Genomic DNA, 62,547 nt, shown 5'->3' with positions numbered 1-62,547 from the left:
AAGTGGTCCAGTTTCATTCTTTTGCATGTGACTGTCTTTTTTTTTTCCATTGAAAATTCTTTGCCATGTTATTGAAGATTAGTTGTCCATAGAGTTGAGCGTCCATTTCTGGGCTCTCTGTTCTGTTCCATTGATCAGTGTGTCTGTTTTTGTGCCAGTACCATACTGTCCTGATGATTGTTGCTTCTTAATACAGCTTGAAGTCCAGAATTGTGATGCCTCCAGCTTTGGTTTTCTTTTTCACCACTACTTTGGTATTCAGGGTCGTTTCTGGTTCCATAAAATATTTTTTTTAATTTTGGGGGGATATCTTAATACTTTTATTTGGCAAAGAGAAGCCTAAGAATTTATTTTTATTTTCATTTATTTATTTTTAATTATGTTCAGTTGGCCAACATATAGTACATCATTAGTATTTGATGTAGTGTTCAACGATTCATAGTTGTGTATAACACCCAGTGCTCATCACAACACATACCCTCCTTAGTACCCATCACCCAGATACTCTGTCCCTCCACCCCCCTCCCTTCCGTAACCCTCAGTTTGTTTCCCAGTGTCTAGAGTCTCTCATGGCTTATCTCCCTCTTATTTCGTCCCCTTCAGTTTTCCCTCCCTTCCCCTGTGGTCCTCCATGCTATTCCTTATGTTCCATACATGAGTGAAACCAAATAATAATTATCTTTCTTTGCTTGACTTATTTCACTTAGCATAATCTCCTCTAGATCCATCCATGTTGATGCAAATGGTAGGTATTCATCTTTTCTGTCCATACAAATTTTAGAATTGTTTGTTCAAGCTCTGTGAAAAATGCTTGTGAATTTTGATAGGGGTTGCATTAAACGTGTAGATTGCTTTGGGTTGTATAGACATTTTAACAATGTTTGTTCTTCCAATCCATGAGCATGGAACGTTTTTCCATTTCTTTATGTCTTCAGCAATTTCTTTCATAAGTGTCCTAAAGCTTTTAGAGTACAGATCTTTTACATCTTTGGTTAGGTTTATCCCAAGGTATCTTATGATTTTTGGTGCAACTGTGCATGGGGACAATTAATGGATTTCTCGTTCTTCTGCTTCATTGTTGGTGTATATACACACAACAGTGTTCTGTGCATTGATTTCATATTCTGCAACTTTGCTGAACTTCTGTATCAGTTCTAGCAATTTTCAGATGGAGCCTTTTGGGTATTCTCCGTAGAGTAACATATTGTCTGTGAAGAGTGAAAGTGTGAGGTCTTCTTTGTTGATTTAGATGCTTTTATTTCATTTTATTACCTGATTGCTGATGCTAGGACTTCTAGAACTATGTTGAAAAACAGTGGTGAGAGTGGACATCCCAGTTGTGTTTCTGACCTTAGGGGAAAAGCTCTCAGTTTTTCCCCACTTAGGATGATATTAGCTGTGGGTCTTTCGTATATGGCCTTTATGATGTATTCCTTCCATCCCTCCATGTGGAGGGTTTTTATCAAGAAAGGATGCTGTATTTTGTCAAATGCTTTTTCTGCATATGTTGAAAGGATCGTATGGTTCTTACCCTTTCTTTTATTAATGTGGTGTATTATGTTGGTTGATTTCCAGATGTTGAATTACCCTTGCATCCCAGGAATAAATGACACTTGGTCATGGTGAATAATCCTTTTAATGTATTGTTGGATCCAATTAGCTAGTATTTTGTAGTTCATCAGGGATATTGGTCTGTAATTCTTTTAAGGGGGGGTCTTTGTCTGGTTTGGGGATCAAGTTAGTGCTGGAATCATAGAATGAGTTTGGAAGTTTTCCTTCCATTTCTGTTTTTTAGAACAGTTTCAGAAGAATAGCTATTAAGTCTTCTTTAAATGTTTGGTAGAGATCCCCTGAGAAGCCATCCAGCCCTGGACTCCTGTTTGTTGGGAGATTTTTGATCACTGCTTCAATTTCTTTGCTGGTTATGGGTTTGTTCAGATTTTCTATTTCTTTCTGTTTCAATTTTGGTAGTTTATGTTTCTAGGAATGCATCCTTTTATTCCAGATTGCCTATTTTGTTGGCATATAATTGCTCATAATATCTCTTATAATTGTTTGTATTTTCTTTTGGTGTTGGTTGTGATCTCTCCCTTTTCATTCATGATTTTATTTGTTTGGGTCCTTTCTCTTTTCTTTTTGATAAGTCTGGCTAGGGGTTTATCAATCTTGTTAATTCTTTCAGAGAATCAGCTCCTGGTTTCATTGATATGTCCTACTATTTTTTTTTAATTTCTATACCATTGATCTCTGCTCCAATCTTTATTAGTTCCCTTCTCCTGCTGGATTTAATTCTTATTTGCTGTTATTTTCCCAGCTCCTTTAAGTGGAGGATTAGGCTGTGTATTTGAGACTTTTCTTTCTTCATGAGGACGTCCTGTCTTGCTATATACTTCACTCTTAGGATCACCTTTGCTGCATTCCAATGGTTTTGAACAGTCATGTGTTCATTTTCATTTGCTTCCATGTATTTTTTAAAATTCTTTAATTTCCTGGTTGACCCATTCCTTCTTTAGTAGGATGTTCTTTAACATCCATATATTTGCACTAATTCCAATTTTTTTTCTTGTGGTTGACTTCAAGTTTCATAGTGTTGTGGTCTGAAAATATCCTTGGTATGATCTCAATCTTTTTCTAGCAGCTGAGTTTTGATTTGTGATGCAGGATGTGATCTATTCTGGAGATTGTTCCAGGTGCACTTGAAAAGAGTATATATTGAGATGATTCTGAATATGTCTGTTAAGTCCATCTGGTCCAGTGTGTCATTCAAAGCCACTGTTTCCTTGTGAGTCTTCTGGTTAGATGATTTGTCCATTGCTGTGAGTGGGTATTAAAGTTCCCTCCTATTATTGGATTATTATCAATGAGTTTCCTTAAGTTTGTTATTAATTGATGTATATATTTGGCTGCTCCCATGTTAGGGGCATAAATATTTAAGATTTCATATTTTGTTGTATAGACCTTGTAATTATGATATAGTGTCCTTCTTCACCTTTCAATACAGGTCTTGGATTAAAATCTAGTTTGTCTGATATAAGGATGGCTACTCCAGCTTTGTTTTGATGCCCAATAGCATGATAAATTGTTCTCCACTTCCTCACTTTCAACCTGGAGGTGTCTGTGTGTCTAAAATGAGTCTGTTGTAAGCTGCATACCAGCGGGTCTTGTTTTTTTGTTGTTTTTTGTTTTTAATCCATTTTGATACCCTATGTTTTTTTATTGGAGCTCTTAGTCCTTTTACATTCAGAGTAATTGTTGAAAGATATGAATTTAGTGTTATTGTATTACCTCTAAAGTCACTGCCACTGTAGATTGTCTGTCTTTCTTTCTAGTCTTTGCTACTTTTGGTCTGTCTTTCCATTCAAAGGATCCTTCTTAGTACTTCTTGCAGGGCTGGTTTAGTATTCAAAGCTCCTTTAGTTTTGGTTTGTCTTGGAAAATCTTTATCTGTCCTTCTATTCTGAACGGCAGCCTACCTGGGTAAAGTATTCTTGGCTGCATTTTTTTTCCATTTAGCACGTTGACTATATCATGCCAGTCTTTTCTGGCCTGTCAGGTCTCTGTGGACAGGTCTGTTGCCAACCTTATGTGTTTATCCTTGTAGGTTAAGGATCTTTCCTCCTGAGCTTCTTTCTGGATTCTCTCATTATCTTTGTATTTCACTATGATACATCATGGTGTTGACCTATTTTTATTGATTTTGATGAGTGTTCTCTGTTCCTTCAGGACATGAATGTCTGTTTCCTTCCCCATATTAAGGAAGTTCTCAGCTATAATTTGCTCAAATATACCTTCTGTCCCCCTCTCTCTTTCTGCTTCTTCTGGGACTCTAATTATTCTAATATTGTTTAGAATTTATGGTATCACTTATCTCTCAAATTCTCCCTTTGTGATCCAGTAGTTGTTTATCTCTCTTTTTCTCAGTTTCTTTATTCTCCAACGTTTTGTTTTCTGTATCACTGATTCTCTTTTCCTCCTCATTTATTCCAGCAGGTAGAGCCTCCAGTTTTGATTGCATCTCATTAACAACCTTTTCGATTTTGAACTGATTAGATTTTAGTTCTTTCATTTCTCCAGAAATAATTTCTCTCTCTATTGTCTTCTTTGCTTTTTCCAAGCCCAGCTAGTATCTCTATAATCATTTTTCTGAATTCTAGTTCTGACATCTTACTTATATCCATACTGATTAGGTCTCTGGCAATCAGTACTGCTTCTTGTTCTCTTCTTTGGTGTGAGTTCTTCTATCTTATCATTCTGTCCAGAGAAGAATAGATGAACAAGAGAAGAAAATACAAAAATAGAAATAACTCCAGAACAATATACACTAAACATATCAGAAGAGATCAGAAACTGAAATGAGAGACAGAGAGAAAAAGAGAGAGAATCTAATTGAATGGGTGAACAGAACAGAGGAATACACTAGATCCTGGGTGTATTTTGGTCTGTTTGTTAGAAGAAACTAGATCCCAAAATTTTAAAGAAAGATAAACTTATATATATATATATATATATATATATATATATATATATATATATATATATATGAATACATATATATATATATAATTGAATACATATATATATATATATATAATTGAATACATTGAGAGGAATCCAAAAATGCAAAGTATATATGTATATCTAAAATACAAAAGTAAAAATGAAAATTGAAAAAGACTTGAAAAATGATAAAATAAGAAATAAGTTGAAAAGAAAAAAAATATTAAAATTGAAAGACCGAGGAATTATGAGAAAAAAACATGAATTCTACATACTATTTTCCACTAGCACTGAAGTTTTGCAGTTCTGTGTGATTGGTAAAATTCATATTAGCTGGATGTTCCTGTTGGTCTTCTGGGGGTGGGGTCTATTGTGCTGATTCTCAGGTGCCTTTGCTGGGGGAAGTTGCATTGCCCTTGTCAGGGGGTGGGCTCAGGGTAAGAGGCTCTGAAACAGACACTGGTGCTGAAAATGGTGACCCCCCCATATTCAGCCCCAGAGCTGAAAGCTCATGCTCCCCACTCTTTAGTGCACCCTCACAGAAAAGCAGTCAATCACTCTTGCCTCCCTGGTCTCTGTCTGCAATCTATGTTCATCCAGTCTGTAACAGAGTGTTTCTATCTCAGGCTCACAACCCAGTTTTGAGTCTCCAAACCCTGCAGACTCCTACAGCAAGCCCTCGCACCACTCCTCCTAGGTGAAGGAGGGGGTGTCACTGCAGTTCTGCTGCATGCTGGGCCCCTGCTTGGTGAACATTGCCCAAATGGGTTTATGGCAACATCAAGGAAAAAGCCCACTCCTGAGTTCACTGTTTACAGCCAGCTTCCCTGCTCCAATGCTTGGGAACTCTCTCACACTCAGGCACCTGTGTTCTTTCTGTGACCCTGGGGATCCTGAGACTACACTTTCCTTCCTAGGATTCCACCCCACTTCATGAGCTGAGCACCTTTCAGGCAGGGACATCCCTCACTGGATCAGACTTCTAAAAGTTCGATTTTGTGCTCTGGGGCTGTATCACTTTCAGGTAGCTAGTTTAGCACTTTCCGGTAGCTCCCCCTGCAATATCTCTTCTAATATATCACCTCGGATTCACTTCTTTGCACTTTCTGCCTTGGAAAAAGTGGTTGCTTTTCTATTTGTAGATTTGCAGCAATTAATTTCTTAGATCTCTGGTTGAGTTTTCAAGTGTTCAGAATGATTTGGTAGCTATCCAGCTGAATTCCAGAGACCAGTCAAATTAGGGTTCCCTACTCCTCCACCATTTTCCTCCTCCTATCTGTCATATATTATTTATTGGGATGCTGCCCTAGGTTTACAATTTACTTACATTATCATTTTCCCACCTTATATTTTTGTTGGTAATTTTCAGTTTCCTAGCAAGATTTATATTTGTTTATGGTTGTACTGCAGATATTTTGAATTCCTGGGTGGACCAGACCAGAAATTCACGTTTCCTCAAAGTACCCTGTGTGTACTCTTGTAAGAACTGGGTAAATGTCCTCAGACTTGTAGGATCTTTGGTAAATAATACAAGATCTTTAGTAAATAATACAGGTGTGCTGGGAAATAATTTAGGACAATATCACCTGCTTCCTTCAGACATGCTGCCCTGAAAGCATTCAGAGAGAACTTTCCCAAAGTCAACCAATTGCTTAAAATCCTTCAGGTGCCCTAATTTCTTTAGCATACAATGTAACAGATTATCTCCACTGAGATGCCCTTTCATGTTGTGACCACATCCACCTGCATACCCATCTTGTCCTCAGTGCTCCAGACCCATCATCTTCTGTCCTTGGACCCCCTGAGCTCCTGCTCCTCCTATGGCTTCCACACCAGCTTCTCTGTATGTTAGGAATAGGTGGGCTTTATCCTGAGGTCAGAATAAGGGCACACATATTGGCATATTTGACTATCACTCAATAGCAGGACTCACACACATCATAACTGGTAGAAGTAGATAATTAAAATATATATGTATTATGGACAGTTATGCTAAGTGGGTAGAAGACGTGAACAGACATTTCTCCAAAGAAGACATACAAATGGCCAACATACACATGGAAAAATGTTCCACATCACTCGCCATCAAGGAAATACAAATCAAAACCACAATGAGATACCACCTTACACCAGTCAGAATGGCTAAAATTCACAAGAGAGGAAAGAACAAATGTTGGTGAGGATGTGGAGAAAGGGGGACCCTCTTACACTGCTGGTGGGAATGCAAGTTGATACAGCCACTCTGGAAAACAGTATGGAGGGTCCTCAGGATGTTAAAAATAGAGATACCCTATGATCCAGCAATCGCACTACTGGATATTTACCCTAAAGATACATATGTAGTAAAAAGAAGGAGCACGTACACCCCAATGTTCATAGCAGCATTGTCCACAGTAGCCAAACTCTGGAAGGAACTGAAATACCCTTCAACAGATGATTGGATTAAGAAGATGTGGTCCATATATACAATGGACTATTACTCAGCTATCAAAAAGAATGATTACCCAACATTTGCTGCAACATGGATGGGACTGGAGGAGATAATGTTAAGCGAAATAAGTCAAGCAGAGAAGGACAATTATCTTATGGTTTCACTCATTTATGGAACATAAGAAGTAGGAAGATCAGTAGGAGAAGAAAAGGAAGAAGAAAAGGGGGGTAAACAGAAGGGGGAATGAACCATGAGAGACTATGGACTCTGGGAAACAAACCAAGGGACTCAGAGGGGAAGGGCGTGGGGGAATGGGATAGGCTGGTGATGGGTATTAAGGAGGGCACATGTTGCACGGTGCACTGGGTGTTATACGCAAGTAATGAATCATGGAAATTTACATCAAAAACTAGGGATGTACTGTATGGTGACTAACATAATATAATAAAAAAAGTTGTGGCTCATACATACAATGGAATATTACTCAGCCATCAGAAAGGATGAATACCCACCATTTGCAATGAAATGGATGGAACTAGAGGGTATTATGCTAAGTGAAAAAAGTCATTCAGAGAAACACTATCATACTATGGTTTCACTCATATGTGGAACATAAAGCATAGTGCTGAGGACAATATGGGCGAGGGGAACTGAATGGGAAGAAATCAGGAGAGGGACACAAACCATATGAGACTCTTGACTCTGGGAAACAAACTGAGGGTTGTGAAAAGGGAGGTTTGTGGGGGGATGAGTTAACTGGATGATGGGCGTTAAAGAGAGTATGTGGTATGATGAGCACTGAGTGATATCCTCAACTAATGAATCATTGAACATTATATAAAAAACTAATGATGTGTTATACCTTGGCTAATTGAATTTAAATAAAAAGATGTACATATTCAATGTACCACATTCACATAAAATTTATTCTACAGTAATGGTAAAAATAAAATCACTAAGATAAAGGCCATACGTCAATTGCCTAGGTCTTTTTTTTTTTTTAACCTAGTGCTATTTTATTTTATTTTATTTTATTTTATATTTTATTTTATTTTATTTTTTTGAAGCTTAAATGATTTTATTTCCTAGGTCTTACATGTCACCCACATTTTAAATTTCTGCCTTTACCTGTATGTCCTGAGACTGTTGTCCTCAGTGTTTCTTACTATCCTTTTTTTGAAAACTTTTAGTAGGATATCATCTTTGGCATCTCTACTAAAGTGTATTTCTTTCTGCATAAAACATTTTTACATTTACATTGATTTCTCTGGATATTATAACATGATTTTATTTATTTTGGACTCGTGGGGAAGGGGCAGAGGGAGAAGGACAAGCAGACTCTGTGCTCAGTGCAGAGCCTGATGCAGGGCTCGATCCCACCACCCAGAGATCATGACTTTAGCTGAAATTAAGAGCCAGACACTTAACTGACTGAGGCACCAGTGGCCCCTGTAATATGATTTTTAATATTAGTCAATTGGTGACTCCAAATATGTAGATTATATGTTTAGTTTTTAATTCCAGTGGCAGTTATTTGAACCACTTTGTGCCTCAGATTCTCTGTACTGAGCACTCTGTGAAGAAAATAAAAAGAAAAACTATTTTTGACCTGAATACTCTGAATGGAATATAAACAATAAGCATAATATGAAACAAAATAGCACATCCAAATACTATAGTGGTGTATAAGAAGAATTTAAAGTAAAGCTATTTTTCCTGCTAATTCCTACCAGCTACCCTTATAGATAACTCATGTAAAGATTTTCATATGGGCATCTTTTCAGGATTTCCCCCTCATTCTTAAATAAATGCACATTTAACCAAATGCATGCCATTTTACAGAAATGAGATAATCATATTACATTGTTCTTTTAATAAACTATCTGTTTGTTTATTTATCTAGTTATGTATCTACCTATATTGTTCTACATATTCTAAGAAAAGATGAAGGCATCTTTCAAAATCCGTAATACACCTGCTATACTCATTTGAATAGATGCTCCATATTGCAATGGACTTCGGTACAAAAATACACAATGAACCCTTTTTATTTCTCTTACAATTTTGCTTGGTGAAGATCCTCTATGTATTTGCTTTCTCCACACACAGCTATATCTATGAAAGTGGGTCCTGGGAGTGGAAAGGTGTGGTGTAGTTCTGGAAAGAAACTAAATGCAGGAGTATCCTGAATGAAGACATAGTGGGTGATGAAGGTCAAGGTCACAAGCAGTCAGAAAATCTGGGTGGAATGTATAAGTCCCAGAAAACCAATAATAAGGAGGGGATACAAAGAATTCATTGGCTGGAGAGCAGGTCAAACTTGAGGGTGGACAGAGATCATGAGAGAGTTTGGAGGAAATGTTGCATGGAGAAATCAGAAGAGAATGAATCAAAAGATATTCAGAAGTGACATTATCTGGGAGAAGTGACCAGCAAGGTATCTAGGGAGAGAGAGTGAAGAAAAGTAGTGATGATTCAGGGAGTCTGTTATGAGTGTTGAGGTGGATGCAGTCACTTGGTTTCATAACTTATTAGATAATTGATTTGATTCTCTTTTTTGGTTTGTTTTTGTTTGTTTTTTACAGAGACAGAGTAGGGGAGAGGCAGAAGGAGAGGGAGAGAGAGAGTAATTCTCTTTTTTGAAAAAGTGTCAAGCATATACAGAATTATTTGGAAATTGAAAATGTAGGGTCAGTATTTGGCAATAGAAGGTCACGGCCATCCATGAGTAGTTGTAGCAAATCAACAAATGGGGGGATGGGGCATCAAGAGGGAAGTGGAGTCACTGGTGGAGAATGTGTGGGATTAGGAAACCTGGGGAAACCACATCAATAAGGAGGAAGTGGAAGAGAATCAAACCTACCTGAGAGGGTGAAGGAGGCCCACTGTCATCTGTCACTTTAATAGTTGTCTGAGATCATAGCCAATTTATTTCTACTTCTGATGTGGTATCAAGGTGACAAGGTGAGAGGCAGGGTGGTAGAGATAAAACCCCCTCCTGTCCAATGTGAGGGTGAGTGGGAGAATATTCATGAGCATAAAAGAAGAAAGAAAGAAAGAAAGAAAGAAAGAAAGAAAGAAAGAAAGAAAGAAAGAAAGAAAGAAAGAAAGAAGGAAGAAAGAAGGAAGAAAGAAAGAAAGAGAAAGAAAGGAAGAAAGAGAAAGAAAGGAAGAAAGAAAGAAAGAAAGAAAGAAAGAAAGAAAGAAAGAAAGAAAAAGAGAAAAAGAGAAAAAGAAAGAAATATTTGCTTTTTACCTTACCTTGCTTGTTCCCTCACTTCCATATACTCCCTGTCCCTCCTAGGTTACTTAAAAATCATGGGTCATCATTCTCTTCATTGTAATCCATTCTTTGTAACTGCATCAGTTACAAAGTCACCTAACTATGGAATCTTATCGGGTGCCTGTGGCTGCAGGTGCACATGGTCATGCTTACTTCTCCCCTGTGAATGTGTAAGACCCCCTCTAGGGTGTCCCTAGTTCATCCACTCTGATATCCTTCATCTCTCACATCCCTCTCTGTAATCCAATGATCTCTCTCTCCCCTGTCTGCAGTACATTATCAGACTTTCTTCAGTTTCTTTGAGGATAAAAAGTATCTTTCATCCAGACTCCAAACTGGTAAATAGAAGCTAGAAAATAAGTTACATGTGATCACCTACTACCTGTTGACATGTTTATGGTTTTTCTTATTCAAGACAAAAATTAGATGTTCAGCATTTTTCTTTTTTTTTAAATTTTCCTCTAGCATTTCTATTATTTATTTGTACATGTAAATTGATACAGAGTTAATTCTGATGCAAGTAGTAACATATTTTGGATGTAGTTTTTAATCTGCTATTGTCCATAATATCTCTATTGACTTAAATGCCACATTTATCATGAATTATGAGATAAACATAGTCTACTCTTGGACTTTGTATCCTAATCTCTTGATCTGTTGATTTTATTTTTTAGCATTCTGTTTCAATTAGCTAGTACCATTCTCTTTGTTTTCCTGGACTCCACATGTTCATTTCTCTGGATTAATTTTTTATAACCATTTCATGTAATAAAAAAGAGGTATTTTGAATATGAAGCTATTTCAGTACAGTTATTCTAATATAGGAATTATGTGTAGCTTTGCAATGTTGAGAACTCTTCTATACAAAAGGAAAGCTAGATTCACAGGACTGATCTAATGTTAAACTGCTCTTACTAATCAACACTATAAACAAAAATCTCATTTAAAAAAAGCAAATGATATGAATAAGAATTTCACAAAAAGTGAAAACAAGATGAAAATAAGCTTAGAAATGTTCAGATCATTCACACACACACAAAAGAAATATACTATAAAACAGTAACAATGTGCTTTCATATTCTTCAGGGAATTCTACACTTTCCTTTAATATACAGATTGCACATATCTGAGCATGTATCCTCTTGTTGTAACAGCAGTCCCGCTGGTCTTAAGGGTGACCTTGCTCCAAGGTTATGCACTCCTTGTTTGCTGACCTTTGTCCCTTGGTCTGTAGCAGAACTAACTGACTTTCTCTGAGATTTGCAGACCACTGGCCTTGAGGAATGAAGGGTCCAACTTTCCTGGAAGATAAGACCTGACTATATTTGAAACAGCTGCCAATGATGCCAGCAAGTCTGTTCAGGGTCATGTCCCCATCAGACTAGCAGCCTGCACAACTGCTCCTTTTCTTGCATGGAGGCCCCACCTTTTCCCCACCTTTCCCTGGAAAACACTCTGACTTCCTCTGCACTGGGGAGATGGTCTTTGAGACATTAGTTTGCCATCTTCTCAGGTTGCTGGCTTCCTGAATAAAGCAACCTTTCCTTCCCACCATCATTTGTCTCTTGACTTTTGATTTTCCAGCAGTAAACGGCCCAACCTGAGTTTGGAACCGGTTCTGTGTCAGGTAACATTAACACTTTTACTGTCTTAATAATATTAAGAGAGTCATTTTCACTATTTTTAACTTATGGATAGCATCACTATTATATAAATTATTATTTAAATAATTAATAGGAACTATATTTTCTATATTTCTAATGACTTTGCTCAATTATTTTATCAGTGCTATATTTTTAAAGTAAATTAATAGGACTTCTATAAGCAGAAAATGTTAGGGGTACCTGGCGGGGGGTGGAAAGAAGAGGCAACTTTCCTGACCCAAGATTCTTTGTCCCTGGCTATTTTCCATGATCAGTACCCTGCTGGCTCTACTTGCCCAGCACACATCTTGCAGAACTTCCTAGGGGTGTCTAGAACACAGAAATACCAAAACATGAGAAGTGAGGATTTTATGGGAACAAAAGGAATGGAAAAACTAACAGTCTCTACCAGGTCAGGAAAGAGTCTAATCACATCAGAGACAGTAACTCAGTGGTAAAACTCCCGGTGCTGTGTCAAAAGTAAATCTTGACCTAATGCACATTCTTGAGTTGTTTTAGCAGGACTGAAACCATGCCCCACAGGGTTAATGAGATTAAAACTGTCACCAGCAAGACCCCCATGGACACCCCTTCTTCTTCACAGGAATGTAAACCATATACTTCAGAGACAAGCAGAAGGAAGAGCTTGGCAGCCCAGACCAATTTGAGCCCCCCCACCAACTCCATCTGTGCAGATGGACCATGGAGTGTCCTACAGTGACCTCTGCCTCCTTATAATATTAAATTTCTGCCCCGGGAGGAGCACAAGCTTCACTAACACACCACAGGACACATCACAGCTTGTGTTCTCAGTAACCCTGCACAACCTTATGCCCACCTTTACCTGGGATGGCAAACCTCCCCTTTGTGAATGTTCATCCTAACCCTGAATGATGGAACTTGCTCACCCTCACTCAGGGAGCCACAGCTTTGGAAATTCTTCCCCCCTGATCTCCTTATTTATTGCAAATAAAGTTTTTGTGTGACAACACCTAGTAGAGCCTCTCCTGTACCTCACCAAGAAGTGAACTCACAGTAGTCCGGTGACACTTTTACATAATATATTTCATCCTGTAACTAGAAAACTTGGCTTACTTCTCCCTACTCTCTACCTGTGGTTGTAATTACATTCATTGTATATTAATAAGAAATTGCAGAGAAATGGTAAGTAATAATTGTCATAACAATTATCTTTGGTCATTATTACCCTTTATACTAATGTTAGATACAAGTAGAAACGAAATAAAGTAAGTAATTTAAAATATAGCTATTGTTAAAGAAGGTCTCCTTTTATTTTATTTTTTTAAATATTTAAACACATTTTTCATGAAAAAGTCTGGATAGCTGAAGTGATATCCACCAAGAAAAATTGAAATACCCATCACGTCTCTGAAAAACACCTGCACAATGAGGAAGACAGAAAACTATACAAGACTCACACCCTTATAACACATGAGACAGGTCATGTACCAATTTCACACAATCTGGAAGTGAAAATAAATGAATAAGTAATCACAAAAACTGATGACAGAATCCTGACAGACTCATTCCCATGTTCACACCAAAAGACATGAGCTTCAGTGGAAAGAGAAGTCAGCTCCAGAAAAGTCTGTGGGAGCCAGAAGGGGAAGCTGGCAGTGGCCTGAACCACCATCAGAGGAGACAGTCCTCTGAGTGTGAAGACACAGGAGAGCGAGGGGGAGACCCAAGCCCCGACCACAGGACAGGCATCCAGGGTGAGCAGGAAGGAGACAGGAGGTCTCAGAGGCAGTGCTGTGGGCATATGGGGTGAGAAAGTCAGGAGGGGAGCCCTGGAAATACCTCAGTGGTGGTAAAAGAAGGGGAAGGAGACATTAGTATCTGCCAGGCACAGGAGAATAGGAAAAAAGTCAAAGGACACAATAGCCTACCTCCCACCACAAGTAAAAATATATGAGATAAAATTTTGAAAAAAGGTCTAATTAACACATAATATTATTTTTCATAACATCAAAACCACACTGACTAAATTATTGCATAAAATGGAGTATGGAGAGGGTGCTTGCATGGCTCAGTTGGTTGCACAACTGCCTTTAGCTTGGGTCGTGATCTTAGAGTCCTGGGATCGAGTCCTGCATTGGGATCCCTGCTCAGTGGGGAGTCTGCTTCTCCCTCTGACCCTACCCCCTCTCATGCTTTCTGTATCTCTCTTTCTCAAATTAAAAAAAAATGGATATGGTGAAATCTACAAAATAAACACATGACAAGGAGATAGATAACAGACAGTAAAAAATACCAATAAAAAATAGAAACCCAAGGGGCGCCTGGGTGGCACAGCGGTTAAGCGTCTGCCTTCGGCTCAGGGCGTGGTACCGGCGTTCTGGGATCGAGCCCCACATTGGGCTCCTCTCTGTGAGCCTGCTTCTTCCTCTCCCACTCCCCCTGCTTGTGTTCCCTCTTTCGCTGGCTGTCTCTATCTCTGTCAAATAAATAATAAAATAAAATCTAAAAAAAAAAATAGAAACCCATAATTACTTTAGAGACCACTATGGGAAAATAACTATGTTATTTCAACAGCCTCTATATTAAAATTGGAACCATGCAGAAGTTTAGCATGGCCTCTGCCCAAGCACGACAGCACAAAAGTGAAGTGCTTCCTGTATTTACAGACGGTGGCGCTGACTTCCCCACAGCAGTGCACACGCTGCTCCTGCCAGTGAACGGAGCACCTACAATGGCGCCTGTTCGGTGGTTCAGCCCCTGTGAAATGTGCACAGTAGGGAGCTCCCTGCAGACAGGAGGAAACTGGGGGCCACAGATCGCTGAGTGCAGGGAGACACTGCTGGTGGGTCAGGGGTTTCTTTGCAGGTGATGGAAATGTGGTAAATTAGGTCAGGATGGAGGTTGTCCAACTCTGTAAATACACTACAGACGACTGAAATGTGCACTTTAAGTGAGTGAACTTTATGGCATTATCTCAATAGTTTTATTTTGATACATTTTTACAAAAAAAATCCCAAAAAACAAAAAACCACAAAAACAATATGAGGGAGAGTAACTCACTGACCCTGTAATGTTGTTCTGTGCTCAGAGACTAAGATCCCCAGACCCTCCACAGTCTTCCTGTGACCATGGGGACAGGTTTTTGTCTCAGGTCCCCATGGGCCTGCAGCACTGTGTCATTGTTGATGCTTTTGTCCCATGTTGAGCAGTAATAATCAGCCTCATCTTCAGGCTGCAGGTCCGAGATGATCAGAGAGACTATGTTCCCAGCGTCAGAGCCAGAGATCTGAGCTGGAATCCCTGAGGGCCTAGTGGTTCCAAGCATCACAGTTTTGAGGGCACCCTGAGAAGTCTGTTGGTACCAGCCCACAGAATATGATCCAACATTGTTGGCATTTCCAATGCAGGTGAGGGTGACCTTCTGTCCCACAGCCCCTGACATAGAGCCTTCCTGTATCAGTGAAGGCTGTGCCCAGGATCCTGCAACAGAGCAGTGCAGACACGCACAGGTGAGTCTCATGTTTTGCCCCCAGTGTGTTCTCAAAAAGAGGGGAAAGAAGAAACCCAGGGGACCCCATAATCAATTCTCCTGCTTTCCCACAGACAGTCACCTGAGCAGAGAGTGAGGAGGGTGATAAAGAGAAGGGTCCAGGCCATGGTGGAGATGCCCCAGGCTCTTTCTTCTGAGCCCACAGTGAGAGACCTGCACAAAGCCTCTCTTATCCTCTCCCCTCCTGGAAGAGCAGAGAGAAATCTTTCATGCAAATCACTCCCTCCCCTGGGGCCCTGGGCCTAAATTTGGGGAAAGCTGACTTTGGGGTGGGGCTGGCAACCTCTCCTGTGCCCCAGTGAGCACAGAGCAGAGGGCACAAGGCAGGGCTCCAGGCCTGGGTGCCCAGCTGAGACAGACCCCACCCCACAGACACACACGGACAGGCTCACAGCCCCCTTGCTGTCTCAGAATCCAGACTCACCTCTGACTGGGAGGGGCATCCTGGAGCTGACCAGAGAGAGGGACACTCTGGACTTCAGCCTGCCTGGTTCATCCCCCATCCCCACACAGGGCAGGGGTTTCTCATTCCCCAGGGCCCCTGCCTGTGCTGCAGGCGCCACCACACCTCAGTCATTACTTCAGAGACATGGCCTCCTCAGCATGAATCACCCTGTGCTCCTCCCACCACTTACCTAGTTGTGTTGTTGGGGCCACAGCTGAGTGACCCGTCAGGAAGGATGTATCCTGCACCCAGTAAGCAGAAGTGCAGAGGGCATGCACACCCCTCCACAGGGTCTATGGGGGATGCTGAAGGGGCAGCCAATCTCTCTCTCACGTCAGGACAATTGACGACCTAGCCAACCAGTCCCCATAACCGTCTGCTCTGCACCTGATGGGACAGAGTTCATTAATAACAATGTGCAAGGAATTCTTCAAGGAGAGACCAGAATTACAAAGAAGTGAGAAGTGGTTCTTCTGTTGCTCCCCGCCCCCCCCCCCGAACATCCACAGTAGATTGTCAACAAAACAGCTCTCCCAGGATACAGCCAGGAACACCCAACGCTAAGGGGAGACACCAGGGGTGAAGGGGTCTCCTGCACCAAACACAAGGCTCATCTAGATGGCTCTGTACATTTGGGGACAGAGGGGTGGGAGTTTCAAGGACATCACTCAGTCTCGTGATCCAGAAATTCCTGGTGCCCTACGTCCTCTGTCCTCAGTGTGAGATTTATTTAATTACTCATCAGATCCATCTCTAATACTTCCTAGATGCCAGACATGGTTATACTCATGCTGTAAATATCAACACAATTGTTTCCCCAGTGATTTTATCTAATTCATTTCTGCACTGATAACGGCAATATATATTTGTATCCAACAACTCTCACTTAACATAGAACTGTATGTCCTATTCCTACAAATGCTTCATGGTTCCCTCTGAACTTCACACAGGACATCTGATCACTGTCTTTCATAGTGAGTCAGATGAAAACCCAGCATGTGTCCATGATCTACACAATTTTGTTTGCTCCTGGCAGCGCTAAGGACCTGGAGCTTGCTGATACTTAGCTGGTGCTCAGTAAATAATTTTGAATTAAAAAATAAATCTAGCAAATAAAAAAGAAAAATGCAGATTCTCACTTTCTTTACCTTATTACTAAAATCTGTAACTCTTCTTTCATTTGGACCATCATCATCCATTCAAATTTTGAACCACGGACATAGGTGTCATCTTAGACACATCCTTACAACTCACGTGCAACCTGCATGTAATTCCTAAATCCAGTGTTCTCCACAAAAAAAATGACATTAAATCTACACATTCAATACAATTCTTATGAAAATTCCAATGACATTTTTCAGAGAAATTGAAAAAAAAAATCCTGAATTTTGTATAGGGCAAGAAAGACCTCAAATTGCCAAAGTGATCTTGAGAAAGAAGCACAAAGATGGAGGCATCATACTTCTTGATTTCAAATTATATTACAAAGCTATAGGAATGAAAACATGGTATTGGCCTAGAAAGAGACACATAGATCAATGCCACAGAATAAAAAACCCAGAAAGAAGCATAAGTTCCCCTTGACTACAAGGGAGGACATAGACTGAAAAGAGGGCCTTTGTGAGGTTTCTGGAGGAGAACTGACATGGATTTTGTAGGGGATTCAGATAGGAATTTGCATGAATCATAGAGCAGATGCCCCAAATGAGATCCTTACGTTCTCACTGATGTTTCCCGGCACACTTTGGGAGACAAAGCAGGGATTACTGGACACCCTGCAGTGGGCACATGGTCACCCTTGCCACGGTGGGCACAGTGCATCCACGTGGTCAAGCTGGGGTAAGAAGCACAGTCCAATGAATGCTCCGTGCTGGGTGAGGCCACACCAGCCAAGAGCCACCATCGATGCTGCCGTCTGCTCTCTGCTGCTTCCTGCACTGGCGTGGGCTCCTGGAGGCCTGGCTCTGCTGTCAAATCCGGGTACCCATCCCCCTACTGGGTGCAGAGTTACTGCTGGGGATGATGAACAAGTTCTAGAAATGGATAGTTGTGATGGGTGCACCGCATTGGGAGTCTACTCAATATCTCTGAATTGCACAATAAGGGGTGATTAGAATAGTAAAATTTCCGTTATGCTTATTTTTATAAGTAAACTCTTCCACTGAAGAGGATGGAGGTGGTCTCACCCCCTGGGGAGAGCCCTGGGAGGAAGCAGGTGCTGAGACAACTCACATGTTCCTGTTCAGGGGACTCTACCAGGCCAGAGAGGACCCAGCTGCTGGGTCCCCTTAGGTCTCACGGGGCCCTGCCCCCAGGCCCAGAGTCCTTTGGGTGAAGGCTCCTCACTGAGCAGCTGTGTAAAGAGCACAGGGCAGCCCCACAGCTCCCCCTGCTGGTCGCATGGCCCAAAGCCCTGGGAATCCAGCTGGACTGTGGTTCACCAGGTCATTGTCCATCTTTGCACATCCATGGTTTGGTTCACAGAGAGTTCCATCACTTGTGCATTAAAGCAATGGGTTCAAAATACTCTCATATCAATTTATTTGTATATTTGTACCTTTATTTGTTGTACCAGTGACAAATCAAAAAATTTCTTGGCTCCATCGTTCATTTCTCTCTGGAATCTTTTATTCTATGGACAAACCTCCTTTTCTTTCCCCCCGCCAAGTTTCCTGCTAGGGTCCTTAGTAGGACTGGGTTGAAATGTTGAAATGACAATGTCCTTGCTCACACGTTAGGCCTTGAGCTCTCTATATACCATTTTGTTGACAAATGGTGATCTTATATGTCATTAAATGAAATGTTATAAGACAGTCACCCACCTCACCCATACTCTGCATTTTATATGCTCACGGAGGGTGTCTCCTGTGCTCACAATTTGCCCCTTCAGCTACCTGCTTCCTGTGGTTTCCTTACTCTGTAGCTGGAAGCATCATGTCTATCTCCACATTCTTCAGTGATGGGCCTGGGACCAGAGTTCATGTTGGGGGGCCTGGATTGTGGGTCCACAAGGGGTACCAGGTGCTGAGGACCACTGGGTGGGGGCTGATGTCTGGGTCTGTAGAGGCTGGCCTGGTGCTAGGATGGGCTGAGAGTCTGCATTTGGGTGAAACTGTTGAGAGGCTGGGTCCATAGTTTCAGGCAAGGGGCCTGTTTCTGTGACAGCCAGTCTGGAGATGAAGTCCATGATGGTCAGCATGGCCCTAGATGGATGTGTGTGCACACAGATTGGATATGCAGGAGACCTTCAGGCACCTGGGGCTTCAGGCCAGGGCTGCTTCTTAGGCAGGCGAGATCTTGGTTCTGATGGGGTCCTTCTGTCCCCTGGGTGCAAGCAGCTAGCCTGGCACAGAGGCCAGCTGTGTTCAGTGGTCTACAGTATAGGCCTAGAGTCTAGGTGCCTGGCCTCCTGGTAGCCAGTTTGGGACCAGTCAGCAGCTTCTGTTCACAATAGCCCAGGTGGGGCCTGGGTCTGTGGGAAGTGGTGGGAAACCTAGGGCCATGGAAGATGCATGGGCTCCAAAAAATGTTGGGTCACAGCAGTGGGCTGTAGGAGCCAGGGCCCGTGGGAGCCAGCCTGGCCCTGGTGCAGGCAGGGGTTGTGGTGTCCATTGAGGTCAGGTGCTCATGTCACTCTGCCTCCCAGGGGAGTGCTTTTCTCAGAGGTGGGCCAAAGCGTGACAGGTGTCATGTGAAACTCTTTCCTTCCCTCTTCAAGGAATCTTTTCTTATTTGTTGTTCCACCCAGTGCTGTAATGGCTCACCTGGAATCATCAGTTATCATGGAAGTATTCTTGTGTGTGGATTCTTATTCAAATTGATGTTTCTGGAAGGAGAAGAACACTGGAAACTCCCACACTGTCTTCTTGCTGAAACCACTCTGCTCCCGTTATGCAATTTCTTACAATAGGACAAGGGGACCTTACAGTCACTGCTGTTCTGACAGGTCCTGAGGCTCCATCACAATCACCCATTCAGGATTGTTCCCACCTCAGATCTTAGCTGCCCATTTGCTTGTGAGACCAGACATCTCTCCCTGAGGGTCCATGTTCTCTTGTTCTTTGCCTTCTCAAAGCACTGTGGCTGCAGTTCTGCATCAGCCATAGTTTGGGCTGGAGGACAAAGGACCATCCAGTGAGATGAATGCTCTGCACAGGTGCTGCATTTATCCCCATGCTCTTAGCCCTTCCTGAATCAAATTCCCACTGCCTCAGAACCCTCCTCTGCACTCTCTGGGTCAGGGAGGTGCCATCAGTGACTGCCTGTGATTTTCCAGAACTGTGCATGCCCTTGTCAGTGTCTTGTGAGTAAAGAGGAGGAGGATTCCCATATGGACCACTTCATCATGAGCTGAAGGGTCACGAAATCTCCCACGTCTGATCAAAACTGCTTTCACGAGGCGCCTGGGTGGCTCAGTCATTAAGCGTCTGCCTTCGGCTCAGGGCATGATCCCGGTGTTCCGGGATCAAGTCCCACATCGGGCTCCTCCGCTGGGAGCCTGCTTCTTCCTCTCCCACTTCCCTGCTGTGTTCCCTCTCTCGCTGGCTGTCTCTCTGTCACATAAATAAATAAAATTTTTTTTAAAAAAAAACTGCTTTCACGCTGCCTTCTCCACATGCTCAGGTGTCTCCCATGCTCATCTGGGTTAGGAGCCATCCTTGGAATAATGGAGGTCAGGAAGGCAGAAGGGGAGACCAAAGAGCAGGGTGAGCACAGGCTCTTACTCCTTTTTTCACAAGAAGCATGTCTCTTCTATTTATATTTTGTGGCCAAAGCAAGACAGGAGGTGATTGCAAACCACAAGGGGACAAGAGTTTATGATCTGTCACAGAAAAGCAATACCCATAGGGAACGGTCATGCAATCTGCACACACTCCTGGCAGGGAGGCAGGCCCCTGTCTTCACCTTCCCTTCCAAGGCAAGCTTTTTCAGCACAACAAATGGGTATATTTGTTAACAATAACTCAATGAACAACAGTACAGAGATTGATTCAACTCAAATTTACAGAGACAGGTTTATGGGTAAATTAAGTGCCGGGCATTCCTACAAACCAGCTTCCTTTTGAGGTCAATATTCCACTGCCAGGGCACAGGGGTTTCTCTCTGGACCAAGATTTAAAGCATCTGCACGTGGCTCCCCTTAGGAGCCCATAGAGGTCCAGAGCAAACACTGACATCTCCCAGAGAAGCGTGAGCTGAGGAGCATGGTGTCTGAGGATCACAAGCTCTCAAAGTTGCCAGTTCTCTCCTCCTGCCAACCATCTCATGCTCATGGATCGCCTGCTTTTAAGTTTTCCAGGTGTCTATCCATTGTGCTCCTGACATGCTGGAGTGTCCCCGAGCTCCCTATTGGCTTTCGGAGTGAGGGGCACGAGCCCCACAGGGAACGGAGTGCAGTCACAGCACCTGCTGCATCTCTTTAAAGATATCTTAACTCTTAGCTGCCTTAGCCTTGACCTTTTGTATCCCTAGCAGATATGAGGGTGAAGACTCCATCTATGTTCCCAGCATCTCCTTTGCAGTCCTGCTTAGGCGGTTTGTCTTCTCCCTAGGAGATGGATGATTTGCCACAAGTGTCTATAGAACCACTGAAGACAGAGAGGGGCTGTGTCATGACAGGAACTGGCCAGACAATGGACCTAGTGCCACCACTGTTCCCAGCATGGTTCTTGGCTTCACAGTCTACAGATCAGGTACAGAAGGAGGTGGTGATAATAGGGATGAGACATGTACAGGCCAGCATGCAGCAAACCCTGAGCTTTGCACCTTGAAATCTACAGATCTTCCGGGGATCCCCTCAGTCTCCCTCACAGCCACCCACATCCCTGAAGCAGTGGCCCCTCATGCACATCCACCCCCAGCTCCCTGGAGAAGCCCAACAGCTCCAAGGCCATCAGGAGTAGACTCTCGGGTGAGAGTGACCTGTCTGAAGAGCACTCTCCTTCTACCCCCCATAGTGGGGCCCTAGAGAGGAGGATGCAGGGAAAGGAGCATGTGAAAACTCTGACCTAGAACTTAATTTGAGTCCAGTTCTGAGTCTGTAAAGGCCCTTGGGTGTCCCTGAGGAAGAGCTCACTCCTAGGGGTACTCAGGTGCTGTGGACCTCCTGTCAGGGAGGACAGGGCAGGGGGGTCATAGCAGTGACCAGGCAGCCCTGAGCTCCCTGTTGATCCACAGCTGGACCCAGACATCCCATCTAACTTTCCAGAGTAAAGAGATGTGTCCAGTTCTGACTCTCTAGTAAGACACGTCGAGATGGATGTCACATGCACAAAAGTGCATATGGTGTGGTTCATGTTGATGACCATAAATATTGTCAGTACACAATCAACCAACTAATTGTAGTAGAATTTAGAATTTTTTTCTATAGGCATGTTAAGGAGTAAGAGGTGTGAATTATGCCATAAATGGAATAATACCTGAAAACCATTAATTTTTATCATTGCTAAAATAATAAATCCAGGTTCTTCCAACAGTGAAACACACTGCATGGAGTAACTCACTGAAGAGAAGCACAATTGCAAACTAATGTGGGTGCTGCTGTTTGCTTCCATGGAGGCGTTGGTGCATGAGTGCGAGCTTTAAGACGCCTTCGTGTGCACAGATTCTTTTTTAATAATATTTTTTATTATATTATGTTAGTCACCATACAGTACATCCCTAGTTGTTGATGTAAAGTTCGATGATTCATTACTTGCCTGTAACACCCAGTGCACCATGCAATACGTGCCCTCCTTAATACCCATCGCCAGCCTATCCCATTCCCCCACCCCCTCCCCTCTGAAGCCCTCAGTTTGTTTCCCAGAGTCCACAGGCTCTCATGGTTCACAGATTTAAGTCCTCTGTAAGACGAGAGCCAGGGCTGTGGCCACATGTCAGTCTCAGGCCTCAGTTGGCTGCATGAGGTGCCAGCTGGTCTGGAGTCTGGGAAAGAACCTCCAGTTTACAGCACCTTTAAGTGTCCTCAGACATGTGCAGACAGGCACATACAGAGCCCATGGCTGACAGATCTGGTGACTGGATGTCTGAGCCACCTCTTGTTACATGTGAAGCACACAACACATTGTCTTTCACAAGAGGGTCAAGGCGCGAACTAGGAAGTAAAAGAATTATTCTGGAACTTGACAGCTGTAAGTCCCAGGCAACAGGAGTCAGTGTCATACCTGGATTCCCCTGCTGACCATCTCCATGGTAGGAGCCTCTGGTCAACGCCAGGACAATTTGAAATGAGTAAGAGATGGGTGGAGAAAAATAAAATATTTGTATTACCATTTCTGTGATGAGAAGGATTATGTACACTTAAGTATCTTCCGAGATGTTTGCTATATTATAGTATATAGACATGTTTGAAAATCCAATTTAAAACAGCATAACTGATAATACTAGAAATGTCTTTTTTTTGGCATGACAGCAGCTAGTCAAAACCCTTTATTTTTTATTTTTTTAATAACATTTTTATTATATTATGTTAGTCACCATACAGTACATCCCTGGTTTTTGATGTAAAGTTTCATGATTCATTACTTGTATATAACACCCAGTGCACCATGCAATACGTGCCCTCCTTAATACTCATCACCAGCCTATCCCAATCCCCCACCCCCCTCCCCTCTGAAGACCTCAGTTTGATTCCCAGAGTCCATGGTCTCTCATGGCTCATTCCCTCTTCTGTTTACCTCCACCCTTCTACTTCCCATTCTTTTCCAAATGATCTTCCTACTTCTTATATTCCATAAATGAGTGAAACCATATGATAATTGTCTTTCTCTGCTTGATTTATTTCGCTTAGCATTATCTCCTTCAGTCCCGTCCATGTTGCTGCAAATGTTGAGTAATCGTTCATTCTGATGACTGAGTAATATTCCATTGTATATATGGACCACAGCTTCTTAATACAATCATCTGTTGAAGGGCATCTCGGCTCCTTCCACAATTTAGCTATTGTGGACAATGCTGCTATGAACATTGGGGTGCATATGGCCCTTCTCTTCACTACATCTGTATCTTTGGGTAAATACCCAGTAGAGCAATTGCTGGATCACAGGGAAGATCAATTTTTAACTTTTTAAGGGACCTCCACACAGTTTTCCAAGTGGCTGTACCAACTTCTGTTCCCACCAACAGTGAAAGAGGGATCCCCTTTCTCCACATATTCTCCAACATTTTCTGTTTCCTGCCTTGTCATTTTTTGCCATTCTAACTGGTATAAGGTGGTATCTCAATGTGGTTTTGATTTGAATTTCCCTGATGGCTAATGACTTTCAGCATTATTTCATGTGTCTGTTAGCCATTTGTATGTCTTCACTGGAGAAGTGTCTATTCATAACTTCTGCCCATTTTATGATTTGTTTATTTGTTTCTTGTGTATTGAGTTTGAGAAGTTGTTTGTATATCTTGGATACCAGTCTTTTTTTTCATAATAATATTTTTATTATATTATATAATTCACCATACAGTACATCCCTGGTTTTTGATGTAAATTTCAATGATCCATTTGTTGTGGATACCAGTCTTTTATCTGTAGTGTCATTTGCAAATATCTTCTCCCATTCCGTGGGCTGCCTCTTAGTTTTTTTGTTTTTTTGTTTTTTTTTTTTTTTTTTTTTTTTTTTTTTTTACTGTTTCCTTGTCTGTGCAGAACCTTTTTATCTTGATGAAGTCCCACCAGTTCATTTTTTCTTTTGTTTCTCTTGCCTTTGGAGATGTGTCATGAAAAAGTTTGCTGTGGCTGATGTCATAGAGGTTGCTGCCTATGCTCTCCTTTAGGATTTTGATGGATTCCTGTCTCACATTTAGGTCTTTCATCCATTTGGAGTTTATCTTTGTGTATGGTGTGAGAGAGTGGTCAAGTTTCATTCTTTTGTATGTAGCTGTCCAATTTTCCCAGCACCATTTATTGAAGAGACTGTCTTTTTTCCGCCAGATGTTTTTTCCTGCTTTATCAAAGATTAGTTGCCCAAGGGGCCGAGGGTCCATTTCTGGGTTCTCTATTCTGTTCCATTGGTCTATGTGTCTGTTTTTGTGCCAGTACCATGCTGTCTTTGTGATCACAGCTTTGTAGTATAGCTTGAAATCTGGCATTGTGATGCCCCCAGCTTTGTTTTTCCTTTTCAACAATTCCTTGGCGATTCAGGGCCTTTTCTGGTTCCACACAACTTTAAGGGCTGTTTGTTCCAGTTCTTTGAAAAATGTCACTGGTATTTTGGTTGAAATAGCATTGAAAGTGCAGATTGCTATGGGTAGCATGGACATTTTATCTATGTTAATTCATCCAATCCATGAGCATGGAATATTTTTCCATCTTTTTGTGTCTTCCTCAATGTCTTTCAAGAGTGATTTATAGTTTCTAGTATATAGATCCTTTATGTCTCTGGTTAAGTTAATTCCAAGATAACATATGATTTTTGGTGCTATTGTAAATGGAATGGATTCCCTAATTTCTCTTTCTTCAGTTTCATTGTTCGTGTATAGAAATGCAGCCGATTTCTGAGCATTGATTTTGTATCCCTCCACATTACTGAATTGCCCTATAACTTCTAGTAGTTATAGTTAATAGTTATAGTTAAAAAAAATCAATTTCTTCCTGTTTCAGTCTTGGTAGTTTATAGGTTTCCAGGAAGGCCTCCATCTCTTCCAGGTTGCTTAATTTATTGGCATAAAGCTGTTGATAAAAGTTTCTAATAATCCTTCCTATTTCATTGGTGTTCGCTGTGACCTCTCCCTTTTCATTCATAATTTTATTAATTTGGGTCCTTTCTCTATCCTTTTGGCTAAGTCTTGCCAGTGGGTTATCTATTTTATTTATTCCTTCAAAGAACCAGCTTCTAGTTCTGTTGATCTGCTCTACTGTGCTCCTGGTTTCTAATTCATTGATCTCTGCTCTAATCTTGATCAACTGCTTTCTCATGAGTGGATTAGGCCTGTTCTTCTGTTGCCATTCCAGCTTCTTGAGGTGAGAATATTAAAACTGCATTTTAGATTTTTCTATTTTTTGAGTGAGGCTTGGATGGCTATGTGTTTTCCCCTTAGGAATGCCTTTGCAGTGTCCCATGGGTTTGGACCATTGCGTTTTCATTCTTGTTGTTCTCCGTAAATTGTTTAAATTGATTTTTGATTTCCTGATTTATCAAATCATTCTTGAGCAGGATGGTTCTTAGTCTCCAAGTGTTTGAGTTTCTTCCAAATTTTTCATTGTGATTGAGTTCCAATTTCAAAGCATTGTGGTCTGAGAATATACAGGGAATAATTTCAGTCTTTTGGTATCAGTTGAGACCTGATTTGTGACCCAGAACATGATCTAATCTGGAGAATGTTCCATGTGCATTAGAGTAGAATGCGTATTCTTTGGTTCTGGGGTGTAGTGCTCTATATATATCTCTGAGGGCCAACTTGTCTAGTATGGCATTCAAAGCTCTTCTTTCTTTGTTGATTTCGGCTTAGGTGATCTGTCTATTGCTGATAGTGGAGTGGGAGGTTCCCTACTATTAATGTATTTTTATCTATATGTCTCTTTATTCTGGTTAAGAGTTGGCTTGTGTATTTAGCTGCTCCCCTGTTGGGGGCATAGATATTTATAATTGTCATATCTTCTTGTTGGATACATCCTTTCAGAATAATATAGTGTCCTTCTGTATCTCTAACTGTAGACTTTAGTTTAAAATCCACTCTGTCTGATCTGAGAATTGCTACCCCAGCTTTCTTTTGAGGTCCATTGGCATGAAAGATGGTTTTCCATCCCTTCACTTTCAGTCAGAATGTATCTTTAGGTTCAAAATGAGTCTCTTATAGACAGCAAATGGATGGGTCATGTCTTTTTATCCAATCTGCAACCCTGTGGTGTTTTATGGGAGCATTTAGGGCATTTACATTGAGAGAGATTATTGAGAGATATTATTTTAATGATGCCATGTTGCCTGTAAAGTCTTTGTTTCTATCGATTGTGACTTTCTGTTCTGTATCACTCTTGGGGCCTTTTTACTTTTATACAAACCCCCTTAATATCTCCTGGAGGGCTGGTTTTGTGGTTACAAAATTGGTCAGTGACTGGCGATTGTGGAAGTTCTTTATGTCTCCATCAATTCTGAATGATAAAGGATCCTTGGCTGCATGTTTTTCTCTGATAGAGCTTTAAAAATGCCCCCCCCAACCCTTTCTCTCATTCCAGGTCTGTGTAGACAGGTCTGACGTAATTCTGATACCTTTGCCTTGGTACATGAGAAACTGCGTTGCCCTGGCCGCTTTCAATACTGTATTCTTGGATCTAATATTTGCGAATGCAATAATGAAGTGACGTGGCGCAGGTTTGTCATGGTTGAGCTTGGGAGGGGTCCTCTCTGCTTCTTGGACACGAATGCTTGTTTCCTTTGCCTGATTACAGAAGTTTTCAGCTACAATTTCTTCAAATATCTCTTCTAGACATCTATTTTTCTCCACCCCCTCGGGGATGCCGATGATTCTGACATTGGAACGTTTCATTTAGTCAGTAATCTCCCATAAATTATATTCTAGAGATTGAATTTTTTTGAGCTAAGTTTCTGTTTTAGCTTTCTCTTCTACTAACCAATCCTCCAATTCACTAATTTGTTCTTCTGCCTCATTCACCCTGGCCGTCAGAGCATCTAGTTTTGACTGCATTTGATTCATAGTATTTTTAATTTCTGCCAGATTCGCTCTCATTTCCACCCTTAGAGATTGTATATTCTTGTTAGTATTTTCGTTAATATTTTCTTTCAAGTCTACACATCATCTTGACCATTGTTACTCTGAACTCCATTTCTGATAATTTGGTTACATCCATATCCATTAGTTCTGGGGCAGAGGCCACAGACTCATTGTCTTTTCTTTGCTGGGGGGGATTTCTCCTTCTCGTCATTCTAATGAGGAGAGGTTGCGGGGTTGTCCAGGGCCGAAATTATTGACCAGGACCCATGCAGTGTGCACTTGTTTTATAGGGACCTTAGGGATGTGGTCTTCTTGAATTTTCATCCTGCCTTCTGGGGGAGGGGCCTGTCATGCTGATATTCAGGCAACCCTGCTTTGGTAGAGTTTTCCTGTCCCCTGCGAGGGGGGATAGTGATAGGCACACTGTGAGCCAGTATTTCCAGGCTTTTGTTCTCTGGCAGCTTTCCCTGGTGGTTTGCTGTGCCTCTTCTAAGAGTCAGAGCAGCAGTAGCCAAATCCTTCATCTGTCTCAGAACAGAGGGATCGCAGTCCACCCTCCACTGGGCTCTCCTGGCCACTTTAACTCTGTTTTTTTTTTTTTTTTTTTTTTGGTGCTGCTAAACCCTACAGCATCCCGGGATGTGCGCCCCACACCCAGCATCCCAGCCCTCACTTCCAGGGCCGGCAGGTCTCTGCCGTTTGTGTTTCTAACATTGCCAGCCACCCCCGAGCATTCTGGAGCTCCGTTTCAGTGTGGCTCGCGCACTCTGGAGCTCTAGTTTTCAATGTGGTCACATGCATTCCCTGGCTCATGGTCTCAGTCTGCTCTCTTGCGGGTGCCGGTCCGCGGGTCAGCCTGCTCCCCAGTGCAGGTGCTACCTCTTCCCCATGCCTGAACACAGTGGCTCCCTCTGCCTTCCGTTTATCTTCTGATATCTGTGCACGGTTTCATGGCTCCTGCCTTCGTACCTCTATACATATCACTGGAGATGTTCATTTGTAGAGATCAAGATGTATCTTCCTGCATCTCAGGCTGATTCTGTGGGTGTTCAGGATGGTCTGGTACCTATCCAGCTCTACTCAGGGGACCAGCTGAAAAAGGGGACCCCTACTCCTCTGCCATCTTAACTCCCTCCCTCGAAATTGATGATTTAAACAGACTGATTAATAATGAAAAGATTGAAGCAGTCATCAGAAACCTCCCAAAAAACAAGAGTCCGTGGCCTGACGGCTTCCCCAGGGAATTCTACCAAACATTCAAAGAAGAAATAGTACCTATTCTCCTGAAGCTGTTTCAAAAAATAGAAACAAAAGGGAAACTAACAAACTCATTCTATGAGGCCAAAACCAGGCAAAGACCCCATCAAAAAGGAGAACTACAGACCGATATCCCTGATAAATATGGACGCCAAAATTCTCAACAAGATCCTAGATAATAGGCTCCAACAGTACATTAAAAGTATTATCCATCATGACCAAGTGGGATTCATCCCTGGAATGGAAGGGTAGTTGAACATTCACAGATTGATCAGGGTGAAAGATCATATCAACACGAAAATAGTGAAGAACGATATGATCCCCTCAACTGATGCAGAAATATCATTTGATGAAAGACAGCATCCTTTCCTGATTAAAACACTTCAGAGTGTAGGGATAGAGGGTACATTCCTCAATTTCATAAAAACCATCTATGAAAAGCACACAGCAAATATCATTCTCAATGGGGAAAAGCTGAAAGCCTTTCTCTTAAGATCAGGAACATGACAAAGAAGCCCAATCTCGCCATTATTATTCAGCATAGTACTAGAAGTCCTTGCAACAGCAATCAGACAACAAAAAGGGATAAAAGGTATAAATTGTCAAAGAAGAAGTCAATCTGTCTCTCTTTGCAGATGACATGATGCTCTATATGCAAACCCAAAGGACCCCACCCTCAATCTACAAGAATTTTTAGAGCAATTCAGTAATGTGGTGGGATACTAAATCAGATCCCAGAAATCAGTTGCATTTCTATACACGACCAATGAGACTGAAGAAAGAGAAATTAGGGAATCCATCCCATTTACAATAGCACCAAAAATCATATGTTATCTTGGAATTAACTTAACCAGAGACATAAAGGATCTATATACTAGAAACTACAAATCATTCTTGAAAGACATTGAAGAAGACACAAAAAGATGGAAAAATATTCCCTGCTCATGGATCGGAAGAATTAACATAGTTAAAATGTCCATGCTACCCAGAGCAATCTACACTTTCAATGCTATCCCGATCAAAATACTAATGACATTTTTCAAGAACTGGAACAAACAGCCCTTAAATTTCTGTGGAACCAGAAAAGGCCCCGAATTGCCAAGGAATTGATAAAAAGGAAAAACCAAGCTGGGGGCATCACAATGCCAGATTTCGAGCTGTACTACAATGCTGTGATCACAAAGACAGCATGGTACTGGCACAAAACCAGACACATAGACCAATGGAACAAAATAGAGAACCCAGAAATGGACCCTCGGCTCTTTGGGCAACTAATCTTTGACAAAGCAGGAAAAAACATCCGGTGGAAATAGTCTCTTCAATAAATGGTGCTGGGTATATTGGATAGCTATATGCAAAAGAATGAAACTTGACCACTCTCTCACACCATACACAAAGATAAACTGCAAATGGATGAAAGACCTTGTTGTGAGACAGGAATCCATCAAAATCCTACAGGAGAACATAGGCAGCACCCTGTTTGACATCAGCCACAGCAACTTTTTTCATGACACATCTGTAAAGGCAAGAGAAACAGAAGAAAAAATGAACTTGTGGGACTTCATCAAGATAAAAAGCTTCTGCACAGCCAAGGAAATAGTCAAAAGAACTAAGAGGCAGCCCACGGAATGGGAGAAGATATTTGCAAATAACACTACAGATAAAAGACTGGTATCCAAGATATACAAAGAACTTCTCAAACTCAATACATGAGAAACAAATAATCAAATAAAAAAATGGGCAGAAGATATGAACAGACACTTTTCCAATGAAGACATACAAATGGCTAACAGACACATGAAAAAATGTTCAAAATAATTAGCCATCAGGGAAATTCAAATCAAAACCACATTGAGATACCACCTTACGCCACTTAGAATGGCAAAAATTGACAAGGCTGGAGACAACAAATGTTGGAGAGGATGTGGAGAAAGGGGATCCCTCTTACACTGTTGGTGGGAATGCAAGTTGGTAGAGCCACTTTGGAAAACAGTGTGGAGTTCCCTCAAAAATTTAAAAATTGAGCTACCCTATGATCCAGCAATTGCACTACTGGGTATTTACCCCTATGATACAGACATCATGAAGAAAAGAGCCATATGCACCCCTATGTTCATAGCACATTGTCCACAATAGCTAAATTGTGGAAGGAGCCGAGATGCCCTTCAACAGATGACTGGATTAAGAAGATGTGGTCCATATATACAATGGAATATTACTCAGCCTTCAGAAAAAATGATTACCCATCATTTGCAGCAACATGGATGGGAGTGGAGGAGATTATGCTAAGTGAAATAAGTCAAGCAGAGAAAGGCAATTATCATGTGGTTTCACTCATTTATGGAACATAAGAAATAGGAAGATTGTTAGGAGAAGGACAGGAAGAATGAAGGGGGGATAAACAGAAGCGGAAATGAATCATGAAAGACTGTGGACTCTGGGAAATAAACAGGGCTTCAGAGGGGACGGGGGTGGGGGATTGGAATTGGCCAGTGATGGGTATTAAGGAGGGCACATATTGCATGGTGCACTGGGTGTTATATGCAAATATTGAATCATGGAACATTACACCAAAATCTAAGGATGTTCTGTATGGTAACTAACATAACATAATAAAAATTATTATTAAAGAAAAGAAAAATGAAAATTGTGGAATATTATGAAATATTGATACAGGTTTTCTAAATTAAAATGTCAACAGTGAGATTCCATTTTCAGATTAATACATTCATACTGTGTCCATAGTGAGTTATTGAAGATATAAAGATTTCATATTAATAAATGCTCTAAGATATCATATTAATAAGTCAACAGATGAAAATAACATGATATCACTAGACCTTGAAATTTCCTTTGACTAAGTTGAAATCAAAGCCCTAATAAAAACCACATAAAATAGAAACAGAGATACTCATACGATGATAGCACACTCTCTCCCACACACATAAAACACAGCCCCATTGTCACGAAATTAGCAAATGAGGTGGCTAGAAGGAGGACATTTCTACAAATTCAGGAACAGGGAAATGTGACCTCAATGTTATTATTTGACGTCTTTCTCCAAGTATTAGACAATGGAAGTGAACAAGAAAAATTACTGGTTAGATCTCAGTAAAGATGAGATTAGACTTGGAGTTATTCCCAAAGACCCAAAATACCATTCAGCCATAGATGCCCTGGGCCTGGTTCAACTGTGACAGAAGAAATTACCCCAGTGAGCAAAAAAAAACAGGGATTCCTATTGAAGACTATTAAGAGAACTATATAGGTCTGGAAACTTCTAGAAATAGGTAATTGGCCAAGAATGGAGAGCTCAGATTTCTCAGAAGCCAAGCCTGAGATCATCACACTGCACCTGCTACATCCTATCCATCACTAATGGGGGAAACAACCTTTCTCTGTCCTGTGAGATCCTTTGTCTAGGAAGGGGCTGCAGTGAGTGTCTTTGAGGACAGTGGGAAGGAGAACCCCTCACTCCTAGGTGGTTCCACTCGTAGGTGGTTCCACTTGGACCCATATTGGTGAAAGCAGGAAGAGAAGAAGCAGTACACAGCCTGGGTGAGTGGCTACGTGGGCCCCTCCTCCTTTAGCAATGAGAAAGGGGTTCTGGTCTCAGTTCTCATGGGACAGGGACTTGGATGAGCCCTGACATGCTGTCACAAGAGGGACAGTGAGGAATGGCCTCAATTTAGACCTCAGCACAGGTCTAACATGTCTGGGAGCCAGAGTTGCCAGGCATGGAGTCAGAGAATTGATAGTATCCTCAGAGGGTCTAACCCCCAACCTAGATGAGGATTTGGTCCCCCACTCATGGGAATTGTTGGTACCAAAACACATATTGGACAGAGACCCTGTTTCTACCCTGACCTGTCATGGACTCTCCTCAGGAGAGGCTGCCCCTGGAACCTAGGAATTTGTGCTCAATTTAATAAATCACACAATATCTTGCTCCCAAGGACAGGCTTCAAGGAAAAATTTAAGAGAATGTGGAAAGACTTTGTAGACAAATTCCTTGAGGTGGGACTCAGACCCCAGTTTATATAAAAAAAAAAAAACAGCAGCTGACTAGGCCAAAAAGTTGGACCTGCATAGGAAGCCCAATTGCTGTAGGGACAGCAGGTTTTTGTCTCACTTCCCCACAGGCCTGGAGCACTGTGTGACCACCGAGACTAGGATCATAGGACTGGCAGTAATAATCAGCCTCATCCTCAGCCTGGAGCCCAGTGATGGTCAGAGAGCCTGAGTCACCAGCATCAGAGCCAGAAAATCGGTCAGGGACACCTGAGAGTCGATTGCTACCGGCACGTATGAGGAGTTTAGGAGCCTTTCCTGGGAGTTGTTGGTACCATTTCGCACCAAAAATACGGATGTATGTGCTTCCAGAGCAGGAGATGGTGACCTTCTGGCCCAGGGCCCCAGAAACTGAGGGTGGCTGCGTCAGCACAGCCCAGGACCCTGGAAGGGGGAGAGACACAGTGTCGGTGATCGTTTCTGGAGACAAGAGAAGGAAATAGTGCCCAAGTATCCTCTCAGTGCCCCTTCCCATGTCCCTGCATCCAGTCACCTGTGCAGTGAGCGACCAGGGTGAGGAGGAGAAGGCACCAGGCCATGGTGGAGACCATTACTGATCCTGCCTTTTGTGGCCCCACAGCTGAACAGAGCCTAATCTCTCCCTCCCCTTTTCATCCTCTGAGAGAGGGAGGGACCAACAATGCAAATGAGACCCCTAGCTCTCTGACCTCTCATTAACCCTGGGTCATGTCCCTCTGTTTGAGCATGTCAGGGGGGGTGGCCAGTGGAGGGGCTGTGTGGGGGCAGGGGGTGGGGAGGTCACAGCTGTGAGCCATGAAGAGGGAACAGGAAGTGTCAGATGGCAAGTCCCTGCTCTGTTCAACCCTGACCCCTCAGATACAGGTGAGTGGCGTCCCCATGTCCAGGCCTGGACACAGCATTTTGTGACATGGTGACACAATGGGCCCATCAGAGAGAACTCCTGCCTCCCCACTGCACTGTCCACTGTCACCTTCATTAGGGTGAGGCCATGTGTCTTCTTATGAGGTCTCCCATCAACTCAGGACACACTTTTGCTCTACTCTTGCTCCACATAGTGAGTGTGTCCACAGCTCCCTTGGCTGTTCAAGGGGGAGGACAGAGCTGGTGACTCTTGTAGAACCACATAGAAGAGGATCAAGTCCAGAGCAGAGATGGGTCCACATTGACACATGGCCAGTTCTGTTCAGGAGGCTGGTTTATTTCATTTTACCTGATTCTTCTCTGGTTTCCAGAGTTCTCTTTTCCCAGAAGTTCCCTCAACACTGAGGAGACAGGGATGTAAGTTAAAAATTATATATTTTGAAATCTGCCTCTGTGGATTCTTTCAATCCTCATCATGGGGACAGTATTAGCTAATTGTGAAAGAAGAATAAAATCAGTAGATTCTATGTGCAAATACTGAAAGGTGGGATAAACATACCACTTTTAGAAAAATATACTAATTTCACTTTCATATTAAAGAGACTGATGGGGTATGTTGGGAGCAGAAATATAGAGCCTGGGGTTGACAGCAGGAAGGAGAATATGAGGGACTGCATGTAGCTCTATTTTCTAGTCATTCTCCTCCCTAGAGATGGAACTTGGAGACAGGAAACTACAGCAAGATCATTCTCAGTGTTCTCTGAAATTCTGTGTGGAGAGGGAATTCAGACTCCAAGAGTCAGAGACAGAGCCTGAAGGTCTGAGGCACAGGGGAGCAGAGAGGAGAAGAGGAGAGAGGGTGTGGGGTGTTGTCAGGGAGAGTCTGTAGGATTTGGTCCAAGTGCATGTGTAGCTGGTTCAGAGAGAAGACACTGTGTCTGTGACCAGGGTTATTGTCAATATATCAGCTGTGGATACATCAGTAGTGACACGAGGTCACACTTTATGGAATAAGATGGTAAAACTGTGGATAATGTTTCCTGGGCAGCTTGTATTCATTCTTCAGGCCCCTTGGGGTTGTACACTTGGGCTTTTATCTGATCAGTCATTATGATCCTTTAATGCCCAATTTTCTCTTACTTTGCATTCAGAAGTGAGTTTCCCTTGTTTAAGGACATATCTTTCTGCAGGTGAGCAACCCCCCCCCCCCGCATGTTTCTTCAGGTTAAGTTTCTCACTGAAAAATGCTCACAGCAATTATCTGTGTGCATAGGGATTTCTGACTCACTTCCTTGTTATCTGAGACCCTGTGAGGAACAGTAGCTGCTCCTACTGCCATGAGCTGTAGCACAGAAATAGTCAGCCTCGTCCTCAGCCTGCAGCCCGGAAATGAGTAGGACCCCTGCAATTGACCAGGGAACATCTTTGGATCCAGGGAAGTGACTGGTGACCCTGGAGCGTTGGTGTTTATATGAGTCTGTTTAGTAGTATGGGTGATACTGGGGAGGACTCCCTGGCTGCTGCTGGAACCAGCTTACAGAATAGTTGCCAACACCAAAGCCACTGCTCGGGGTGCAGGTGAGTCTAGCCAACAATCCCAGAGATGCAGAGGGAGGGCAGCTGGGTCAGCACTGGCTGGACAGGGAACCTGCAAACATAGACACTCATGGGTGATTTGGAACGGGACCAAGGTAAATTTCCTGGTGACTCTAAGACAGAGTGGCCTACATGGGCTGGAGGGCTGTCCTGTGTCCCTGAAGCCTGTCACTACCTGTGCAGTGAGACAGGAGCATGAGAAGTTCAGGAGTTCAGACCATGGTGGCCCAGGCTCTAGTCCTCACAAAGGCTTAGTCTGCCCCAGGCCTCCCTTTCTCTGCCACCCTCTGTCCCAGGAGGGGCTGTCCATGCAAATGGGGTCCATCCAGTGACTGCCCAGCCCCTCCCTAAGCCCTGGTGCTGGAGCTCAGCTCACACCACACACTGAAGAGGACAGGGGTTGGCTTCAGCCCTGGAATAAGCCCTGGGGGGAATCACCTGCTGATACCACACACAGCTCCCTGCTCAGGGGACTCTGTCAGGCCTGAGAGGACACAGCTGCTGAGTCACTATCAGGTAGCCCAGAGACCAGTCCCCAGGCCAGGTTCCCTTGAGGAAGAGTCCTCACTGAGCAGCTGTGTAGGCACCACAGAGAGGTCCCACAGTGCCCCCTGTTTGTGGCAGGGCACACATTTCACCATGGCCCAAAGTCCTGAGAGTCCTGCTGGTTTCTGCAGTTCACCAGATCCCTGTCCATTCACACCTCAGCGATCTGAATCATGGATGAAGTTATACCATTGTGCTGCCCATGATTACTGTAGTGTTTTTTTGTTTTGTTTTGTTTTTGTTTTTGTTTTTGTTTTTGTTTTCGTTTTCGTTTTACTCTCAGATGGAGTTCTGGTCTTTGGGAGATACGAACATTTGTCTAAATGACAACTTAAAGTTTTAGTTTCCCAAAGAGATGCTGTAGACATCTATTCTTCTACCGGTATGCTATTTAGAATAGGCATACATTGTGAGTGTTTTAAAACTCATGTGCATTATGACAATGAATTTCATCTACTCTTACATAAATTTATTTGTATTTAATCTCCAATTTTAGCTAATTTAATTGTCTATTTCATAAAACAAAGGAAGAACAATGATTTTATCTTTGATGAACTCCAATTTATCAGGTTTTTGTTTTTGTTTGTCTCTTTTAAGGATTGTGCTATTGGTGTTTTTCTTTTTTTTTAATAATAATATTTTTCATTATATTATGTTAGTCACCATACAGTACATCTCTAGTTTTTGATGTAAAGTTCCATGATTCATTACTTGCGTATAACACCCAGTGCTCCATGCAATACGTACCCTCCTTAATACCCATCACCGGCCTATCCCATTCCCCCACCCCACTGCCCTCTGAAGCCCTCGGTTTGTTTCTCAGAGTCCATAGTCTGTCGTGGTTCATTCCCCCTTCTGTTTACCCCGCCTTTCTTCTTCCCTTTCTTCTCCTACAGATTAGTGTTTTTCTAGAAATGTTTACAAAAACCTTAGATCCTGAAGATCTTCACCTATGTTTTCTTTAATCATTGTGTAGATTCTTGTTTTACAGTTAAGTCTTTAATACAGTCAATGAATTATTTTTTAAAGATTTTATTTATTTATTTATTTATTTATTTATTTATTTATTTGTCAGAGAGAGAGAGAGCACAAGCAGGAAGAGCAGCAGACAGAAGGAGAAGCAGGTCCCCACTGAGCAGAGAGCCCAATGTAGGGCTTGATCCCAGGATCCTGGGATCATGACCTGAACTAAAGGCAGATGCTTAACGAACTGAACCACCTAGGTATCCCTATAGTTTTCTTTATCAAGTTGAGGATGTTTCACTGTATTTTTCATTCTCTGAGTATTTTTCTCATTTTTATTTATTTATTTACTCATTCATTAATAAGGATAGGTATTGAATTCTGAAAAAGGTTGTGTTGTTGTTTCTTGTTTGTTTGTTTGTTGTTTGTTTGAATGGTGTATAAGATCAAGGGATTTTTCTTCTTTGGCTTGTTAACCCAGGCGTTTACATGGACTGATGTTTTCTGGTTGAAACAGCCTTGCATTCCTGCAATAAACCCCATTTGGTCATGTTATGAATTGTGCTATGTGTAACTGAATTATTTCTAATATAGGTTTAAGAATTTTGTTCCTCCCTTTTTGTGTGGTATTCACTTTGCTTTCTGACAGGAGGCTGTTGGCCTGAGACATTGACTCAAAAATTTAGAAAAAAAAATCATCTCAGTTGAATTTAACAATCCGAACCACAGGTAAGAAATATCTAATCATTTATACAAGTTGTATTTCATTTCTCTTGAAAGGTTTTGTAGTTCCATATAAAACACTTAGGATTTTTTTCACATTTATCCTTAGGAATTTCATAATTATGAAATTATAGATGGCACTGTCTTTATTTTTAAAATGTTGATGATTGGGTTGCTTAGGCAGTGCAATTGGTTAAGTGCCTGACTCTTGGTTTAAGCTCAGGTCAGGATCTCAGCGTCATGGGATCAAGCTCTGCGTTGGACTCCTTGCTCAGCGAGGAGTCTGTATAATATTCTCTCTCCCTCTTCCTCTGGTTAAGATGCCCACTTACAGGATCCTCAGTGTCCTAACCTTAATGCTCAGAAATGTGTCACCATTACAACAGTGACGGAGATGCCTGCAGGAAGCCTTGTGCTCACCTCCACTTGAACAAATGTTAATGTGTCTTTTCCTTGTACTAATATGATTTTATATTCTTGCAATGCAGAAGAGAAAGCTGTTAAGAAGTAGACAATCCTGTGGACATTGGAATCTCTATAAGACACATAGACATGTGAGGCTTTTACAACTGGGACAGTTTGGCAGCTGAAGTTGAAGGCAGGAGTAAGGGTGTTTTCCATCTAGAGGAACAGAAGGAATATGAAAACAGAAGTGGCAATGCTCACTCCATGAGAGGACATAGCAAGTTCACAGACTGGTAGAGCCAGGGGTGACACTGGGGACTGGGACTAAGGAATGTGGGGAGAGAAGGGCTGGCCTTAGGGGGGGATGTCAGGTGGAAAGGAGACTTTAGAAGGGAAAACAGGAGGAGGAATTGCATTGGAGCAAACCTCAGAGGTAGAATCTCCAGGACTGTGGACCAGAAGGAACTCTGGGAGAGAAAGAATAATGACTGAATTAAGAATTTAATATTTCGGTTTGAAAAGAAATGCAAGAGTTATGGATATTTAATGCAGTAGGAAATAGGATTATTGGATGGTTTTCTATTCACAAAATAGTGGACCATCTGGTAACCAGTTGGAAATACTGAATTCCAAGCCCAGAAATGGTGAACCCTAACCTTGTGTGGCAGCAAGCTGTGACCATGGCCAGCAGGCTGGTGTTCAAACGTGGTTGAGAAGTCCACAGTGTGGGGGGCTGTGTGTTAGAGGGACAGGAGCCTGCGACAGAACCCTGGATACCATACCCCTGTACAGAATAGATGAGAGGATCCCAGAAAGAGATTCTGTTTGTCCAGGGTGGCTTTTATGTTCAGTCCCTTCATCATCCCTGTGGCATGTGAGTTACTGACATCCTTTTTCTGCTCAGGATGCCTGGTGCAGAGCTTGGTGCAGGTGTAGGAGAGAACCACCTTTTTTTTGCTTCCTGAGCAAATGTTACAGGGAGTTCTCAAGAATTTGAACAGGACTTAGGTGGAGAAATTTGCAAAACTTCAAACCTGGGACTGACTGCTCAAGACAGGTCATGAAGGTGCGTTATGGTACAGTGGCCAAGGTCAGGCTGAAGTACCTGGGAGAGTGGGTGTCATGAAGACATGGGGATGGAAAAGAACCCAAAGCTCTCACTTCACCTGTACATCCCATGGACCTCTAACCACAGGGAGGAAGAGCTGTAGGTTCTCCTCATTCACATCAGGCTTTGTGGGGGAGACTGCATTCTGGTCACTGTCCCCCACCCTTATATCCTCTTCTTGCTGTCTGTCATGGGGTGTGGGCTGAGAGGACCCACCCAAACTCTCAGGGCCTGGGGGTGAGGCAGCTGGGAACTGAGCCCTGACTAGACCAGCAACTTCTTTTCAGATGTCATCACACTGTGGACCCCAGGGACAGGCTCACAGTGCCCCTGCTTCTCAGCCCTGGTCCCCTGACAGAGATGAGGGGTAGGATCCCAGAACACAGCTAACCCTACTTATTTTTCTTTAATTTTTTCATGTTATATAAGTCATCATACAGTACATCCTTAGTTTTTGATGTAGTGTTCCAAGATTCGTTGTTTGCATATAACACCCAGTGTTGCATGCAATATGTGCCCTCCTTAATACCCATCACCGGCCCATCCCAATCCCCTCTGAAGCCCTGAGTTTGTTTCCCAGAGTCCATAGTCTCTCATGGTTCATTTCCTTTTCTGTTTACCACCCTTCATTCTTCCCTTCCTTCTCCTACCGATCTTCCTGCTATTTCTTATGTTCTATAAATGAGTGAAACCATATGATAATAGTCTTCTCTGCTTAACTTATTTCACTTAGCATAATCTCCTCCAGTCCCGTCTATGTTGCTGCAATTGTTGGGTAATCGTTCTTTCTGATGGCTGAGTAATATTCCATTGTATATATGGACCACATCTTCTTAATTCACTCACTATGTCTGTATCTTTGGGGTAAATACCCAGTAGTGCAATGGCTGGATTATAGGGTAGCTCAATCTTTCATTTTTAAGGGACCTCTACACTGTTTTCCAAAGTGGCTGTACCAACTTGCTTTCCCACCAACAGTGAAAGAGGGATCCCTATTCTCCACATCCTCTCCAACACTTGTTTCCTGCCTTGTCAATTTTTTACCATTCTAAGTGGCATAAGGTGGTATCTCAATGTGGTTTTGATTTCAATTTCCCCAATGGCGAATGATTTTGAACATTTTTTCATGTGTCTGTTAGCCATTTGTATGTCTTCATTTGAAAAGTACCTGTTCACATCTTCTGCCCGTTTTTTGATTTGTTTATTTGTTTCTCGTGTATTGAGTTTGAGAAGTTCTTTGTATATCTTGGATACCAGTCTTTTATCTGTAGTGTCATTTGCAAATATCTTCTCCCATTCTGTTGGCTGTCACTTAGTTCTTTTGACTGTTTCCTTGGCTGTGCAGAAGCCTTTTATCTTGATGAAGTCCCACAAGTTCATTTTTTCTCCGGTTTTCTTGCCTTTGGAGATGTGTCATGAAAAAGTTTGCTGTGGCTGATGTCATAGAGGTTGCTGCCTATGTTCTCCTCTAGGATTTTGATGGATTCCTGTCTCACATTTAGGCCTTTCATCCATTTGGAGTTTGTCTTTGTGTATGGTGTGAGAGAGTGGTCAAGTTTCATTCTTTTGCATGTAGCTGTCCAATGTTCTCAGCGTCATTTATTGAAGAGACTGTCTTTTTTCCACTGGATGTTTTTTCCTGCTTTGTCAAAGATCAGTTGTCGAAGGAGCCGAGGGTCTATTTCTGCATTCTCTCTTCTGTTCCATTGGTCTATGTGTCTGTTTTTGTGCCAGTACCATGCTGTCTTTGTGATCACAGCTTTGTAGTACAGCTTGAAATCCAGCATTGTGATGCCCCCAGCTTTGTTTTTCCTTTTCAACACTTCCTTGGTGATTCGGGGCCTTTTCTGATTCCACACAAATTTAAGGGCTGTTTGTTCCAGCTCTTTTTTTTTAAAGATTTTTTTTTATTTATTTGACAGAGAGAGAGACAGGCAGCGAGAGAGGGAACACAAGCAGGAGGAGTGGGAGAGGAAGAAGCAGGCTCCCAGGGGAGGATCCTGATGTGGGGCTTGATTCCCGAATGCCAGGATCACGCCCTAAGTTGAAGGCAGACATTTAAAGAATGAGCCACCCAGGCTCCCCTGTTCCTGCTCTTTGAAAAATATCATTGTTATTTTGATCAGGATGGCATTGAAAGTGTAGATTGCTCTGGGTAGCATAGACATTTTAACTATGTTTATTCTTCCGATCCATGAGCATGGAATATTTTTCCATCTTTTTGTGTCTCTTTCAATGTCTTTCATGAGTGATTTGTAGTTTCCAGAATATGTATCCTTAAATCTCTGGTTAAGTTAATTCTGAGATAACGTATGATTTTTGGTGGTATTGTAAATTGAAAGGATTCCATAATTTCTCTTTCTTCAGTCTCATTGTTCATGTATAGAAATACAACTGATTTCTGAGCATTGATTTTGTATCCCGCCACATTAATGAATTGCTCTATAAGTTCTAGTAATTTGGAGCTGGGGTCTTTTGGGTTTTCCATATAGAGTATCATGTAATCTGTGAAGAGACAAAGTTTGACTTCTTCTTTGCCAATTTGGATACGTTTTATCTTTTTTGTTGTTGTTGTTGTCTGATTGCTGTTGCAAGGACTTCTAGTACTATGTTGAACAATAATGGCGAGAGTGGGCATCCTTGTCATATTCCTGATCTTAAGAGAAAGGCTTTCAGCTTTTCCCCATTGAGAATGATATTTGCTATGGGCTTTTCATAGATGGTTTTTATGAAATTGAGGAATGTACCATCTATCCCTACCCACTGAAGGGTTTTAATCAGGAAAGGATGCTGTATTTGTTCAAATGCTTTTTCTGCATCAATTGAAAGGATCATATGGTTCTTGTCTTTTCTCTTATTAATGTGATCTACCACACTGATTGATTTGCAAATGAACTACCTTGCACCCCAGGGATGAATCCCATTGGTCATGATGAATAATCCTTTAAACGTACTGTTGGATCCTATTATCTAGGATTTTGTTGTGAATTTTGGCATCTATATTCATCAGGGATATTGGTCTGTAATTCTCCTTTTTGGAGGGGTCTTTGCCTGGTGTGGGGATCAAGGTAAAAATGGCCTCATAGAATGAGTTTGGTAGTTATCCTTCTGTTTCTATTTTTTGAAACAGCTTCAGGATAATAGGTATTATTTCTTCTCTGAAAGTTTGGGAGAATTCCCCAGGGAATCTATCGGGCCCTGGACTCTTGTTTTTGATCACTGCTTCAATCTCTTCATAATTAATTTGTCTGTTTAAATAATCAATTTCTTTCTCTTTCAGACTTGGTAGTTTATAGGTTTCCAGGAAGGCATCCATTTCTGCCAGGTTGTTTAATTTATTGGCATAGAGTTGTTGATAATAGTTTCAAAGAATGTTTCTATTTCCTTGATGTTAGTTGTGATCTCTCTCCTTTCATTAATAATTTTTATTAATTTGGGTGGGAGTTAAGATGGTGGAGAAGTAGGGGTCCCCTTTTTCAACTGGTCCCCTGAGTCAAGCTGGATAGGTACCAGACCATCCTGAACACCCACTAAATCAGCCTGAGATGCAGAAAGATACATCTGGATACAAAGCGGGGAGCCATGAATCAGCACACAGATATCGGAAGATAAACAGAAGGGGGAGGGACCTGCCATGTTCGGGTGCCAGGAAGCAGTAGCCACCTGCACTGGGGAGCAGGCTGACTCACGGACCGGCCCCTGTGAGAGAACAGACTGAGACCATGAGCCAGGGAATGTGTGCGACCAGTCTGAAAACCAGAGCTCCAGAGTGTGTGAACCACACTGAATCAGAGCTCTGGAATGCAAGGGGACACTGGCGGCTGGCAGCTAGCAGTGTTAGAAACACAAAGGACAGAGACGTGCCAGCCCTGGAAGTGAGGGCAGGGACGCCGGGTGTGGCGCACACATCCCGGGACGCTGCAGGGTTGAGCAGCACCCACAGTAACAGAGTTAAAGTGGCCAGAACATCAGTGGAGAACGGGCCGCAATCCCTCTGTTCTGTGACAATGCAGCCTCTGCTGCTCTGACTCTCAGAAGAGGCACAGCAGACCGCCAGGGAAAGCTGCCAGAGAACAAAAGCCTGGAAATACCGGCTCAGAGAGTGCCCATCCCCATTCCCCCTCGCAGGGGACATGGAGACTCTACCCAAACAGGGTTGCCTGAGTATTGGTGCGGCAGGCCCCTCCCCCAGAACACAGAAGGCAAGGCTGAAAAATCAAGAAGCCCACAACCCAGGGCGCCTGGGTGGCGCAGTCATTGAGCGCCTGTCTTCGGCTTAGGGCGTGATCCCGGGCATTCCGGAAAGGAGTCCCTCATCGGGCTCCTCCGCTGGGAGCCTGCTTCTTCCTCTCCCACTCCCCTGCTTCTGTTCCTGTTCTTGCTGACTGTCTGTCTGTCTCTCTCTCAGATAAATAAATAAAATCTTTAAAGAAGAAGCCCACATCGCTAAGATCCCTATAAAACAAGGGGCACGGCCTGGGACCCACTCAATAATTTGGGCTCTGGACAACCCCGCATCCTCTCCTCATCAGAATGACAAGAAGGAGAAGCCCCCACCCCCAGCAAAGAAAAGACAGTGAGTCTGTGGCCTCTGCCACAGAAATAATGGATATGGATGTAACCAAATTATCAGAAGTGGAATTCAGAGTAACGATGGTCAAAATGATGAGTAGAATTGAAAAAAGTATTAACGAAAAGGTTACTGAGAATATAGAATCCCTACATAAATGAGAGCGAATCTGACAGAAATTAAAAATTCTATGAGCCAAATGCAGGCAAAACTAGAGGCTCTGACGGCCAGGGTCATAGAAGCAGAGGAACGGTTTAGTGAATTGGAGGATGGGTTAATAGAGGAAAAAACGAAAATAGAAGCTGCTTTTAAAAAAACCCAAGCCCACGAATGTAGGTTACGGGAGATAACTGGCTCAATGAAATGATCCAATGTTAGAATCATCAGCATCCCCGAGGGGGTGGAGAAAAACAAAGGTCTAGAAGAGATATTTGAACAAGTTGCAGCTGAAAACTTCCCTAATCTAGCGAGGGAAACAAACATTCATGTCCAAGAGGCAGAGAGGACCCCTCCCAAGCTCAACCACGACAAACCTACGCCACGTCACGTCATAGTGCATTTCACAAATATTAGATCCAAGGATACAGTATTGAAAGCGGGCAGGGCAAAGAAATTCTCACGTACCAAGGCAAAGGCATCAGAATTACGTCAGACCTGTCTACACAGACCTGGAATGAGAGAAAGGGTTGGGGGAGCATTTTTAAAGCTATTTCAGAGAAAAACATGCAGCCAAGGATCCTTTATCCAGCAAGGCTGTCATTCAGAATTGATGGACAAATAAAGACATTTCAGAATCGCCAGTCATTAACCAATTTCATAACCACTAAACCAGCCCTACAGGAGATATTAAGGGGGGTTCTATAAAGGTAAAAAGGCCCCAAGAGTGATACAGAACAGAAAGTCACAGCCAATACAAACAAAGACTTTACTGGCAACATGGCATCATTAAAATCATATCTCTCAGTACTCAGTCTTAATGTGAATGGCTTAAATTCTCCATAAAACACCACAGGGTTGCAGATTGGATAAAAAGAAATGACCCATCCATTTGCTGTCTACAAGAGACTCATTTCGAACCCAAAGATGCATTCAGACTGAGAGTAAGGGGATGGAATACAATCTTTCATGCAAATGGACCTCAAAAGAAAGCTGGGGTAGCAAATCTCATATCAGATAAATTGGATTTTAAACTACAGACTATAGTTAGAGACGCAGAAGGGCACTATATTATTCTTAAAGGAAGTATTCAACAAGTGGATATGACAATTATAAATATATATGCCCCCAACAGGGGAGCAGCAAGATACACAAGCCAACTCTTAACCAGAATAAAGAGACATATAAATAAAAATACATTAATAGTAGGGGACCTCAACACTCCACTCTCAGAAATAGACAGAACACCCTGGCAAAAACTAAGCAAAGAATCAAAGGCTTTGAATGCCATACTTGACGAGTTGGACCTCATAGATATATATAGAACACAACACCCCAGAACCAAAGAATACTCATTCTATTCTAATGCCCATGGAACATTCTCAAGAATAGAGCATGTTCTGGGACACAAAACAGGTCTCAACCGAAACCAAAAGATTAAAATTATCCCCTGCATATTCTCAGATGACAACGCTCTGAAATTGGAACTCAACCACAAGGAAAAATTTGGAAGAAACTCAAACACTTGGAGACTAAGAACCATCCTGCTCAGGAATGACTTGATAAACCAGGAAATCAAAAATCAAATTAAACAATTTATGGAGACCAATGAGAATGAAAATACAACAGTCCAAAACCTATGGGATACTGCAAAGGCAGTCCTAAGGGGGAAATACATAGCCATCCAAGCCTCACTCAAAAGAATAGAAAAATCTAAAATGCAGTTTTTATATTCTCACCTCAAGAAGCTGGAACAGCAACAGAAGGACAGATCTAATCCATGCACGAGGAAGCAGTTGACCAAAATTAGAGCTGAAATCAATCAATCAGAAACCAGAAGTACAGTAGAGCAAATCAACAGGACTAGAAGCTGGTTCTTTGAGAGAATCAATAAAATTGACAGACCACTGGCAAGACTTATCCAAAAGAAAAGAGAAAGGACCCAGATTATTAAAATTATGAATGAAAAAGGAGAGGTCACAACGAACACCATTGGAATTGGAAGGATTACTAGAAATTTTTATCAACACCTACATGCCAATAAACTAAGCAATCTGGAAGAGATGGAATCCTTCCTGGAAACCTATAAACTACCAAGATTGAAACAGGAAGAAATTGATTCCTTTTTTTTTAAGATTTTATTTATTTATTTGACAGAGATAGAGAGAGCCAGCGAGAGAGGGAACACAAGCAGAGGGAGTGGGAGAGGAAGAAGCAGGCTCATAGTGGAGGAGCCTGATGTGGGGCCCGATCCCATAACGCCAGGATCATGCCCTGAGCCGAAGGCGGACGCTTAAATGCTGTGCCACCCAGGCGCCCCGAAATTGATTTCTTAAACAGGCCAATTAATTATGAAGAAATTGAGCCAGTGATAAACAACCTACCAAATAACAAAACTCCAGGCCCAGACGGTTTTCCTAGGGAATTCTACCAAACATTCAAAGAAGAAATAATACCTATTCTCCTAAAGCTATTTAAAAAAATAGAAACAGAAGGAAAGCTACCCAACTCATTCTATGAGGCCAATATTACCTTGATCCCCAAACCAGGCAAAGACCCCCTCAAAAAGGAGAATTACAGACCGATTTCCCTAATGAATATGGACGCCAAAATCCTCAACAAGATACTTGCTAATAGAATCCAACAGTACATTAAAAGGATTACCCATCACAGTCAAGTGGGATTCATACCTGGGATGCAAGCGTGGTTCAATATTCGCAAATCAATCAGCGTGATACATCATATCAACAAGAAAAAACTCAGGAACCATATGATCCTCTCAATTGATGCCGAAAAAGCATTTGACAAAATACAGCATCCTTTCCTGATTAAAACCCTTCAAAGTGTAGGAATAGGGGGTACATTTCTCAATCTCATAAAAGCCATCTATGAAAAGCCTCTTGCAAACATTATTCTCAATGGGGAAAAGCTGGAAGCCTTCCCCTTAAGATCAGGAACTCGACTAGGATGCCCACTCTCACCACTATTATTCAACATAGTACTAGAAGTCCTTGCAACAGCAATCAGACGACAAAAAGGGATCAAAGGTATTCAAATCAGCAAAGAAGAAGTCAAAATGTCTCTCTTCGCAGATGACATGATACTCTATATGGAAAACCCAAAAGAATCCACTCCGAAACTATTAGAAGTCATAGAGCAATTCAGTAACGTGGCGGGATACAAAATCAGTGCTCAGAAATCAGTTGCATTTCTATACACGAATAACGAGACCGAAGAAAGAGAAATTAGGGAATCCATCCCATTTACAATAGCACCAAAAACCATACGTTACCTTGGTATTAACTTAACCAGAGACGTAAAGGACCTATATTCTAGAAACTATAAATCACTCTTGAAAGACATTGAAGAAGACACAAAAAGATGGAAAGATATTCCATGCTCATGGATCCGAAGAATTAACATAGTTAAAATGTCCATGCTACCCAGAGCATTCTACTCTTTCAATGCTCTCCCGATCAAAATACCGAGGACATTTTTCAAAGAACTGGAACAAATAGTCCTTAAATTTGTATGGAAACAGAAAAGGCCCCAAATCTCCAAGGAACTGTTGATAAGGAAAAACAAAGCTGGGGGCATCACAATGCCAGATTTCGAGCTGTACTACAAAGCTGTGATCACAAAGACAGCATGGTACTGGCACAAAACCAGGCACATAGACCAATGGAACAGAAGAGAGAGCCCAGAAATGGACCCTCGGCTCTTTGGGGAACTAATATTTGATAAAGCAGGAAAGAACATCTGGTGGGGAAAAGACAGTCTCTTCAATAAATGGTGCTGGGAAAATTGGACAGCTACATGCAAAAGAATGAAATATGACCACTATCTCACACCATACACAAAAACAAACTCCAAATGGATGAAAGACCTTGATGTGAGACAGGAATCCATCAAAATTCTAGAGGAGAACATAGGCAGCAACCTCTACGACATCGGCCAAAGCAACCTTTTTCATGATACATCCCCAAAGGCAAGAGAAACAAAAGATAAAATGAATTTATGGGACTTAATCAAGATTAAAAGTTTCTGCACAGCCAAGAAAACAGTCAGAAAACTAAGAGGGAGCCCACGGAATGGGAGAAGATATTTGCAAATGACACTACAGATAAAGGACTGGCATCCAAGATCTACAAAGAACTTCTCAAACTCAATACACGAGAAACAAATAAACAAATCAAAAAATGGGCAGAAGATATGAACAGACACTTTTCCAATGAAGACATACAAATGGCTAACAGACACATGAAAAAATGTTCAAAATCATTAGCCATCAAGGGAATTCAAATCAAAACCACACTGAGATACCAACTTACACCAGTTAGAATGGCAAAAATAGACAAGGCAAGAAACAACAATTGTTTGAGGCGATGTGGAGAAAGGGGATCCCTCCTACATTGTTGGTGGGAATGCAAGTTGGTACAGCCACTCTGGAAAACAGTGTGGAGGTCCCTTAAAAAGTTAAAAATTGAGCTACCCTATGGTCCAGCCATTGTACTACTGGGTGTTTACCCCAAAGATACAGACGTAGTAAAGAGAAGGGCCATATGCACCCCAATGTTCATAGCAGCAATGTCCACAATACCTAAATCATGGAAGGAGCCGAGTTGCCCTTCAACAGATGACTGGATTAAGAAGTTGTGGTCCATATATACAATGGAATATTACTCAGCTATCAGAAAGAACGAGTTCTCAACATTTGCTGCAACATGGATGGCACTGGAGGAGATAATGCTAAGTGAAATAAGTCAAGCAGAGAAAGACAACTATCATATGATTTCTCTCATCTATGGAACATAAGAACTAGGAAGATCGGTAGGAGAAGAAAGGGATAAAGAAAGGGGGGGTAATCAGAAGGGGGAATGAAACATGAGAGACTATGGACTATGAGAAACAAACTGAGAGCCTCAGAGGGTAGGGGGGTGGGGGAATGGGATAGACCGGTGATGGGTAGTAAGGAGGGCACGTATCGCATGGTGCACTGGGTGTTATACGCAACTAATGAATCATCGAGCCTTACATCGGAAACCGGGGATGTACTGTATGGTGACTAACATAATATAATAAAAAATCATTAAAAAAATAAATTTGCTAATCTAAAGAATACTAGCATAGCAAATAGTTCACACTTGCTTTCTACTTAGTTTTCACTAGAAATGAAGGTTTCTAAGAGTAAAGAATTCTAACAAATACAGTTCAAACTACTAGAAATAATAAGGAAAACAACTCTGTGTGACAGGAAAATAAGATATGTGATTTGGGGGGTAGTATGAGAAATAGGAATACATATTTTGTTGAGGGAAAAGAAATATAATTTTGTCCTGAAGTGAGGCTGGAATATGGAAGAAAGAAAACTTGGCTCAAAATCTAAATGTATAAGAGAAAGTTGTAGTAGGTTTTTGGAAAATGAATCTGGAAATGATTTTTTAAAATATTATATTTTTGTTTGTTTATGTATTTATGTATGTATGTATGTATGTATGTATGTATGCATTTATTTATTTTAGAAAGAGAGAGAGAGAGAGGGAGCACAAGCCAGGGGGAGCCAGAGGGAGAGGGAGAAATCTCAAGCAGACTCCATGCTAAGCACAGAGCCAGATGCAGAGCTCGATCCCATGACCATGAGATCATGACCTGAGCTGAAATCAAGAGTCAGAAGCTTAGCTGACCGAACCACCCAGGTGCCTTGGAAATGAATTTATGTGTGATCAATACTGGTTAAAATTCAGATAAATTAAACTGAACAAATGAGATTTAATATCAAAATACATGGATGCAAAATTAAAATTTTGTTTTCTCTTGGTTAAAAGGACAAAATTTTCTTGAAATATTGGTCTGCTCTCACACACACAAAAAAAGGTAAACAGAAGTTTTATGCGCTTTTTAAATTATCTGCCTAGAAAAAAAAACACTTTGTGTTTTGCCAAAAATTCCCTATCTTGATCAGGATATTGATTCATTGAGAAAATTTCGATTATTAATATAAAAAGACATACAATTTTCTGATGTCTATGTAGCTTTCTGTATTTGCCTTGGGTATATGTCTGTAATGTGTGTCACCACAATAACCACATTTCCTTGTCAATGGTGATGTAATGAACTCTAATCACCTCTTTAGCCATGGCCACTTTAAAAGTCTTGTCATGTAGAGGGGGAGGAGTTAAGATGGAGGAGGAGTAGGGGACCCCTATTTCAGCTGGTCCCCTGAGTTGAACTGGATAAGTACTAGACCATCCTGAAAACCCACAGAATCAGCCTAAGACGTAGGAAGATACATCTTGATCTCTACAAATGAACATCTCCAGCACTGAGTATTGAGGTACGAAGCGGGGAGCTGTGAATACCTGCACAGATATCGGAAGATAAATGGAAGGGGGAGGGAGCTGCCACATTTGGGTGCTGGGAAGCAGTAGCCAATAGCCACCTGCACTGCGGAGCGGGCTGGACTTGCAGACTGGCACCCGTGAGAGAGCAGACTGAGACCTGGAGCCTGGGAATGCACGTGCAACCAGACTGAAAACCAGCTCTCTGGAGCACCCCCGAACCATGCTGAAACAGGGAGCTCGGGAGCACGCACAGGGATGGCTGGCGCTGGCGGTGTTAGAAACACAAAGGACAGGGGCGCCTGGGTAGCGCAGTCATTAAGCGTCTGCCTTCAGCTTAGGGAGTGATCCTGGCATTCCAGGATCGAGTCCCACATCGGGCTCCTCGGCTGGGAGCCTGCTTCTTCCTCTCCCTCCCCCCTGCTGTGTTCCCTCTCTCACTGGCTGTCTCTCTGTCACATAAATAAATAAAATCTTAAAAAAAAAAAAAAAGAAACACAAAGGGCAGAGACATGCTGGCCCTGGAAGTGAGGGCTGGGATGCTGGCTGTGGGGTGCACAACATGGGACACTGCAGGGTTTTTAGCAGCACCAACAGAAACAGAGTTAAAAGGCCAGGAGAGCACAGTAGAGAGCAGACTGCCATCTCTCTGTTCTAAGACAGAGGCTAGGATTCAGCCACTGCTGCTCTGACTCTCAGAAGAGCCACAGAAAAACACCAGGGAAACCTGCCAGAGAACGAAAGCCCGGAAATACCAGCTTACATTGTGCCGATCCTGTCCCCCCTGACAGGGGAGAGGGAGACTACCCAAACAGGGTTGCCTGAGTATCAGCACAGCAGGTGCCTCTCCCAGACGGCAGGCTAAAAAATCAAGAAGACCACATCCCTAAGGTCCCTATAAAACAAGAGCACACTGCCTGGGTCCTGGTCAATAATTTTGGCTCTGGGCAACCCAGCAACCTCTCCTCATCAGAACGATGAGAAGAATAAATTCTCCCCAGCAAAGAAAATATAATGAGTCTGTGGCCTCTGCCACAGAACTGATGGATATGGATATTAACCAAATTATCAGAATATAGTTCAGAGTATGGTCAAGATAATGTGTAGACTTGAAAAAATTTTTAACGAGAATATAGAATCTCTAAGGGCGGAAATGAGAGCGAATCTGGCAGAAATTAAAAATGCTATGAAACAAGTGCAGTCAAAATTAGATGTTCTGATTGCCAGGGTAAATGAGGCAGAAGATGAATTAGTGAATTGGAGGATGGGATGGTAGAAGAGAAAGCTAAAACATAAACTTGGCTCAAAAAAATTCAATCTCAAGAATGTAGGTTATGGGAGATTACTGACTCAATGAAACGTTCCAGTGTCAGAATCATTGGCATCCCCAAGGGGGTGGAGAAAGAGAGAGGTTTAGAAGAGATATTTGAACAAATGGTAGCTGACAACATCCCTAATCTAGCAAAGGAAACAAGCATTCCTGCCCAAGAGGCAGTGAGGACCCCTCCCAAGCTCAACCACGACAAGCCTACGCCACCTCACGTATAGTGCAATTCGCAAATATTAGATCCAAGGATACAGTATTGAAAGCGGCCAGGGCAAAGAAATTTCTCACGTACCAAGGCAAGGGTATCAGAATTAGGTCAGACCTGTCTACACAGACCTGGAATGAGAGAAAAGGTTGGAGGGGCATTTTTAAAGCTCTTTCAGAGAAAAACATGTAGCCAAGGATCCTTTATCCAGCAAGGCTGTCATTCAGAATTGATGGAGAAATAAAGACCTTCCAGAATCACCAGTCATTGACCAATGTTGTGACCATGAAACCAGCCCTACAGGAGATATTAAGGGGGTTCTATAAAAGTAAAAAGGCCCCAAGAGTGATACAGAACAGAAAGTCACAATCGATAGAAACAAAGACTTTACTGGCAACATGACACCATTAAAATAATCTCTCAATACTCAGTCTCAATGTAAATGGCCTAAATGCTCCCATATTGCCACAGGGTTGCAGATTGGATAAAAAGACATGACCCATCCATTTGCTGTCTGCAAGAGACTCATTTTGAACCTAAAGATACATTCAGATTGAAAGTAAAGGGATGGAATACCATCTTTCACGCCAGTGGACCTCAAAAGAAAGCTGGGGTAGCAATTCTCATATCAGACAGATTCGATTTTAAACTAAAGACAATAGCGGCGCCTGGGTAGGGCAGTCGTTAAGCGTCTGCCTTTGGTTCAGGGTGTGATCCCAGCATTCTGGGATTGAGTCCCACATCGGGCTCCTCGGCTAGGAGCCTGCTTCTTCCTCTCCCTCTCCCCTGCTGAGTTCTCTCTTTTGCTGGCTGTCTCTCTGTCACATAAATAAATAAAATCTAAAAAAAATATAAATAAACTAAAGACTATAGTTAGAGATACAGAAGGGCACTATATTATTCTTAAAGGATGTACCCAAGAAGTGGATATGACAATTATAAATACCTATGCCCCCAACAGGGGAGCAGCAAGATACACAAGCCAACTCTTAACCAGAGTAAAGACACATATACATAAAAATACGTTAATAGTAGGGGAGCTCAACACTCCACTATCGGCAATAGGAAGATCACCTAAGCAGGAAATGAACAAAGAAACAAGAGCTTTGAATGCCATTCTCAACAAGTTGGACCTCATAGATATATATAGAACACTACACCCCAGAACCAAAGAATACTCATTCTATTCTGATGCCCATGGAACATTCTCAAGAATAGACCATGTTCTGGGTCACAAAACAGGCCTCAACCGATACCAAAAGACTCAAATCATTCCCTGCATATCCTTAGACCACAATGCTTTGAAATTGGAACTCAACCACAAGGAAAAATTTGAAACACTTGGAGACTAAGAACCATCCTGCTCAAGAATGATTCAATAAACCAGGAAATCAAAAATCAATTTAAACAATATATGGAGACCAATGAGAATGAAAACACAATGGTCCAAAACTTATGGGACACTGCAAAGGCAGTCCTAAGGGGAAAATACATAGCCATCCAAGCCTCACTCAAAAGAATAGTAAATCTAAAATGCAGTTTTTATATTCTCACCTCAAGAGGCTGGAACAGGAACAGAGGAACAGGCCTAATCCACACACGAGAAAGCAGTTGATCAAGATTAGAGCAGAGATCAATGAATTAGAAACCAGGAGCACAGTAGAGCAGATCAACAGAACTAGAAGCTGGTTCTTGGAAAGAATAAATAAAATTGACAAACCACTGGCAAGACTTATCCAAAAGAATAGAGAAAGGACCCAAATTAATAAAATTATGAATGAAAAGGGAAAGGTCACAACCAACACCAATGAAATTGGAAGGATTATTAGAAACTTCTCGGGCGCCTGGGTGGCACAGTGGTTAAGCGTCTGCCTTCAGCTCAGGGCGTGATCCCGGCGTTCTGGGATCGAGCCCCACATCAGGCTCCTCCGCTATGAGCCTGCTTCTTCCTCTGCCACTCCCCTTGCTTGTGTTCCCTCTCTCGCTGGCTGTCTCTGTCTCTGTCAAATAAATAAATAAAATCTTAAAAAAAAAAGAAACTTTTCTCAACAGCTTTATGCCAATAAATTACTTAATCTGGAAGAGATGGAGGTCTTCCTGGAAACCTATAAACTACCAAGACTGAAAGAGGAAGAAATGGATTTTTTAAACAGACCAATTATTTATGAAGAGTTCAAAACAGTGATTAAAAACCTTCCAAAAAACAAAACCCCAGGGCTTGATGGTTTTCCCAGGGAATTCTACCAAACATTCAAAGAAGAAATAATATCTATTCTCCTAAAGCTATTTCAAAAAATAGAAACAGAAGGAAAGCTACCCAACTCATTCTATGAGGCCAATATTACCTTGATCACCAAACCAAGCAAAGACCCCAACAAAAGGAGAATTACAGACTGATTTCCCTAATGCATATGGATACCAAAATTCTCAACAAGATCCTTGCTAATAGAATCCAACTGTACATTAAAAGGATTATCCATCATGTTCAAGTGGGATTCATGCCTGGGATTCAAGGGTGGTTCAACATTTGCAAATCTATCAATGTGATAGATTATATCAACAAGAAAAAAGCCAAGAATTATATAATCCTCTCAATAGATGCAGAAAAAGCATTTGACAAAATATAGCATCCTTTCCTGATTAAAACCCTTCAGAGTGTAGGGATAGAATGTAGAGAATAGAGATTCCTCAATCTCATAAAAACCGTCTATGAAAAGCCTACAGCAAATATAATTCTCAATGGGGAAAAGCTGGAAGCCTTTCCCTTAAGATCAGGAACATGACAAGGATGCCCACTCTCACCATTATTATTCAACATAGTACTAGAAGTCCTTGCTACAGCAATCACACAACAAAAAGGGATAAAAGGTATCCAAATTGGCAAAGAAGAAGTCAAACTGTATCTCTTCACAGATGACATGATACTCTATATGGAAACCCAAAAGAATCCACTCCCAAACTACTAGAAATTATAGAGCAATTCAGTAATGTGGCAGGATACAAAATCAATGCTCACAAATCAGTTGCATTTCTATACACGAATAATGAGACTGAGGAAAGAAAAATTAGAGAATCCATCCCATTTACAATAGCACCAAAAACCATACGTTACCTTGGAATTCACTTAACCAGGGACGTAAAGGACCTATATTCTAGAAACTATAAATCACTCTTGAAAGACATTGAAGAAGACACAAAAAGATGGAAAGATATTCCATGCTCATGGATCGGAAGAATTAACATAGTTAAAATGTACATGCTACCCAGAGCAATCTACACTTTCAATGCTATCCCAATCAAAATACCAAAGACATTTTTCAAAGAACTGGAACAAACAGCCCTTAAATTTGTGTGGAACCAGAAAAGGCCCCGAATCGCCAAGGAACTGTTGAAAAGGAAAAACGAAGCTGGGGGGCATCACGTTGCCGGATTTCAAGCTATACTACAAAGCTGTGATCACAAAGACAGCATGGTACTGGCACAAAAACAGACACATAGACCAATGGAACAGAATAGAGAACCCAGAAGTGGACCCTTGGCTCTTTGGGCAACTAATATTTGATGAAACAGGGGAAAAAATCCAGTGGAAGAAAAGACAGTCTCTTCAATAAATGGTGCTGGGAAAATTGGACAGCTACATGCAAAAGAATGAAACGTGACCACTCTCTCACACCATACACAAAGACAAACTCTAAATGGATGAAAGACCTCAATGTGAGACAGGAATCCATCAAAATCCTAGAGGAGAACATAGGCTGCAACGTCCTCGACATTGGCCACGGCAACTTTTTTCATGACACATCTCCAAAGGCAAGAGAAACAAAAGAAAATATGAACTTGTGGCACTTCATCAAGATAAAAAGCTCTGCACAGCCAAGGAAACAGTCAGTAAAACTAAGAGGCAGCCCATGGAATGGGAGAAGATGTTTGCAAATGACACTACAGATAAAGACTGGTATCCAAAACCTACAAGAACTTCTCAAACTCAATACAGGAGAAACAAATAATCAAATCAAAAAAATGGGCAGAAGATATGAACAGACACTTTTCCAATGAAGACATGCAAATGGCTAACAGACACATGGAAAATGTTCATAATCATTAGCCATCAGGGAAATTCAAATCGAAACCACATTGAGATACCACCCTACACCAGTTAGAATGGCAAAAATTGACAAGGCAGGAAACAACAAGTGTTGGAGAGGATGTGGAGAAAGGGGATCCCTCCTACATTGTTGGTGGGAATGCAAGTTGGTACAGCCACTCTGGAAAACAGTGTGGAGGTTCCTTCAAAACTTAAAAATTGAACGACCCCGTGATCCAGCCATTTCACTACTGGGTATTTACCCCAAAGATACAGATGTAGTGAAGAGAAGGGCCATATGCACCCAATGTTCATACCAGCATTGTCCACAATAGCCAAATTGTGGAAGGAGCTGAGATGCCCTTCAATAGATGACTGGATTAAGAAGATGTGGTCCATATATACAATGGAATATTACTCAGCCATCAAAAAGAACGATTTCTCAACATTTGCTGCAACATGGATGGAACTGGAGAAGATAATGTTAAGTGAAATAAATCAAGCAGAGAAAGACTATTATCATATGGTTTCACTCATTTATGGAACATAAGAAGTAGGAAGATCGGTAGGAAAAGAAAGGGATAATGAAAGGGGGTAAACAGAACAGGGAATGAACCATGAGAGACTATGGACTCTGGGAAACAAATTGAGGGCTTCAGAGAGAGGGGGTGGGGGAATGGGATAGACTGGTATGGGTAGTAAGAAGGGCACGTATTGCATGGTGCAGTGCTTGTTATACGCAAGCAATGAATCATGAAACTTTACATCAAAAACTAGGGATGTACTGTATGGTGATTAACATAATATAATAAAAAATTTTATTATAAGAAAAAAAGAAAGGCAATAGTAGGTTATTTGAAAGGCTAATAAAAATGATAAACTTCTCAGGGGAAAAAAGTAATGATGTACTATATTTTGGCTAATTGAAGTAAACAAACAAACAAATAAATAATCAATAAATCAATCAATCAATAATTTTTTTTCTTTTTAAAAATATTTTTCCTTTTCATCTAGTTCCTTATTTGATCACGTATTTCTTTTTAGGTCTTTTTCTTATGTTCATTTTTACATTTACATTTAATAGATACATTCTTTCTTTTGGGGGGGTCCATTCACTGTATACAATTTTATTTTTGTATGTATTTAACTTTTGCTTTCTTTTCAGGTTTGGTATTTGGTGTCTTCTAACAAACAGACCAAAATTCACCCAGGACAACATGAATCACCCTGTTTGTTCACCTGGGAGATTATATTCTCTCCCCCTGACACCTTTTTTTTTTCTTTTTCTATTCTTTTTTGGTTGTTTTTCTCTTCTTGTTCTTGTCCAGTATTTCGCTTGAGTCATTGTTGGCATTTTTCATTTGATTTACTTGTTCATGCATTCTTCTCTGGGTGAAATGACTAGAAGGAGGAATCCATAGCAAAGGAAGGAATCAGTGGTAATATTCTCTACCACAGATCTAATTGATATGGATATAAGGAAACTGTCAGAGCTGGAATTAAGAATAACAATTATAGAGTTACTAGCCAGGCTTGAAAAAATAATAAGAGACACTAGAGCATCTCTTAGTGAAGAAATAAAATCTAAGTAGATTGAAGTTAAAAATGGTTCAAGTAAGACACATTCTAAATTGGATGCTCTAACAGCTAGGGCAAGTGAGGCAGAAAAGAGAGTTAGTGACATAGAAGACAAGTTGATGAAAAGTAAGGAAGCTGGGGAAAAGAGAGAAAAACAATTAATGGAACATGAAGCGTGGCTTTGAAAAACCAGCAATACCATGAAGTGAAACTATATTAGAATTATTGGGGTCCTAGAGCAGAAGAAAGAGAGAGGGGGACAGAAGGTATATTGGATCAAATCATACCTGATAACTTCCCTAATCTGGGGAAAAACAGGCATTCAAGTCCAAAAGGTAGACAGATGCCCCCCAAAATCAATAAAACTAGCTCAACTCCCCAAGATATAATAGTGAACCTTGCAACTTTCAGAGATAAAGAGAAAATTCCGAAAGCAGCTCAAGACAAGAGGTTCTTAACCTAAAGGGTAAAAATATTAGGCTGGTAGCAGACCTATTCACAGAAACCAGGCAAGGCAGAAAGGCCTGGCATGATATATTCAGGATATTAAATGAGAAAAACATGCAACCAGGACTTAGTTTATCATGCAAGGCGGCCTTTCAGAATGGAAGGAAAGATAAAGAGCTTCCAGGACAAACAGAAACCTAAAGAATTTGTGACTACTAAACCACCCCTGGAAGAAATACTTAAGTGGATCCTGTAAGCAAAGAGAGAGCGAAAAGAGAGAGCAAAAAGTAACATAGATTGGAAGGAAATAGACACAGAATATGAGAAACTAGGACCTTACAGGTAATACAATGGCACTAAATTCATATCTTTCTATAGTTACCCTGAATGCAAATTGGCTAAATACTCCAATCAAAGGACACAGTGTATCAGATTGGATAAAAACCAAGACCCATCTATATGCTGTGTACAAGAGACTCATTTGAGAGCTAAAGACACCTCCAGATGGAAAGTGAGGGGGTGGAGAATCATTTATCATGCTGAAGGACATAAAAAGAATGCTGGGGTAGCAATCCACATATCAGACAAACTTTCTTTTCTTCTCTTTTCTTTTCTTTTTTTAATTTTTTTTTTGACAGAGAGAAAGAGCACAGGAATGGGGAGCAACAGACAGAGGGAGAAGCAGGCTCTCCCACTGAGCAGGGAGCCTGATGCAGGACTTGATCCCAGGACCTTGGAATCATGAACTGAGCTGAAGGCAGACGCTTAATGGACTGATCCATCCAGGCAACCCCACATTAGATTTTAAATCAAAGACTGTAGTAAGAGATGTAGAGGGACACTACATACTTAAAGGGTCTATCCAACAAGAAGATCTAATGATTATAAATATTTATGCTCATAATATGGGAGCAGCCAATTATATAAAACAATTAATAACCAAATTAAAGAAACACATTGATAATAATACAATAATAGTAGGGACTTCAACACGTCACTCAGAGCAATGAACAGATAATGTAAGCAGAAGATCAACAAGGAAACAAGGGCTTTGAATGACACACTGGAACAGGTGGACTTCAGAGATATATACAGAGCATTCCAACCTAAAGCCACAGAATCCACATTCTTTTCAAGAGCCCATGGAACGTTCTCAAGAATAGATCATATAGTGGGTCACAAATCAGGTCCCACCTGGTACCAAAAGATTGGCATTATTCCCTGCATAATTTCAGACCACAATGCTTTTATACTTGAACTCAATCAAAAGAGAAAATTTGGAAGGAACTCAAACACTAGGAGGTTAAAGAAAATCCTGCTAAAGACTGAATGGAACCATGAGAGACTATGGACTCTGGGAAACAAACTGAGGGCTTCGGTGGGGGGGATGGGATAGGCCGGTGATGGGTAGTAAGGAGGGCACGTATTGCATGGGGCCCTGGGTGTTATACACAACTAATGAATCATCGAACTTTACATCAAAACTAGGGATGTACTGTATGGTGACTAACATAATAAAAAATACTATTATTAAAAAAAGAATGAATGGGTCAACTAGAAATTAGAATTTAAAAATTCATGGAAACAAAAATGAAAACAAAACTGTTCAAAATCTTTAGGATAAGCAAAGGTGGTTCTGAGAGGGAAGTACATAACAATACAAGACTTTCTCAAAAAATTAGAAAATTCCAAAGTACCCATCAGAGAGGTAAAAAAACCATGAGAGGAGATAATGCTAAGTGAAATAAGTCAAGCAGAGAAAGACAAATATCATATGATTTCTCTCATCTATGGAACATAAGAACTAGAAAGATCGGTAGGAGAAGAAAGGGATAAAGAAAGGGGGGTATTCAGAAGGGGGAATGAAGCATGAGAGACTATGGACTCTGAGAAACAAACCGAGGGCTTCAGAGGGGTGGGGGGGGAATGGGATAGGTTGGTGATGGGTAGTAAGGAGGGCACGTATTGCATGGAGCACTGGGTGTTATACGCAAATAATGAATCATGGAACTTTACATCAAAAACCAGGGATGTACTGTATGGTGACTAACATAATATAATAATGTAATTATGAAAAAAAACATGAGAGACTCTTAATCATAGGAAAAAAATTGAGGGGTGCTAGAGCGGAGGTGGGTGAGGGGATGAGTAATTGGGTAATGGGCATTAAGGGGGGCATGTGATATGATGAGCACTGGGTGTTATTCACAAATTATAAATTATTGAACAGTACATCTGAAACTAATGATATACTGTATGTTGGCTAATTGAATTTAAATTTTTAAAAAAGTAAATGAAATTTAGCAGTTTTACGAAAAGCTCTATAGCTCCCCCCCCCCAAACGGCCTGCTTGTAACAGGAAGAGAGATTTTTTTTTTAAAGATTTTATTTATTTATTCAACAGAGATAGAGACAGCCAGCGAGAGAGGGAACACAAGCAGGGGGAGTAGGAGAGGAAGAAGCAGGCTCATAGCGGAGGAGCCCGATGTGGGGCTCAATCCCACAATGCCGGGATCACGCCCTGAGCCGAAGGCAGACGCTTAACCGCTGTGCCACCCAGGCGCCCCGAAAGAGAGATATTAACACAGGTTCCTGTATCTACGTAGTAGGGGAAATTTTATTTTCCACACATCTCCTTTCACCTTCCTGCTATTGCTGTTTTTGCTCTTTGATCCTCGGACACCTACCCATCCCCTTTGCTCAAATAAGTGTCATGTTGCTTGACTGTCTTTGGAATTCTCCATGTCTGTGTAGATTTCCCTTATGCTTGCTATTAAACTTGATTTTCTCCTGTTAATTTGACAAATATCAATTTGAATCTTATTCCAGGTAAAAAACCTTAAAGAGCAAAGGAAATACTTCTTTCCCAACAACAGGCACTGGTGAAGTTTCATCGAAGTTCAGACAAGAGTAAGCAGAGACGTGCATTCCTAGGACATCTGATGAACAGTCGCCATGTCAGTGGCTGATCCTATTTCATGGAAACATGAAGTGGAAGTCATCCTGCATCACAGGTGGGTCTTCACACTCTCCCAGCTGGTGAAGCCTCCTCACTGCGGTGTTCCCACTCTCCCCACCCCCTCCCCCTCCTCCACATCCCCATTCTCAGTCCTGGATTCCTCCAAGTTTTGAGGACCCTGATATTCCTCCCTCTACCGCCCCTTGCCCAGAACTACTCTGACTGGGGCAAAATTCACAGCCCTCATCTACTCACACCTGCACACTCCCCTCTTGCTCCTTCATCATTGGTGCAGAACCAGGATGCCAGTATTGGACATCAGATTCTGGGAGTTCCCTGTAAACCTCTCCAGTGCTCCATCACAGCCCCAATGCCTCACCATTCCTCATACTCCTGGGACAGAGCTTTCCTTTACAACATGTTTGGGTTCAGTGTCCTTTCTCTTCCCCCAGACACTGTTAGTGCCCTTGGCATGGGGAACCTTCCTATCATGTCCAACTGTGTCCTCCATCCCTACTCACATGTGGCACACACTAGGTGTTCAGTAAATGGTGTGGATGCATATTATATGAACAGGGCTCCATCCTTAGTTAGACACAGCTGGACTCTCTGTCTATGTTTCTGTCCTATTACCAACTTTTCCCCAAGGCAGTCCGCCATTGGAACCCAGGAATTTCTCCTCGATATGAGAAAATCCTACAATATGTTCCTGCAAAGGACCAGCTTGGGGGGCAGCATTTAAAAGAATGTGGATGATTTTGTTTTGTTTTTTTTAATAATAATATTTTTTATTATATTATGTTAGTCACCATACAGTACATCCCTAGCTTTTGATGTAAAGTTCCATGATTCATTACTTGCGTATAACACCCAGTGCACCATGCAATATGTGCCCTTCTTAATACCCATCACCAGCTTATTCCATTCCTCCACCCCCTCCCCTCTGAAGCCCTCAGTTTGTTTCCCAGAGTCCATAGTCTCTCATGTGGATGATTTTGTAGCCAAAGTTCCCTGAGATTGATCTCAGACTACACTTTAGAGCAAACAAAAGAAGCAGCTGATTTGGCCTAGAAGTATAGGCTGCAAGAGGACCTCCATTGCTGGGGGAACAGCAGTTTTTGTTTCACTCCTGCAGAGAACTGGAGTACTGTGTAAGCTTTGAGACTCTTGTCCCTTGATGAGCAGTAATAATCAGCCTCATCCTCAGCCTGGAGACCGTTGATGGTGAGGGAGCCAGTGTTGCCCGACCTGGAGCCAGAAAATCGATCAGGAATCCCTGATGGTCGATTGCTAGTACTATAGATGATGGTTTTAGGGGCCTTTCCTGGGTGCTGTTGGTGCCAGCTCACATAATAACCATCACCGATGTTGGTGCTGCCTCCTGTGCAGGAGATGGTGACTCTTTGACCAAGGGACCCAGACACTGAGGATGGCTGAGTCAGTACAGACTGGGCCCAGGACCCTGGAAGAGGAAAAGACACAAAGTGTGATGCCGGGATCTAGAGACAAGAGGAGGAACCACGGCCCCACGTGTCCTCCCAAGGCCTCTTCCCCTGTCCCCACACGCAGGCACCTGTGCAGTGAGCAAGGAGGGTGAAGAGGAGAGTATACCAGACCATGGTGGAGATCATAACCAATCCTGCCTTCTGTGGCCCCACAGCTGTGCAGAGCCTCCCCTAATCTCTCCCATCCCCTCTTCAATCCCTGAGAGAGGGTGGGACCAACCATGCAAATGAGACCCCCAACTCTCTGACCCTTCACTGGTCCTGGGTCAGCTCTCTCTCCTTGAGCATGTAAGGGTGACGGGCAGGGGAGGGGCTCTAATCACAGGTGAACCTCAGAGACAGGCCATGAATGCCCCCTCGTGTCTAGACACAGA

At 41.9% G+C, this 62,547-nt stretch overlaps 1 non-coding gene and 3 gene segments (V, D, J or C); 1 reads left to right on the top strand and 3 right to left on the bottom strand.

The window, feature by feature from the left end:
- Positions 1-14,395: 14,395 nt before the first annotated feature.
- On the top strand, positions 14,396-14,498 carry LOC125282342 (U6 spliceosomal RNA). The gene has a single exon (XR_007190751.1). It is a non-coding gene; the product is annotated as a U6 spliceosomal RNA (small nuclear RNA).
- Positions 14,499-14,927: 429 nt separating this feature from the next.
- On the bottom strand, positions 14,928-15,511 carry LOC130542586 (probable non-functional immunoglobulin lambda variable 1-50). The segment is given in 2 exon segments: positions 14,928-15,316; positions 15,448-15,511. Coding segments are annotated over 2 exon segments (435 nt in total).
- A 16,399-nt stretch (positions 15,512-31,910) lies between these two features.
- Positions 31,911-33,362, bottom strand: LOC125282337 (immunoglobulin lambda variable 1-40-like). The segment is given in 3 exon segments: positions 31,911-31,940; positions 32,882-33,204; positions 33,314-33,362. Coding segments are annotated over 3 exon segments (399 nt in total).
- A 28,373-nt stretch (positions 33,363-61,735) lies between these two features.
- Positions 61,736-62,334, bottom strand: LOC125283146 (immunoglobulin lambda variable 1-40-like). The segment is given in 2 exon segments: positions 61,736-62,130; positions 62,242-62,334. Coding segments are annotated over 2 exon segments (453 nt in total).
- Positions 62,335-62,547: the final 213 nt, after the last annotated feature.

This window comes from Ursus arctos, unplaced genomic scaffold, assembly GCF_023065955.2.
Source record: "Ursus arctos isolate Adak ecotype North America unplaced genomic scaffold, UrsArc2.0 scaffold_39, whole genome shotgun sequence".
In the NCBI taxonomy this organism is placed as follows: Eukaryota; Metazoa; Chordata; class Mammalia; order Carnivora; family Ursidae; genus Ursus; species Ursus arctos.
Note: the sequence above shows the minus strand (reverse complement) of the source record. Positions and strands in the feature narration are given on the sequence as shown.